Source organism: Lissotriton helveticus, chromosome 3_2 (assembly GCF_964261635.1).
Source record: "Lissotriton helveticus chromosome 3_2, aLisHel1.1, whole genome shotgun sequence".
Taxonomy (NCBI): Eukaryota; Metazoa; Chordata; class Amphibia; order Caudata; family Salamandridae; genus Lissotriton; species Lissotriton helveticus.
The window spans coordinates 299366074-299438162 of NC_136062.1; the positions used below are offsets into that span (position 1 = coordinate 299366074).

Below are 72089 nucleotides of genomic sequence, written 5' to 3' on the forward strand. Positions count from 1 at the left end.
CTGGGGCTCAGCACAATAATTGGGAAGGTGGTTGTGCCGACCCCCTACTTGGGCCTTCTTGGACCCTGGGGACTCCATCCCCCGTAGCTAAAATACAAGGGTAAGGGCATGCAGCCCCCTCCCAGTGCTCCTGTAGGCCCCAGAAACCCCACCCCGGGCCAAACGCCATAAAGAAGGGGAGCGCACCACTAGGCCCTCACCATCGAACCCTATTATGCCCAGGAGAGCCCATTCCCAGCCACCACATATAATAAAAAATGGAAGAGGGCTTTACTCCTCTCCTACCCAAGCCTCTTTTGGCCCCAGGGACCCCGTCTCCTAGGGGCTGTCCATTTTATAAAAGAGAAGATGGGTCACTTGGCCCCCCTCTCTGTGACTCTGGGGATTCCATCCCCTTGGGCAGCATGACATTACAAAAGATAGGTGGGCCAAGTGGCCTCCCTCCCCGAACATTATTGGCCCCCACGGACCCCATCCTCCAGGGCCATCTAATGTATTTAAAAGGGGAGGAGGCCTGCACAGCACCCCTTCCCGAGCCTATTTTGGCCCAAGGGGACCACATCTCCAGAGGCCTCAATTATTTTTAGGCAGGTGCCAATGTTGGGGGCCATAGAGGAGCACCAGGACCCCTGCGTCCCCAGTCGGTTCCCAGCTGGGTTCAGAACACAAGTCTGCTTCCAGCCTGTGGAAGCATTTTTAAACCTCCCGTCGGCTGGGAGCATCTATAAAGCCCGATTACGATCCTGTTTGGAAGGGCTCGTAATTGGATTTGGGTTAGCCGAATCCGATTCAGAGCCCTTGTTGCAGACCGAATCGTACACAGTTTCCAATGACTGATTAAGTTTCTCCGGAATGACTCGGCTGCCAGAATTTGTCTATAGGGACACGTAGCAGGCCTTCACCCGGGGCCACCGAATCGGGCCCGTGGGGGTACCCTAAGGGACCCACCTTTCCAACCATGCACAGTGTGGCAGTCCCACGGGGTGCCTGCCACAGGGTACAAGGTTTTTCCCAGCCACCCCTTACTTCAATGGGAACACATTGAAGTCAACAACCAAAACATATCTGGAAGCATCCAAATGATGTAACATTTGACATCATCAGCAGTGGATTGCGGATGGGTGAGTTATAGTTAGTACAACTCACTATAACGGGGGAATTTCAATGGTTTTGTACGAGTGAAATATCCAACTAACTATAACACCCCTGAAACCTGTGTTTTTTCAGTGAACTTCTGAGGTTTTTTAAATGCTAATTCCTAACTATAAAATGTCTGAAACCTATGGTTTTTTCAGTGAATTTCAAAGGTTTTTTCAATGCAAATTCCGAACTATAACATGTCTGAAACCAATGTTTTTTTCAATGAATTTTAAAGGTTTTGTAAATAACAATTTTTTAATATATTTATTCTTATATTTATTTTTTTGATACTGATTTACAATTTTTTTTTTAAACTATTTATTTTTAGATATTTAATTTTTTTAATTACATTACATTGTGTGGCCCCCCTTCCCTTTACTTTTTTGGGGCCCTGGGGACCCCATCCCATAGAGCCTGACCCGCAAATCTAACTTTATTCTTTTTTTTTATAGGAAGGGGATTCCTATTGAAGGAAATACAAGTTACTTGTAAGTATGCTTAGAACTAATTTTCAAGGTCAGTGTTGGGCTAAAAGATGCAGCAATGGGTTCTCTCCTGATGACAGGTGAGTAACTTGGAATGCGTTGTTCGAATGATTTTAGGTGAATATTTTAAAGTTCCAAAACTCCACACTTAGAAGAATTTGCAAGTGAAACCACTCAATGTTAGTCTATGAAAGAAAATTCACTTAGCAGGTAAATAGTGTTATCATTACCTTTTCTTACTCAGGGGTGGATCCTGGATCCAGCACTTGTGAATCTCCTCTAAAAAGTTGAAAGAATGCAAATTACCAAACACGCGCGGAAGCCCACGTTTCTTTTTTTTTAATATCGCTAGAATGCACGGATTATACGCGCACCCTGCGCATTTACCCCTCCAAAAATATTGGGGTTCTGTGGGTTCTTGTGGGACCCCCTGAGTAGACCTAGAGGATCAGGGTGTGTTTACCCTCCCCTTTTCACGTTTTAAACACACATTTCACACGCTTCTTCAGCCTCCTTTCTATCGAGGCAGAAAATGGCTGCCAACAGTTTCTAGTTTCGAATGTTGACAACCACTTGTCAGCCAATTAGCATTCAGCGCGTGATCAATGCGATCGATGACAATAAGCGAAGTATCCGTATTTAATTTTTTTATGGGAAGGGGACCAATTCCGGGCACCGGGGTCCTCATCCCCCGGGGCATGGCTAAATATATATTTTTATTTTATGGAGGAGGGCTACATAGCCCCCGTCCTGAAGCCACTTCAAGGTCCCGGGGACCCCATTCCCCGGAAACGGCCTTTTTAAAATTTATTTTGACCATCACCGTTGAGGACCGTGGGAGGGTCTCCAATTCCCCCACTGTCCCACCGGCTCCCCGCCTCCTGCAGGAGCCGGTGTTCAAACGACATCAGAACTCCATCTGTGTATTTACCCCCTAGGAGTTGCCTTCACTATGCGCATGCATGTTTGTGGTAGCGTATGCGTGTTAATGCGTGTTAATGTTACGCATGCGCACAATACGTCCCACCATCTGGCTAAGTACCCCTAACGTATTTCATTTTATTTGCGCATGCTCAATTACAACATGCCCAGTCACAGCTCTCACACCCAGTGACATCATGCTCAACCAATCATCATTCTGCAAAGCATTTATAACCTGCCAACCTTCTCGAACTTTTACTATTCCGCAATCACAGCCATTGATACTGTTCGTATCCACTTCTTCGTAGGTGAGCACTTTTTTAGAGTAATTAAATTAATTAATCTGAACGATCTTTAAATACCACGTAAATGTAAATTTTTGTTCGATTTGACAATGTTTTTTTTAAGCACGCTTTCCTGCTTTTTTAGATCGTTAAAGTTGACTTCGTAACTTTTGTTTCTGTGCAAATCACTTAATCCGGCTGTGTTTCTTTAATTTTTCAAGCGCCACGTGACCGTTCCCGCACCAGTGTGCTACGTGCTGTTCAACTTAATGCAATGTAGTTTTTCTTGTGTAAGTAGTGCGTCACGTGCCCCATGCATTGCAAATGTAATATTTTTGGCAATAGTGTATTTTAGTACGGTTTCCAGCTCTTGTATATCGAATAATTTACCTTGGTAGCCGTTGTTTCTGGCAAATCACTTAATCCTGCTGCCTTTCATTATTTAAGTAGTGCACCACGTGCTGCTTCATCCTCATGCGCTGCACATGTAATCGATTGACCAATGTCATATTTTGACACGCTCTCCATGTTTTTTAATAACGTTAAAATTGATTTCTTATCATTTGTTCTATGCAAATCACTTAATCCTGCCAAGTTTCTTTAATTTGCCAAACGCCACGTGGTCGTTCCCGCACCAGTGTGCTACATGCTGTTCAAGTTAATGCAATATACTTTTTCTCCTGTAAGTAGTGCGTCACATGCCCCATGCATTGCAAAAATAATGTTTTCGGCAATAGTGTATTTTAGCACAGTTTCCAGCTCTTATACCTCAAATATCTTGCCTTGGTAGGCGATGTTTCTGGGCAAATAAATTAATCCTGCTGCCTTTAATTTTTTAAGTAGTACGCCACGTGCTACTTCCTCTCCATGCACTGAACATGTAATCGATTGACCAATGTTGTATTTTAGCACACTCACCATGTTTTTTAATAACGTTAAACTTGATTTCTTATCCTTTCTTCTGTGCAAATCACTTAATCCTACCATGTTTCTTTAATTTTCGAAGCACCACATGGCCGTTCCCGCAGCAGTGTCCTACGTGCTGTTCAAGTTAATGCAATGTAGTTTTTCTCGTGTAATGCACATGTAATCGATTGGCCAATATTGTATATTAGCACGCTCTCCATGCTTTTTAATAAGGTTAAACTTGATTTGCTCCCTGTTCTAGCTCATTATACAGATGTCTCAACCATGGGACGTATTGGTCACCACAAACTGTTTATTTGAGGAGTTTTTTGTTGGCAGATAATCTCCAATTCACACTTGTACTGATCGTTCCGATACGAGGTGGATCTCTGTATAACTAATGGATGATTAGGTATTAGGATGGCATACAGAGCTCCCAACCTTACTTTTTCTCTTAAAGGGGTCCAAATTGGTGACGAATATTAGGCTGTGCAGTAGAGGTGGACGGTGTTGCTCTACTGGTACTTGGGCCTTCTCATTAAGCAGGAGGAGCCTCTCTCAATCTCCTTAACTCTTCCCTTGCAAAGTTGACCGGATTCTTAGTCTGCAAGTGCTTCCGCATACTTGCAGTTTCACACCAGTACTTTTTATTGGGGTATCCTCTTGAAAGCAGTCTTACATATGCAGCAAGTAACTTTTCTTGCATTCACCTTTTTTAAGACTTGTGGAAATTAATTTAAAAACATCCATTTTGGTAGACCAAAGTCTGCATGTACAATGGCCAGTGGAAACGTTTTGAGAGCAGATACACCCAGATACACCCAAGATCAAGACACTTTGCTTATATGGTGTCAATCTGTTCAGTAGTTCCTGAGAAAATTACAGTTAAAGTCATTTATATATCTATGGGAGCGGTGGATCTGCGGAGTGTGTGAGGATTGTCATCGTACCATAAGCGCACCGTCCTGATCACGCGCTGAATGCTGATTGGCTGTCAAGTGGTTGTAAACATTTGAAACCGGCAACTGTTGGCAGCCATTTTGTGCCTTGGTAGAAGCGAGGCTGAGGAAGTCATTGGAATATGTGTGCAAAACGGAGAAAGGGGGCAGGGTAGAAATAATTTTACCCTCTAGACCTGCTTAGGGGGTCCGAGAAGGACCACCAGGACCCACAATTATTATTATTTTTTAAACCCGGCAGGTGCGCGTAGGGTGCGTGGACTGTGCCGTAAAATAAATACGTTTTTTTTATAATTAGCCCCGGGGGCAAAATTATTAAAGTTTTTTGTGGGGTCCAGAGGGGCCCCCAGCCTCGGGGATCGTCACACCACCGGGGCTAACAAGAAAAAAATGGCGGGGGCGGAGTCGAAGGTCCTCAAAGCTGTGGGGAGCATCACCGGGGGCTGTAAGGTCTCCAAAGCCCCAGAGACCACCACTCCCCGGGGCTTTATGTATTGTGGGAGTGTCGGCTCCTGCGGTGTTCTGGGGTGTCCATCTGCCCTCCCATAGCAAGGAAATCTGTTCTCTCTTTCAAAAATCTAAATCAGATTGCTTTTCCACATGTGGAGGTGCATGTTAGTAGCTCCTGATGTGGAAAAGTAATGCCGGCTCCCAAACGCGTAGAAGTTGTGGAGCAAAGGTGCTGGAGTCGTGCACCCTACAGATTATGTGTGGTGCATCACCAGGGGGCCGCACTGAGCGCTGCGTTGGGTGCGCGACTTTTACTTTTTCTTTTACTTTTTCCATAAAAAAATAGTAGCCCCTATCAGTACTTTCTAATATTCCCAGGAATCGTATACCCCGGGTCTTATAAAAAATGCTGGGGACCTTGGGGGAGCCACAATTCTCCAATGGTCCTGCCGGCTTCATGGGTTCTTCGGGAGCCGGCATTGCTTTTCCGTATGGGGAGATGCTAACTTGCATGTGGAAATGCAATCTGGTTTGGATTTTGAAAGTGAAAACAGATTTCACTGCTCTCTCTTTCAAAATGCGAACTAAGTTTGCTATGGGAGGGCGGAAGGCGAGAGACTCTCGCCCTCTCATAGCAAACAGCAGTGTCCCGGGGGTAGGCACCCCGGGACACTGTAGGAACCGGCCCTGGGCTTGGCGGTCCCCAGGGCCCTCGAGGGCTCCAGGCGGAGTTCCACGCAGCCTGCCTACCACAATACACAAATCCCCGGGGGTGGTGGTTCCCAGGGCTTAAGAGCGTCGTTGAGGCCCACATACTTCTGATTTTGTAGGGGGGGGGCGTGGACGCGAAAGTGATGCAAGGGGGTTGTAAATCTGGTACACAGTGTTTTGTTTTACTTTTCTTTGCTTTCTGTCATGTAGAGGATCCAGGGGAAATATAACGGTTTCTGTACAGCCAGTACCTTTCAACCCTTCCCCCAAACGGCTTTCTGCCTGTTACCATAGTAACAGTTCATGGAACACTTACGTGAGCACAGAGGTTAGAAGTTCACCACACTATGTTGCTAATGGAAAAAAATACTGTGCTGGAGTTTTAAAACTTTTCCATAGGAACCAGTGATCGTAGCTATAGACTCTGGGAAAGATCTACTAAAGAGTTAGCCTCATAATTATACTTTAAAGTATCAATATTATTTGTATTGGGGACCCCAACCCCCATAAAAAGAAGACGTATATACTTTTTTAATTAACTTTTATTCAAACAACAATAAATAACTGGACACGTAACTTAAACATAACAATATAATAAATAACTAACAAAAAAGAAAATTAGTGTTTAAAATTAGATCGATGTGACTAAATGAGGTCAAACATTACAAGTCAAGGAAACACTTTCCTTATTTTTATGTCTGCAGTGTGCCTAATACATTTCACGTGTCTTATAGGCCAGCGTTCAAGAGGTGTCTGTATGGAAGTGCTTACTGCGTCAAATTTACACCATAGATCAACAGGTCTTTAAAATGATTCAGAGATGAGACAGAATTAGGCGAGAGATCAAGTCATTATGGAGGACAATATTCTTTACGGCTTGCGCCACTTTTGTGTTACTTTTCTCATGTTGAACATGACGCAAAAGAGGCGCATGGGGCTTGTAAACAAGCTCTTTTAATTCTAATGCATTTAATCAAAGGGATTGTATATCTAGGCTGCTCTGCTTACCTTGTGCAAACACTGTGACCAACAGAGTTCACAAATTGAGCTCAGCTTTGGTTCTACACATTAAATTGGACAGCAGGGTCCATGACTTTACAAGAGAAAGAGAAGCGATGTGAGAGAGAGTGAGCGAGAGAAAGAGAGAAAAACTACATTAAAAGTATCAGAGAGAGAAAGTTATAGATGGAGCAGTTAATACTGAAGAACATACTCGTATCTCACCTTTTGCCTCTGTTGTGTGTCCAAGCACCTACTGGTTCATAGTGCACCCTCCAGTTTAGTGATCTGAAAGATAGTATGTAGAGTTAGTAATATCATAGTACATACAAATGCACATGTATATTTTTGTTTTATTTATTTGTACTCAGGATACTATATTACAACAAGTTCCACTGTAATGAGGTGTCTGTGCGCTGTTTTTTTCCAAAGTAGTATATCGCATGCATTCCCACTACATAGCGGTGAGTTCTCAATATTGGGTATCTAGACTGTTGCACCCCATTAACTCGCAGAGTCCGGAGGTGAGTGTTTTTCTTGGGAAGTCAGAGGCAGATTTAGAAGCTCCTTGCACCACTTTTCCCATGTTAAAAATGACACAAAAGAGACGCAAGGGGCTCGTACATATGCCCCTCAAACTGTTGGAACCTATCTATTCTCAGTGCCCGGAGGTAATTGTACATTCCTACGCAGTGAAGCTACTGCACACTACCCACTCTCTCCTTTCACTGATGACTTGTCGTTGTTTCGGAAACAAGCTTCTTTGCTAACTTGTGCCATTGGCCTGACTCAAAGTGGGTGCACTACGTGTCGAAGCAGCTTTCTCAGAAGTTGTTACGATTGCCACGCATCATCGCAGAATCATCGAACGTTGAGTTTTAGAGGTATTGGGGGGGACGCCAATTTGTGAAACACAACCTGTAAGATAAAAAGGAAGTTAACATTGTATGCAATTTTTTTTATCAAAAGAGAGAGGAAGTGAAAGAGTGACTGCAAAGAATATTCGCAGCTCACCTTTCTGTCACCAGTATGTTTTTCACCACGTGCCGGGACATAATGCACCCTGAAGCTCTACATCTAGAAGATAGTAAAAGAAAGATGTTATGATTGGTATTTGTTACTATCTTAATGTGGAGTTGAATAACATCGCCCTTTCACACACGTTCCCTCTCGCATTTAAAAACAACTATTTGTATAGTTTATATTCCGGACGTTTCACCGATTATAAACACGTTCCTGCTATTGGAAAAAAAATATATATATATACATGCAATAAGATACACTATATAGGACTGCGCACGCCTAAATCGCTGCGTCGCTTTTTTGTATCCAGTCTGCTGCATCCCTTTCTACTCCCTCCTATTTGCACCCCATGTCTCACTGCTCACCGTGGACAGGAAACCCTCTATATCATGCAGTCCCGATCTGCCACTAAGAAGTCTCACATATGGTGCTGAGTCTTGATATCTCTATGGCTAACGACATACTCGTGCTCCCATAATCATCATCGCCGGTTCTTCATCCACTCAGTCCTTTCGGTACCACTAACTCAGTGACTAAAGAGGCCACGCACGTAGTGGTGGGCCCCCCTGCTCGGTGGTTCGGGCCTTCATGACGCGTCTGAACCACCAGGTCGGGCCATCCCAGCACTTGCGATGGGAGCAAATCTAAAATGGCATACAGCACGTGCACCCCGTCTTTTTTATAGGTACGTTCACATGCTTATTGACTGATGCGTTGGATGGGTGTGGTGTGGGTGTATACCAGCTATTAGGGAGTGTATGAGCCATTCTGACAACTAGACCTGGAACTAAGAAATCACTACAATGGAAATCTGGTCAATGTTTTGTTTTTGGTTTTTCCTGATAGCGTAAGTGGAGTGGACTGGCCTGACGTACGCTAGTGCTGTGCGAGGCTCTGAACCATGATTCCGGAGCTATGGGCGCGGTCCCGTCGTGAGGTATATGAGAAATTGAGTGATTCTGGTGTTTGTTTTGTAGTGCTAACGTCACCCGTGTCTTAAAAGCAAATGTGTCATTATATCTTTAAAGTTCCACAACTTGGCCAACATGGAAGGTACGGGGTATCACTGACTCTATATTTGTTCATAGTTGCATACATAAAAGAAGGCGGACATGACGCATTTCTGCGATTATGAATGATTATTGTATATTCAGTGGAGTGTTGTAGCTGTAGTAATACAGGACTGTGAAAGGTTTAAGTTGTAGTTTTTGGCACATGAAGGGCAGCTAATATATATACGTATGTGGTCATTCAGGTACACTGTAGAACTTGATGCTGGAAATCAGTGTTCGAGTCTCGGAGTTGCATGCACATCCTGTTATTGTAGAGTAATGACGTAATGTACGCGTGCCTGAAAATGTATTGTAAATACGGTGCTCATGTAAATAGCTGATATAGTTTTGGGTTGATTTTGCGCTATATCAATATGCTTTAAAAAAAAAAAAAGAGGAATAGCCGACACTGACTATCACAGATAAGTTGGTTGCATACGCTATTTATAGCACAAAATAATGTGGTAGGGTGGAGGAGCAGCATTTTACAAACACAATAAATACACAGACACAGATAGATAGTTGAAGTGGGTACGGGCACGTGTGCTCAACTCCATTTTATTACGTTGTTGGTAACAAGTAGAACAGTAATCATGATATCATATACAGTTATTCAATCATAACGGTTTATGACTTCTGTTGTACAAAGGTAGGAACATTGTATGTGAAATAATACACAGAACATTCTATCGTAAAGGGTTCATGAGTTGTGGTGCACTGAGGTAGGGGCGGTTTGTGTGGAGCCTGCAATGATGCGTAGTTCAGGCAGACCGCACTGGTAAAAATGTGTTTTGACTATTGAATTTTGCCTTAACAAGGGCACATGGCGATTATTTACGGTGTACTGAGTTAGTGGTACGTGTGGTGTTTATCGTGTGCTCACCCTGCGATGATGCGTGGTCTGACCGGGCTGTATTGAAATCATTCACTGTTGCATACTGGACTATATGAATTTTAAGGGGGGAAAAAAAACTAGCATCAATGGTTATCAATTGCTCTGTTAACCAGGTCTACGGATTGCCCCCCCATAACAAATTAAACAATTGCATTTCACGAAGTGCATTCTAACTTTCTCAAAATGGGGACGTATGTCTGGTGGCGATGTTGAAGGTGATGTCCCAGAGGTACTTGGTATTGCCGGTGGTGGAGGTACATTTTGGCGCAATTTTCGACATTCTTTGTTATCATAGTTCACAGAATGCAACGATTGAAGGTGCTTGCACATACTAGCAGGGCAACAGCACTATTTTTCTTCTCTGCTTTAAATTAATTGAGGCTGACTTTAATGCTGTCTGTAGGGTAGATGAAAACGTAAATTCAAGTTGTGAACCCTACTGTGCACAGTGTACATGGAAGCTAGTAGTCAGTACAGTTATGGAACAATGTTTTTTTCCACTTATTTTAACAAAATCTGAATACATACAGTATAATTGAGGTTGAATTTCCTACTGTCTATAGTGTAGATGCAAAGGTGAATTCAAGTTGTAAACCCTGCTGTCCTCAGTGTACATCTTAGGTTGGAGTGCATCATCTGTAATTATGATTGAAGTGGAAGATAGAACATGTATGCAGCGTGCATTTTATCATTCAACTAAATGTATAAGTGATATAAAATAAGTTTTTCAAGGAAGCATAATAAAGGGATGTTGTGTAGGGTTTGATAGGTGTTATACTTTGTTTCATTTACACTGAGTTAGTGGTATCTAAAACAAAAAGGTTCTGTGGAGCCTGCAATGATGCGTGGTCCGAGCAGGCTGTACTGATAGTAACATTTTTTGTGCTACGAATGGTGCCTTTGTAAGGGCATGTGATTATCATTTTTGGTGCACTGAGTTACTAGTACATTTGGTGCTTAGCGTGTACATATTCTGCGATGATACGTGGTCTGGGGTGAGGGGGGCATAGTAATTGGAGTAATGTCTTTTGTCGATTGGATTCTGCATGAATTTCACTCAAAAGTGATGGTATGCCTCATTGCTGACATAAAACTGTTCACTCTTCTTTCCGATGATTTATGGTGCACTGAGTTAGTCGTATCTTTGGCGCTGACCTTGTAAGTACTCTGCGAAAATTCGTAACGCAGGGGGGCTGTACTAGGAGCAATGTTTTTTGCCTAGTAAATTCTGCTTTAATAAGGCTACGGGGAAATGACTTGTGGTGCAGTGATTTAGTGGTACTGAAAGAACTCAGCGTGTGTGTACCCTGTGATGATTTGTGGTACGGGGTGGGGTCGCAGTGGTATAATGTCTCTTGTCTACTGGAATGCGCAATGTACAATTGTCATTCTATCTGAAAAAATCTGAACACATACAATACAATTGTCTCTGCATTAAATTAATCAAGGTTGAATTCCTTACTGTCCATAGTACACATGCAAAGGTGGCTTCAAGTTGTGAACCTTACTGTCCGCAGAGTACATCGAAGGCTGTAGTTGACACATACATCATGGAATGCTTTTTTGTGTTACATACTTTAACAAAATCTGACGACGCAGTAGTATTTTTCTACCTTAAATAAATCGAGACTGAATTTTATGTTGTCTGTAGTGCTTATGCACCACTGGTATCAAGCCGTAAACTCTTTTGATCGCAGAGTACATTTGAAAACAGAACTCACTACAGTCATTGAGGAATGTTTTTTATAACGTCATTTACAAAATAATCTTTGCCTTACATAAATCAAAGATATCTTGAATGCTGTCCGTAGTGTAGATGGAAAGCTGAATTCAAGTTGTGAACCATGTTGTATGCTGTGTAGATTTAAGCCAGTAGTCAACAGAAAGATTGCTGAATGCTATTTTGTCACGGTTAACAGAATCTGAGGACACAGTACAATTGTCTCTGCCTTAAATAAAGCAAGGCTGGATTCAATACTGTCCGTAGTGTTGATGCAAAGCTGAATTCAAGTTGTGAACCTTGTTGTACGCAGTGTAGATTGAAGGCAGTAGTCAACACAAAGATCGATGAATGCTATTTTGTCACAGTTAACAGAATCTGAGGGCACAGTACAATTGTCTCTGACTTAAATAAAGCAAGGCTGGATTCAATGCTGTCTGTAGTGTTGATGCAAAGCTGAATTCAAGTTGTGAACCCTGTTGTACGCAGTGTAGATTGAAGGCAGTAGTCGACACAAAGATCGATGAATGCTATTTTGTCACAGTTAACAGAATCTGAGGACACAGTACAATTGTCTGTGCCTTAAATAAAGCAAGGCTGGATTCAATGCTGTCCGTAGTGTTGATACAAAGCTGAATTCGAGTTGTGAACCCTGCTGTCCGCAGTGTAGATTGAAGGCTGTAGTCAGCACAGTTATAGATGAATGCTTTTTGTCACATCCTTTTACAAAATCGGAAGATATAGATTCCAATTGTCTCTACCTTAAATAAAGCAAGGCTGGATTGAACGCTGTCCGTAGTGCAGATGGAAAGCTGAATTCAAGTTGTGAACCCTGCTGTCCGCAATGGAGATCGAAGGCAGAAGTCGATACAGACATAAGTCTGCGGTGCTGTGGCGCTGAGTTCGGAATGGGCCTGTATCGAGGAGGCATGTGCCCATGGCGGCAGCCACGTGGCAGGGTGAGGACCTTCGCTGCTGCGGAGTCTCTTGTCTTTGCAGAAGTAAACCACGCCCAAGGCGTAGCCTAATTATTTATAGTCGTACATTGACGTTGTTTATGTTGGACTAGCCCACTCCGCTTTTGTTTCAAAGGGGGGAGTGAACACAGCTTCATGACCGAAATATTCCCCAGTGTTTGAGATAATATGGTTGCGTCCACTATTCAGTACACTACACGTATCAATGGTATATGTACACACTGAAAACTTTTTGATTTCTATAGTGAATTGTGTATAATATTTCACCGGTAGTCTTAGCGTTGTGTACATTATTGTTGATGTTCAAGTTCTTTCCCTTATACATGCTTGGTTGCCACATCTCTGTAGATTAAGCTAGTGCACTGTTGAGGGGTTATATTATTTTGGAAAGGTTTGTTGTCCTGTTTTGCTCTGCCTTTGAGGTAGTAGGGGGGAGGGGTCCGTGGGGGTAGTTGTACTGGTAGTGGCGCTGAGTATTGTGATTTTGTTATGTGTCAGAAGTGTATAATTATAATCTCTAACACATATTGATCTTCAAACATGGGTGTGAGTTGGATGTAATTCACGTAGTACATGTACGACGTTCTTACAGTAGTTAAATGTTGATGTTAATTTGTTAGTGGTAAGTGGAACTATTGCCTGCTTTTTTTAGGTAGCATTGCAGATTTGGTTTCTTGTTGAAAATATGGGGAAGTGGTCAACATAATAAGTAGAAATTGTTATTTAAAAAACTTTTGAAATTCACTGAAAAACCATGTGTTTCAAGCAGGTTATAGTTAGGAATTATCATTTAACAAACCTTTGAAATTCACTGAAAAAAACATGGGTTTCAGGCAGGTTATAGTTAGGAATTAGCATTTAAAAAACCTTAGAAATTCACTGAAAAAAACATAGGTTTTAGGGTTGTTATAGTTAGCTGGACATTTCACTCATACAAAACCATTGAAATTCCTCCGTTGTAGTTAGTTGTACTTACTGTAACTCTCGCGCCCGCAATGCAGTGCTGATGATGTCACATATTACATCATTCATGACATGGTCACTGACATCACTGATGACATCAGTCTGGGGGTTCCAAGGATCTCGCAATTTTTTTCAAAAAAGTAATGTTTTTTTTGGAACCTGCGGGCTCACTGTGACTACCCAGAGGCCTAGGCAGGGCCAAGGGTATTTCTGCACTACCAGCTTTTCTTTTTTTAAATTGCTTTATCTGGGTCTCTGCGTGTTGACAGGCAATCAGATATCAGCATGAGACAGAGAGGGGTTGTAATTCCATCTCGTCCCCAGATATGCAAATTTGTATTTCAGTTAATAGCTTTAAAACTACTGATTTACACCAAATAAGAAAAAGGCACTTCCCTGGACCAACATCCAACTACCTGCCAAATTTGGTTTAAATCTGTTCAGCAGTTCGGGCCGTAGCTGTGTCTAAATCCAAATGGGAATTAACACAGTGAAAACGTGGTTTGGATCCCCTTTTACTCAGACCCCGCTTGATGAATCATCTCCCAAAACTTTAAAGACAGCAGCTGAAATGAGCATCATATTAGTTTTGAAAATTTTGTTAGGATTCATCAAATGGCGCTAATGTTATTGGCATATGAAAAAACGCTCCTCCTATGGAAACTAGGTCCTATCTATAACTACCTATTGGTGACCGTATATATACACATACATATATATATATATAAAAACGGTTTGTCAAGACCATTCTTCATGGTGCCATGAAGTCCTCGCCGCGTGGAGTGTGGGGAATGTTGCGGTCGCCAGTACATAGTTATAGTTAGGACCTAGTTTCCATAGGAAAAGCGTTGTTTGTTTTCCCAATAACTTTGGCGTCAGTTGACGAATCTTCGTGATCAGCTCCGGTCAGCTCCTGTTTTGAAAGTTTCGAGGTGATTCGGCAAGCGGGGGCCGAGAAAAAAGGGGGGCCCCAAAACACGTTTTCCCCATGTTATTTTCCATAGGAATCTTTTGACAAAGCTACAGCCCGAACTGCTGAACGGAATTACACCACATTTAGGGTAGCCCTTGGTTCAGAAAGAGCCCCTTTTGTTAAATGGTGTAAATCCGTTCAGTAGTTCCTGAGATTTTTTAAAAAGAAAATGTGTCGATATCCCTGGCCACGGTGGGTTCGCGAACCCTCCCGACCACAAGCTTCACTCTGATTGGCTGCCAACACTCCAAACCAGGAAGTGTAGAACCGAGTTACAAGAAAACTGTAGAAAAATGATTAAAAAAGAAGAAAAGGGAGCAGGGTCTCCCATACTTCTTTTAAAAAAAAGTTCCCGGGTGGGGCAGGTTCTGGGGTCACTGTAAATTCATTAGCGGTGGCTATCACAAAGCACTGACAGAATCTCTGTTCTCAAATTACTGCCTAGTCACCAAGACCATAGCTCTGCAACGAGGCGAGGTAGTGTTCACAAGGACATTTGGTCGTAAACTACCCCTCACGTTTTAATTCTAGGCGGTGAAATATGCTGAATGACGGGGAGCTGGGAAGGCAATGTACCCCACAATTTTAAAATATGTTGAACAGTGGGGCGAGTGGCCGTATACGAAGCTGAACTGAAGTATATAATGTAGCAACCGATGTGCATCAAAAAATAACAGCTGCATTATTTGCCATGGTAAACATGCGGATTGGAGCTCTACTCAGTCTGCTCATGTACTTGAAGTGCTATACACATTCTATAATTCAGTGTAATACAAATTAGAGATGTGCCTAGACTGCATTAAAAAATCGAAGCATATGGACAACAAAAAATGGGTCCTTTTATACAAAAAATGTATTGTGACGCGGCCTAGTGATCTTTTAAAAATAACAAAACTTCGTTGATGTACCCTACGAATTCTATTTAAATTTTGCCATCAAAATGACAAAACCGACTTGAATCTAATGTTCACATGCAATCATATTGTAGAATTGAGTGTGAATCTCACTCAAACTGAGTGTGAGCTCTGCAGTGCGGTCGCGTAGGCACGCATTGTCCCCTCAAAAGCAGGCAAATATGAATCGTGCATGTTGTCAACTGATTCCGTGAAAGGGCGCACTTTCGAGCCCTTTTTCGTGCACTTTTCACAGGTCAATTGTTGTCCGAAGGATAAAAGTAGGGTTCTTTATTTTGCCACGGCAAAAGGCAAGTTTATTCCACTAACTTGAAAGTGACCTTGAATGTGAGCGCAGACAAAACACCCCTGACGCAAAACAGCTGCACTGGGACGCTGCACACAAACCAAGAATGTTGGGCAGTGGCCAAAAGTGTGAGGTGGTGGCTCATCTTGTGCAGCTTAGTGACACGCAGAAAAAATCTACATTTGTGAAAGATGAGATAAATGAAGAAGACCTAGGTCTGCCCAACCGGACAATGATGACTGAAGCCTGCTAGATTTGCACCTGTAACTACGGGTCAAACACGCATCCCTGCAGCAGGCATATATATTGGTCCTCCGACACACTTGTATACTCATCACCAGAGATGGTTTAAGGCATGGCCAAGTTGCCAGTTGACAAGGGCCCCACTCTCCAAGGGGTCCCGAGGGAAGGTGATCTTTCTGTCTCTATCTCACCCTTGTCTATTCATCTCAAGCTCTCTCCTTTTCTATTGCAAGCGCACATCTCTGAAGAAACTGGAATGCGTTTGTAACTTCGAAGGGGAGGCTGCCCAAGCAGACAAATGTTAGGGACGTTACTTCATTCAGGGGTGTAGGTAGCCTTCCTTAGTGCAGCAGGTACAGTGACACCAAGGATAGAGGGGGGCACTGAACCCTGATTATTGCTGTATTTCACAGTGCAGACTGGGACCAGGGTGGCCATTTCCAACCTTGCGCTAGGGTTCATGACACGCCGGCAATGCCGGAGACTGCACTTCATCAGAGAGAGCCAGATCTGACATGGTGTTTTACGTGTGACATTTTGCAGGTTTTTCTTTTTAAAGTGCTTACACTTAAGGAGTCCAGCTGCCATGCCAGTATGATGAATGGAAATGAGAGCAGATCTCGGCTGTAAAAGACTTCAGACATGTCCGTTCTGTCATTCTATGACACAAACACTTCAATTTCCATCACCATGTTCGTTCTGTCATGCTATGACACAAACATGTCAATTTCTAGCACCGACGAACACCATGCTGCCCCAGGGATACTTTTTCCTTAAATTCCAGTTAAGGGCCTTTCAGTGCAAATAAAGGAAACGTGGTCATTCTCTCGACCCAGTATTGTAGCTCCATCTCTAAGGACCCCCGAAGACTAACCCTAGGAAATAGTCTCACTCGTCTAAATGAAACTCAGTGGTCCATTTTGTCATTTTGTTATACTTATGCACTTAATTATTTTCAACAGTGTTCTCGGCGATGCTGATTACAGCTTTTTAACTCCAAGACGTGTGCGAAGAACCTTAGTCAGACAGGTAGGGTATATATGCTTATCAATGCCTCCGCATTATGGTAATTACTAACTTTTCTAATACATTTTTGGTTACTTGGCCTCATCCATATAAAAGTCCCTCTCCCTCTTTCCTCTATATTTTTCTTTGGCCTAATGATTCTAATCCCTTGGCAGTTATGGTGTTATAATCATGATGTTCAGTTTTAGCTTTCAGTGGGAGTATAGGTTATAGACCACCTTTCAGAAACATGTTTGTAGTTTTAACTTTTCTTCCCGTTGTTTGGTAAAGCGTTTTTTTGGTACTTATTGTGTTCACGTATTCACAATTGGTAGATTAGTGTATTTTTTTGGTTTTTTTAAGTCTTGCCCACATTTTGGTATTATTGTCTCCCCTTTGTGTCATTTTGTAAACAGCCTTTCATTGAAGCCTTTCAGCATTTGCAATTTTTGGGACTTTCCGGTGCAGACGGAAATCTAGCTGCATAGGTATGCCTTGGATATTGCTTTGCGTCTTTTGGACCTGTAATTGACGCTTTTGGGCTGAGTGTCCTTTTTTAGTAAGACATAAGTTTTCAAACACCAGGTTGAATGTTCCAATTGTGTATACTTGGGATGCTTGTTTTTGCCAGCCCTAGATACATTCTAATCTTGAACAGCTATATAACAATCTATAGATTGTAAGGGTGTGAGATGTGAAGACATCTCTTTTACTCTCAGCTTCGGGGTCTACATAAAGATATTGCACTGGGAATAACCATGAGACCGAGGAGCGTGTCTTCTTGGATGGTAAGTGAAAACAACTTTTCTGGGTTTGATTCATGGAATGGCTTAGAACTAATACCTGATGTTGCATTATTTTCAAAGTTTATTTGACTAGGAGAACTATTTGTGATAACGTTTGCCATTTTTTCTTTTGCTATCTCCTTTGAGCACACTGTATCAATAACTATTGTGCTTCAAACAAGCTATTATGAATTTGATTTGATTGTACATAAAAGTTCTTGGGTATGTAATTCTCTGTCAATTGATATTGTTTGTTTACAATTTAAGAACTGCACAAGAAACTTTTGGGTGCCTACCCTGAATTTTGAATTTTTTTCCTTAGTTTATAGTGTTGCTAAAATCAATACTTTTTATCTTGTAATTATGAATTGTCATTATTATGTATAAATGTAAATCATGTTTGGATACATTTGCAGCCCTGAAGAAGCCCAGATACTGGCAAAATGCGTTGGCGGCTCTAGTCATAATTTTACAAAGACTATGAAATAAAGGATCGATAACAAATAAAGACATTCTTTCGTCTCATCTGTTCATGCTTGGCAATTTTGCTGATAGTATGTCATAAGTTGTTGTGGTTGCCTCTCAGATCCTGGTGTTTTTGTTGAATTATATGTGGTTCTAACTGGTGGCGAACCATTTCTTGAGGTGGACAACTTTGTATTTTGATACTTCTTCTGATACCATTAGCTACACATGATTGTGCGACTAAAGGACCCCCTTGTTTGTTTGATCTCCAGCCTGCCATAGGTACAAAACACCAATACTCTACAGCATGCTCCGCTGTTAAGGGTAGAATTGAGGATGGTGAGTTCCTCCCTCACAAGAGCTACACGCAGTCACTAGGTGATCGCACAATGCAGTTGATAGAACTCAGGGCTCTAATTCTGCCACTGGAGAATACGGATCCCAGATTCCCCACACTGATTGTTTGTTATTGGTCTTATTGTGTCCAGTCTTACAACAAGCACTTACACTAATGGAGCCGGAATGGATTCAGAGAATTAAAAGGGTACACCAAGAAGCACAAAACAATTTGGGGAGAGGTGGCAAAACTAAAAGAGTGGACCAAGTACTCAGATTACCGCTGTTGTACTGGAAAACCGTCTGTTTGGAGGGCGGCAGCCTTTCTCTAGTATTTGTGGACCTGAGGGCAGCCTTTGACTTGGTCCCTAGGGAAAGACTGTGGTCAGTCTTACATGAGCTGGGGGTTCCAGATTACTTAACCCATCTCATTTAAAGGCTACATGAGGACAATTTTGCGCAGATTAGGTTTGGCAAGGATGGTGAGCTAACTGCTCCAATTTCGATTAAGCGTGGTGTCCGCTAGGGCTGTGTCCTTGCTCCCACACTTTTTAGTTTATATATCAATGGTCTAATTGACTCCCTTTTAGCTGAAAAAGACTTAGATGCACCCAAGTTAGCCTATCGACTGATTCCGGCAGAGATGTTTGCCGACGATATGTTATTAATATCCAAATTGCCTATGGGGCTTCAGAGGATTCTAAATAAATTTGAAGTTTTTTCACAGAGAAAGAGGCTTAGAAATTAACCTGCAGAAAACCAAATTTATGGCATTCAATAGCTCCAAGAGTACACGTTCTAATCACCTTTTATATGGTAAACCTCTTGAGAGAGTTTCCTCTTTCGTTTATTTAGGGATTACTATTACAGATAATATGGAATGGGAGGTTCATATTAAAAAAATCATCCCTAAAACTGTCTCAATCTTCAGGAGGGTTTATGAAGGTCTTCCACGTCTACTTTGAAATCAATTAGCCCAGCCATCGAAATCTATAAGGTGCGAGCTCGGGGAGGGGTTATATATGGGGCGGAACTATGGGGCCATTCTAGCCCGAGAATTTATCACAGGTTGAGAATAACTTTTTAAGACACCTGTTGAATCTCCCACAGAGTACCCCGCTCACCCCACTACGATTAGATTTAGGGCTTATGGCAATTTCAGATCTATTAAATTTCAAGCCCTTAATGTACTGGCGCCGTTTGTGGGAACTCAGGATCTCTCTGTTTATAGAGATGAACTTTTGGAGGTTATGAACCTGAGGGGGGCTGCAAATTTGCCTTGGTTAGCACATATCAGACATATGTCCGTCAGAATGGGGCGAAGGGACCTCTGGGCGGATCCTGAGCTTGCCTGCTCCTCAATTTCTAGAAAGCAATTGAAGACCCTTTTTGAGGAGCATAAGCTGGCACAGCTTTATAGCTGTCCCCAGATAGGCAAGTTAACCTCTGCATTCCTAGAGATCAAAGATAGGTCTTCATTTGAGACGGCCCTTGATATTATCAAACCAGCAGCCGCAGAAAACTCTACCTCCAATTTAGGTACGGGGTGTTGCCACTCTGGTCCTTTACCCACAAATTGAAGGGTCTGCAAATTTTGAATTGCCCGGCTTGTGATTGCCCTGATGAGACAATACTTCATGTCTCTTTCAGCTGCCCTAGCTATTATAAAGCTAGATAACGTTGGCTGGTGCAGATCTGTAGGAACCTTGGAACTAGACAATGTTCGGAGACGTTTAGGATCCTTAAGTACAATACAAGTATCCCCATTGTTTATTCAGTCGCAAGTTTTTTTATTTTCCATTTGATGCTCCCGCAGATACTATCTTAAATGCTCACAATGGGCGATTGATGCCCCTAGAACTGATTTGTAACCATAAAAAAATAACAAAATAGTGTTTGCTACAGACTCATTTAATACATAGTGTAGCGTGTAGGAATACATGTTGTAGGGAATTCCATGGCTAATGAATCTAGAAAGGCAACAGCACAAACTGCTACAGTCACTGCAATTACTCGTTCAAGTACGAGGAGACGTCATGATGTCTGTCAATGCAGTGCGTGACTGCACCCACCTGCAGGAAGGCTTTCCTATAAAATACTCCTACCAGTTAAGTGTGCAAAACTTTCAGTTTGCTTAGATCAAGTGATACCAAATTCAGATCGCAGGTTAAGATTGAATTTAGCCACACATGAGGGCCTAGCATCTGCATTTGCAGGGGTGGCAGTTATAATTTCATTTTTGCTGCAACGCTGTTGGTGGTCAGGTCTATACAAACAAAGGACTTTGTACTTAAATGCGACATCTGCCAGCAGATGAAGAGTTCTACCAAAGCAAGGCCACCACAGATACCTCTTTTGTTCTCAGACAAACCTCTCACTTATGTTTACCTGGACCATGTCAAACCCTTACAATTGGATGCTCTCGATTTCTATGGGTTTGGCCACAGCGATTGGCTGACGTCTGAGCAGTTATTAAAGGTATGCTAGTCTATCAGGAAATATGATTCATCTGGCGATTCTCCTAGTTCTCCAAAGAATCCATAGCTGCCAAAAATAGATCGAACAGCCTCTGGCTATTTCATAGGCTATGATGACTTATTTTTGGATTCATCTGACCCGACACCACTACTGCCTTGAGATATACTGCGTGAATTATACATTTGGCTAAAAAAGACAATTTCGTTACTATTCCTTTTCTTTTGGGTGTTTTGTGACAGTCTTTTTTCTTGATTCTCGATGGACACTATCTCCCAGAACACTTTGCTGTTAAACTGGTGAACTTAGTTTGGAAACCAAATTCTTGATCACACAAAGTGCAAAGAGACCTTTCCCTTGTGAACATTTCCACTGTCCCGGTTCCTAATGTAATTATTTTGGATAAGGTTTCATATGCTATATTTGAACCCACTGAATTTATTTAAATTCCATATGTATTTAAAATTTCTTTGCATGATTTCATCCCTCCTAGCTCTATCTCTGATGATTGGGACATTGATACTTTAGTTGAAATGCTAGATGATCTGCAGCACTCAACTGTTTTAAATGATAACGAGATGAATAATTGGACGATTAATTATGAAGAAATGTTCTGTTTTCACCATTATGGTCACCATTTCCTGCATAAAGCAAGTACTCCACGTTTAGTATTTACTAACACTTAATGGTAACCCCGGCCACACCTCTGAAGAGTAGCTAAAAAAAATTCAGGTCATAATGCAGCTGATCCAGAGTCTTAGTTTTACAAATTAAAACTCATGGGCTTAGAAAACTATGCTCACTAGTACTAAGCTGATATATTCTGCATCCTTCATTTCACAGTTGTCTGTACAAGGGTTCCACTTTTGTCTTGGCCTGGCTTAGATAAAAGATTTAAATACACAAAACATTTCCACATTTGAACGTTTTGCAAACTTCCAACAATTCACAAATTACGCTGAAGAAAAATTAGACAATAGACTTCGCAATGACCCATACAGATCTTCAGACACCAATCAAGAGGGATGGTTAGTGTGCCCATTAGCTACTAACAGATGTTATTCGTGTTTTTTGGGTGAGACCAACAGGTTTAAGATCAGTAAGCCTGACCCATGATACATGCAGACACAACACTCAGGGGAGGTAACAACTGCTAGACCTAGCCATTTTCCCAGAGTTATCCCCAAACATTTTGACTTCTTCCTCCCATTTTTCTGACTCTCTTTTTGTTTGACTCTGGACCCTTTACCACAGCTAAACAATGCTTAAACGCATGGGCACTCTCCCATAAAAGTTGGTGTGATTGGTTTACACCTGTTTGGCCTAATTAATTTACTTAAAAGTCCCTTGTAAAATGGTATAACCTATACCCAGGGACTGTAAACTAAATGCTACTAAAGGGACTGCAGCACTGCTTGTGAACCCACATAAGTAGCCTTTGAATCCTGTTTCATGCCTGCCACTGCAGTCCATGTGTGCACAGTTTAATTCCAAATTTACTTGGTGTTGGAAAGTGGATTATTAGTAGTGATATGTAGTGACTTACTACTAGTAACCAGGCCACACACACAATAAAAGGGTCAGTCAAGGTGTCAATAAGTTATTCCCTTGCTCAACCCTTGGTAGCACACAACAAGCAGGACAGCGTAACTTAGGAGACATTTGTGTAAAGCATTTAAAAAACACCAATACATGAAATAAGACAACACACAATAAAAACCCAACTCTAACTTAGGAAAATATATTATATTTTTATGAACAAATAGACACCTAAAAGACAATAATCCAAAGTAGGGAACTGGAGATATGAACTGTTAACAGTTCATGTCTGTGCTTGAAAACATATAGTACCCCTTTGGGACATCAGGTCACGCTTGACCGGGAATAAATCAAAGTTTGAGCCTGACTGCGATGGGAGGTCTCGTCAAATTTTTACCTTCGAACTTAGAGCATTTTCTGGAGGATTCTCTTCCGACTTTGAGCGGTCCCATCCAGCTGGCCAATTTCAATGAAGCGCCAATGGATTGCTTCTCCATGAGATACTGGTCAAATTTTGGAAGTCTATATCTCCAGAGCTTTCAGTGGTATGAACCTGAAATCCAGACTGGATAGCTGGATTGACTCTCGACATAAAGTCTGTCACCTTAGCTTTTCCAAAAGTTGCTCCAAACTTATCCAACCTTCTGGAACCTCTTCCTGAAGTTTCACTACAGTGCTCAAAGTGTCCAAAACACAAATTGAAGGGTCTGGAATCTCCTAGATGGTCCTTGGGATGTGTGGACCACAATTCCCACACTCCGCCGAGCAAAATCCACTGGACACATTATAGGATGGGGACATTTGGTAGAGATGATGTGGGTGGGCTCTTTTAATCTATAGTTTGTGGGAAGTCCACTTCTTTATCCTTCTTGAAGCAAAGCAAAGTACTAAGGGCTATAGTACCAGATTGTACAACAGGTGCAGTACTGGAGAGTGTAGTCCTTTGGGTGCAGATCCTGACTCCAGCAGGGCTGTCCTTCTTCTCATGGTAGTTTCAGGCAGCAGATCTGAAGAGCTATGCAGCTCTTTCATATTTATCCAGTGTTTCTGGACGTCAAGCAGGAAGGCACCTTGACCAATGGGATGCAGGCTGCCACGCAGGTGTATGACAACTTCCTCCAAAGTGTGACATGTATGTTCTTGTCCCATAAAGCACTATTCTCTCAAAATCCAAAATGGAGAAAGTCTCTCCAGAGGAGCTGGATCAGACTTACCCAACCTACTGGTGTGGCTAATTTTCCTAAACACTCCCCTTCCAAAACCTCTCCCTAATCTAATAACAGGGGCTCCTGTGTGGCTTGGGTGGCAGGATGTGGGGCACAGTCTCTGCTGAACTAAATTGTAATTCTCCCTTTGAAGACCAGTTTGGCTCCCCTTCGCCTCCTTCCTGCCATAGTTCTCCACCCACAAGAAACCCATTGTCTCTTTAGCAGGACTTTTCATACCTCATTAGAGCAGCACGGCCAGCCTAGGCAGAGGCTGGCCAAATAGGAGAGAAAAGTTGAATGACTTGATTTTGGCTCACAGAAAAGAAAGTTTATTAACTGTTATAGTCATAAATCTAATAGTGTCAAGTTTTTGGATTTATCTTAACTATTCATTTGATACCTTGAAGTATATTTTATGTGGCTCCTATCAAATATTAAGCTTAAATAAAATATTAGCATGTTAGCATATGGAGTAATTCGCTACAATGGTGAACAATTAAAATTGGCAGTTTGTCCCTCACCAGGGTTGTAAAACATTTTTTATAATGTCCCTGCTTATAGTCACAAGGCACCCTACCCCTCGGGCATCTGGGGAGACATTATGGGTGACATATGTAAAAATACGGTAGATTACTGCACTGAGCTATTGCAATTTAGAAAATCTCTTAAAGCGTGGCTATTTGCACAAGCCTATAACTAAAGATATCTACTGAGAAATTCTGAGCCTTTATAGCGCCATGAAACCACCCGGTGTACGTACGCTTTATAAATCATTATTAACATTAACATTAACATTACTACTTTGGAAGTACCTTTAACTCCATAGTTGAATTTGCATATCATTACAGTTTGTGAGCAACCTGCAAGACAGGGCTGTCTTTTAAAATTACGGCAGTGCACACTCTAGTGCAGGAAATCTACTATGCCACTAAAACTCTCTGCCCTATTATATACAAGGGACTTCAAGGTAGTTTGAATCCCCTAGCCTTATTAAATACTAGGGTCTTACAGGGGTCTGGCATTGCCAATTATAATTATACCTAACCATGTACTATGAGTCAGTGCACAGGCCCTGGGTCTTGTTAGCAGAGTCTAGGGCACATTCAGAGTCAGAAATCCAGCACCTAGCAATCAGAATGGGGACAAAGAGGGGGGGGACTGGAAATAAGTCCTGATTTCTCACACTTGGCATTTAAAAAACTACCTGCCAAGCCGCAAACCCCCATTTGTACTACATACAGGTCACCCCTAAGGTATGCCCTTGGTGGCCCTATGGGCAGGGAGCATTGTAAGTAAAAGGTAGTACATGTGCGTTCATTGTGTGGCATCCTGGTAAGGACAAACAGCATATTTGGTTTCTCATTACTGTGGGGCCTATGCCCATCATAAGCAAATGTTTGAAATTCCCTTATATGTGTTTAAGTAGGAATTCCTGATCTGAAAGGAGTAGCAATACCATGTTTGGTATGTTTGGATAGTGGTCATACATCCTGCTTGCTGCTGTAGTTGGATTTTACATTAATATTTTAGAGATGCCACTTTTAGAAAGAGTAAAAGAAATAGCCAGGCTAGCTTGAATCTAGTGGTGTAGCATGGCTGATGAAGGGTGATGCCCTGAAACAGGTCCCAGGATGCTTGTTTCCGGTCGAGGGAGAACCTGGCTTGGCAGTTCGGGCTGAATTGTTCCCATAAGGCACAGGGTCAAGTCTGATTTGCATATGGCTGGGTCCAAACTGGGGTGGTGTGGTGAGCAGAAGAATGATGGGTTAAACCCAGATCCTTGTGATTGGGGGTAAATGTTTGAATCGTCCAGCTTTCCCTCCATCAATTGTTTCTTTTGAATATGTCGCCCTAAGTGGGAAGTGTTTGCCCACATGTGGGTCCCGTGCTCATGACACCACTGGATTAAAGGTAGCTTGGCTGATGAAGAGTGATGCCTTTAAACAGGTCCCAGGATGCTTTTTTCCGGTCCAGGGAGGACCTGGCTTGGCAGTTCGGGCTGGGCTGTTCCCATAAGGAACAGGGTCAAAGCTGATTTGCATATGGCTGGGTTCAAACTGGGGTGGTGTGTTGAGCAAAAGAATTATGGATTAAACCCAGATCCTTGTGACTGGGGGTGAATGTTTTGATTGTCCTGCATTCCGTTCGTCAATGGTTCCTTTTGCATACGATGCCCTAAGTGTGAAGGGTATGCCCAGATGTGGGTCCCGTGCTCACTACACTACTGGATTCAAGCTAGCCTTCCCGATGAAGGGTGATGCCCTGAAACCGGTCCAAGGATGCTTGTTTTCGGCCCAGGGAAGACCTGGCTTGACAGTTCCGTCTGGACTGTTCCCATAAGTAAGAGGGTCAAGACTAATTTGCATATGGCTGGCTCCAAACTGGGGTGATGTGGTGAGCAAAAGAATGATGGATTAAAAACTGATCCTTGTGAATGCGGTAAATGTTTGCATTGTCCAGCATTCTGTCTATCAATTGTTTCTTTTGCATATGTCTCCATAAGTGGGAGGGGTATGCCCAGGAGTGGGTCCCATGCTCACTGCACCACTGCATATAAGCTAGTCTGGCTGATGAAGGGTGATGCCCTGAACCCGGTCCCAGGATGCTTGTTTCCAGTCCAGGGAGGACCTGGCTTGGCAATTCAGGTTGGACTGTTCCCATAAAGAACAGGGTTAAGACTGATTTCCATATGGCTGGGTCCAAACTGGGGTGGTGTGGTGAGCAAAAGAATGATGAATTAAACCCAGATCCTTGTGACTGGGGGTGAATGTTAGCATTGTCCAGCATTACGTCCATCAATTGTTTCTTTTGCATATGTCTCATTAAGTGGGATGGGTGTGCCCAGGCGTGGGTCCCGTGCTCACTACACCATTGGGTATAAGCTAGTCTTACTGATGAAGTGCGGTGTGGTGAGCAAAAGAATGATGGATTCAAACCAGATTCTTGTGACTGGGGCAGAATGTTTGCATTGTACAGCATTCCGTCCATCGATTCTTTCTGTTGCATATGGCGCCCTAAGAGGGAAGGGTATGCCCAGATGTGAGTCCTGTGCTCACTACACCACTGGATTCAAGCTAGCTTTGCTAATGAAGGGTGATACCCTTAAACAGGTCCCAGTATGCTTGTTTCGGGTCCAGGGAGGACCTGGCTTGGCAGTTCAGGCTGGACTGTTCCCATAAGGAATAGGGTTCAGACTGATTTCCATATGGCTGGGTCCAAACTTGGGTGGTGTGGTGAGCAAAAGAATGATGGATTAAACCCAGTTCCTTGTGACTGGGGGTGAATGTTAGCATTGTCCAGCATTCCATCCATCAATTGTTTCTTTTGCATATTTTGCCCTAAGTGGGAAGGGTATGCCCAGACTTGGGTCCTGTGCTCACTACACCACTACATACAATCTAACCTGGCTGATGAAGGGTGATGCCCTGAAACTGGTCCTTGTATGCTTGTTTCCGGTCCAGGGAGGACCTGGCTTGGCAGTTCAGGCTGGCCTGTTCCCACAAGGAACAGAGTCAAGACTAATTTGCATATGACTGGGTCCAAACTGGGGAGGTGTGATGAGCAAAAGAATGATGGATTAAAAACTGATCCTTGTGAATGCGGTAAATGTTTGCATTGTCCAGCATTCTGTCCATCAATTGTTTCTTTTGCATATGTCGCCCTAAATGGGATGGGTATGCCCAGGCGTGGGTCCCGTGCTCACTACACCACTGGATTCAAGCTAGCCTAGCTGATGAAGGGTGAAGCCCAGAAACCGGTGCCAGGGTGCTTGTTTCTGGTCCAGGGAGGACATGGGTTGGTAGTTCAGGCTGGACTGTTCCCATAAGGAACAGGGTCGAGACTGATTTGCATATGGCTGGGTCCAAACTGGGATGGTGTGGTGAGCAAAAGAATGATAGATTAAACCCAGATCCTTGTGACTGGGGTTGAATGTTTGCATTGTCAAGCATTCCATCCATCAATTGTTTCTTTTGCGTATGTCGTCTGTTAGACCTGGTACCCTTGGTGTGAGTCTCCCTATCATTTTTTCTGATTACCTCCTCTGTTTTTGATATGTTTTGCGGGTTTAGATGCTTTAGGCACTGTGCCACTGCTATTCAGTGCCACAGTGCAAGTGCTCCCTTTGTTGAACTGATGTATTGATTAGTGACTCCATGATTGGGTATTTGATTTATATGTCAGACCCTAGTATGTGCACCGTTTGTGCCCAGGGCAAAGGAAAGAAGGAGCCATGTAAACAAAGTGCTCCAGGATTGCACAGAACTAGTTTGGACTAGGCACTCTGCCTTCAGATGACAAAGAATTTAGCAGTATAAATATGGGGATACAGACCCCAAGACTTTAGATCACTTCTGGAACAACAAGACAAACCTCTGCCAAGGAGAAGAACCAAGGAAGCTGTAGGAGTTGGAATGCCCCCCTGCCAGTGTGCTGTGTTACTGGGTTAGCCTACAGTGGTGTCTTCAGTGCCAGGGAGAGGAAAAGGGACTTCTAAAGAACTTTCATCATCTTGCAGAATATTACTCCAAGGGCTTGAACATGTGCTTGCCTCCTGCTGAAGTCTCAGGGACAAAAGACTTCACCACCAGCTCCCCTCTGAATTTCCTTGCTGGGAATTCTGTCTGCAGAAGCATTTAAGTCACTGGGAGCTGGAAGTGCGACTCAACGAGAAGAAGCTTGTCACTGACGCAGCTGTTGCCGTCGCATCGCTGGAGAAGTGTGTCGCCGCCGTAGAGGTCGCTGCTGCATCACCAGAGAAGCGTACCTTCATCAAAGCTGTTATCCAACGCATCCATGGAGAAGTGTGTTGCCGCCGCAGAGGTCGCTGTCGCATCACCAGAGAAACATGTTGCAGGGCCTGTCTCGGCTCCAAAGTTACAGAGTTCGCCGCACGGCCGTCGGGCGTGCACACATCATCTTCACGTCGTTGCATCACGGGCTCCATCTTATCGGGCCCCATCTTGCCACATCGTAACTGGACCACATTATGAGAATCAACGCATCACCTTCTCACCGGTAAGGACCAAGACACATCCCCTACTCTGCGCAAACAGTGAGGCGTGACGCATCGTCTCCCCCGAAGCAAGGAACCAAAACATCTACACCCCTGCGTACCTTTTGTTTGTTTTGAGTTACGCATCCAAGTACTTTTGTGAGAAACTTGTCGCATTTATCACCAACTTGAACTAAGTTACTTCTACCATCTTTAAGTCTATTTTGAGTACAGTATTGTGGATTTCTGTCGTTTGTGGTCTTGTGTTAAGTCTATATAAAGAATACCTATTTTTATAAAACGTGTGCAGTGTCCATCTGTAGTGTTTTCACTGTATTACTGTGTGTGTTCACAAATGCTTAACACACTGCCTCTGAGATAAGCCTGTCTGCTCATGCCAAGCTACCAAGGGGATAATGAGGGGTTATCTAGTAGTGTCATTCCCCTTTCCCAGACTTAGAAGCAAGGGTCCTTATTTGGTCAAAGGTGTATACCATTGCCAACTAGAGACCCCCAGTTCTAACATCGTCTTAAGTGGGAAGGGTAGGTCCAGACGTGGGTCCCGTGCTCACTACACCACTGAATTCAAGCTAGCCTGGCTGATGAAGGTTGATGCCCTGAAACTGGTCCCAGGACGTACCAATAATTCTGTCAAATTGCTTTGTGGATTATGTGAAGCGCCGTTAATGATCACCTTGTTTTCCCAAGCAATCCGCACCTGCAGCGCACTTCGCGACCTTCGATTTCTGTGCTGCAGAAGTACCCACATCGAGGCCTGCACTTTCACTCTGCGCGGTTGTTCGTGGCCTGCCTCCTCAGAAACTGATTGGGAGGCCGCAGCATCCCAACCTAGGCCTTGGCCCACGGATTAATGGCAGCCAACAAACTGACGATTCTTGGGTGTGAAATGGCCGGAAACGCTCCCTCCACCAAAGATGTAGAACAGCAGCCTGGGGGTCGGCCTACAGCCGTGCGGTAACAAGCCCCCCGGGAAGCCAAGCAACGTGTTGCCTTTATGGGGCAATGAGAAGATCATGAATCTGAATTCCATGATCCTCACCAACATCCTCTCTTCGCCATACTTCAAGGTGCAACGCTACGAACTGAGGACCTACCATGAGGTAGTGTATGAGATTTATTTCAAGGTTATACATGTAGAATCCTGGGAAAAGGGGAGCATGTAAACAGAAGGCTAGAAAGGGATGTGCGGAGGGGTGCGTGGTGTCGGAACTGGAGGGATTGTCTCAACTGCTTTTTGCCTATTATACAAGCTTTTCACTTTAAAACTCACACACAAGCAAGTGATGGGCCTTATCACGCATACCTATTCTCCCTATATTAGAGCTCTAGGATTTATGAATATACGGTATACACAGCCACCTACAGATTTATGGGATTGGTATGTAGACTTCCTTGATGATGAAGAGGAACTAGATGTGAAGGATGATGGAGGCTGTATTATGACTATTGGGGTAATGCTTCGCTCTTTTCTCACAAAACTTGAGTGGTTTTCCACCTTGTTCCCAAGAAGCCCTGTTGCTGTTCAAAAACAGATTGACCAGCTTGTAAACACAAAACCTAAACAAATCAAGGAGGGCAAAGAAGCAGAAGAAACTGAGCGACATACAGAACGAAGACGTTCAAGGTCTCCGAAAAGGTCTTTAAGTCCTACGAGGTCTCCAAGAAAATCAAGAACTAGGAGTCACCATCGTGAAGGACATGGGATGGTCCACTAGCTTTGATAAAGAACTAGAATGAGAGCGAGAACGGCAGTGGGCAGAACGTGAATCGAAAGATAAGCCGAACTCTCGAAGTGCTGAACGTGGTTTGGACCACAGGTGAAGCCGAAGCCGAGAGAGACACAGAAGTCGCAGTCGTAGTCATGAACGAAAGTTTGGTTGCAGTGATAAGGAGAAGGAAAATGAAAGAAGCAGGCATAGAGACCACGATTATGAAAAGGGAAACGAGCGAGACAGAGCTACCTAAAAATCTAGAGAGCATGTATGTATGTATGTATTATGCACTTATATAGCGCGAACTGTCACCCAGAGGGTATCCTGGCGCTTTTGACTCTGCTGACCACCTACACAATTACGTTTACGTTACGCATGAAAGGTCAAAAGAGAAGAAAAGTGAAGAGAGACGACATAAAGAGGAGAAAGATGACAGGAAGCATTGAGATGACAACAAAGATACAAGAAGAGAAAAAAGACACAGTTGGAGTAGAAGTAGAGATAACAAGCATTTGCAATGCAATAGGTCTCGCATTTGTGAGAGTTTAATCTATTGGCATTGTAAACGATAATTCCTTTTATTTATTTGTTTTGATAATGAACACATAAATAAAACGTATTGTTATTTACAATGCCAATAGCTCAAACTCTAGTAAGTGTAAGACCTATTTTAGTTCAAAGAAGCAGGCGCCAATGTCCGGAGCTGCTTGGAAAGTGAAAGCGCGTGAGGTTGTCAATTAAGCTTGAAGAAACAGAAATAAAAACACTGGAATGATAGGTTAGAGGGCCTTTAACAGCCATTAGTGGCCCTTCCCCGTGATATTGTTATCAGGAGACCCGACAACATCAAACAATTGTAATAACAAGAGCATTAATAACAAATCAATCAATCAATCAATCAGGTCATTTGTAGAGCGCACTACTCACCCGTAGGGTCTCAAGGCGCTGGGAGGGGGGGGGGGTGCCGCTACTGCTCGAACAGCCAGGTCTTGAGCTTCTTCCTGAAGGAGAGGTGGTCTTGGGTCAGGCGCAGATTGGTCGGAAGTGAGTTCCAGGTCTTGGCGGCCAGGTAGGAGAAGGATCTTCCTCCTGTTGTCGCTCTTCGGATGCGGGGGACGGCGGCGAGGGCGTGGTTGGTTGATCTGAGGAGGCGCTTGGGAGTGTAGAAGTTGATCCGGTTGTTGAGGTAGCTCGGGCCTTGGTCGTGTAGGGCTTTGTGCGCGTGGGTGAGGAGCCGGAAGGTGATTCTCTTGTTGACCGGGAGCCAGTGCAGATCTCTCAGGTGTCCGGAGATGTGGCTGCGACGGGGGATGTCGAGGATGAGTCTCGCCGAGGCGTTCTGGATCCGCTGGAGTCTCTTCTGGAGTTTGGCGGTGGTTCCGGCGTAGAGGGCGTTGCCGTAGTCCAGTCGGCTGGTGACGAGGGCCTGGGTGACCGTCTTCCTCGTCTCGGTGGGGATCCACCGGAAGATCTTACGTAGCATGCGCAGGATGTTGAAGCATGACGAGGAGACGGCGTTGACTTGTCTGGTCATGGAGAGGGAGGAGTCCAGTATGAAGCCCAGGTTGCGTGCGTGGTCCGTCGGTTTGGGTGCGGTGCCCAGGGCGGGGGGCCACCAGGAGTCGTCCCAGGCGGAGGGCGTGGAGCCCAGGATGAGGACCTCCGTCTTGTCTGAGTTCAGTTTCAGGCGGCTGGTCGTCATCCATTCGGCTACGTCTCTCATCCCTTCGTGCAGGTTGGCTCTGGCGGTGTCGGGGTCGTTGGTCAGGGAGAGGATCAGCTGGGTGTCGTCGGCGTAGGAGATGATGTTCAGGTTGTGTTTGCGTACGATGGCCGCGAGGGGGCTCATGTAGACGTTGAAGAGGGTGGGGCTCAGTGAGGATCCTTGAGGGACGCCGCAGATGACTTTGGTGGCCTCTGACTTGTACGGTGGTAGGCGGACTCTTTGTGTTCTTCCGTCGAGGAAGGAGGTGATCCATTCCAGTGCCTTCTCCTGGATTCCGATGTTGCTGAGGCGCTGTACTAGGGTGCGGTGGCAGACCGTGTCGAAAGCCGCGGAGAGGTCCAGGAGGATGAGGGCCGCTGTTTCTCCGTTGTCCATCAGGGTTCGAAGGTCGTCGGTGGCGGCGATGAGGGCGGTCTCGGTGCTGTGGTTCGCTCGGAAGCCGGACTGTGAGGGGTCGAGGGATCCATTCGTCTCGAGGAAGGCGGCCAGCTGTTTGTTGACGGTCTTCTCGATGACTTTGGCCGGGAACGGGAGGAGCGAGATGGGACGGTAGTTCTTGAGGTCGGTGGGGTTTGCTGTAGGTTTCTTGAGAAGAGCGCTGAGTTCGGCGTGCTTCCAGCTCTCAGGGAAGGTGGCGGAGTCGAAGGAGGTGTTGATGATGTCCCGCAGGTGGGGTGCGAGGACAGCGTCGGCCTTGTTGAAGATGTGGTGAGGGCAGGGGTCAGTCGGAGATCCGGAATGGATGGAGTTCATGGTGCGGATGGTGTCTTCGGTGCTGATCGGGGTCCAGGTGCGGAGGGTGGTGGTGGGTGGCGTCGTTGCGGTTGTGGCTTGCGTTGGTTGGTTGTTGAAGCTGTTGTGTATGTCCGTGATCTTGTTGTGGAAGTAGGACGCGAGGGAGTTGCAGAGGTCTTGCGATGGGGTGATGTCGTTGTTTCCGGCGCTGGGGTTGGAGAGCTCTTTCACGATGTTGAAGAGTTCCTTGCAGTTGTGTGCGTTGTTGTCCAGCCGGTCCTTGTATGCATTTTTCTTGGTGGCGCGGATCAGTTGGTGGTGTTTCCGGGTGGCGAGCTTGAGGGTGGTCATGTTGTCCGTGGTTGGCTCCCTTCTCCAGGCTTTCTCGAGGGCTCGACAGTTCTTCTTGGAGCTCTTGAGTTCGTCGGTGAACCATGGTGTTTTTCTGCTGCAGGATCTGCTGGGTGGGGTTCTCAGAGGGGCGAGTTCGTCCGCGCAGTCGTTGATCCATTTCGTGAGGTTGTCGGCGGCCTGGCTGGGGTTCGCTGAGTTGGCGGGAGGGTGCTGGCTCAGGGAGGCGGTGAGCTGGTCGGCTGTGATCTTGTTCCAGCTTCTTCGAGCAACCTGTTGCTGGAGGTGGTGGATCGTCGTTCTTCTGAAGGTGAAGTGGACGCAGCTGTGGTCCGTCCAGTGGAGTCCTGTTGCGTGGCTGAAGGTGACGTCTTTGCTGGATGAGAAGACGGCGTCGAGAGTGTGTCCGGCGAGGTGGGTGGGGGTGGTCACCAGTTGCTTGAGTCCGAGGTTGTCGAGGTTGTCGAGCAGGGTGATGGTGTTGCGGTCGTTGTTGTTCTCCAGGTGGAAGTTGAGGTCCCCCAGGAGGATGTAGTCGGCGGAGGGGAGAGCGTGCGGGCTGACGAAGTCGGCGATGTCCTCGCTGAATCGTGTGCGTGGTCCCGGGGGTCGGTAGATCAGGGTGCCTCTGAGGGTGGTCTTCGGGTTGGTGTGGATCTGGAAGTGCAGGTGTTCGGCGGTGGTGAGGGTGTCATCGGTGTTGGTAGTGATGCGGATGGTGTCTCTGTGGATGATGGCGATGCCTCCTCCGGTCTGGTTGTCTCGGTCCCTCCGGACGATCTTGTAGCCTTCTGGGATGGCGATGGCGATGTCTGGGGCTGAGGAGGCGTTCATCCAGGTCTCGGTGATGAAGGCAACGTCGGGGGCGGTGGTGTCGAGCAGGTTCCAGAGTTCTACGGCGTGTCTGTGGACGGAGCGGGTGTTGAGCAGGATACACTTGAGGTGGGTGCTGCTGGAGTTCGGCTTGGCGGGTGCAGGGAAGGTCCGGATGCAGGTGAACTTGCAGGCGTTGCAGCTGAAAGGTCCGTGGGTGTGCTTCGGGGCGGCTCGGTGACATCCTGGGATGTGGCCGGTGTTGAGTGCGATGAGGTCGGCGGCGCCGTAGGTTCGTCGGGTCGGCTTCCGTCGGTGGGGGCCAGGGGTCCTGGCACTGGGCGCGGTCCAGGCGCGGACGGGCGCAGACGGGCTTACCTTTGGCGCGCCTTCGGCGCACAATCGGCGCGCCCGCTGCGCGTGACCGCTGCGCGTCCGCACGGTCGCCATTTAAGGCGAAGTGCGCGGGTGGGCGGAGCAGCTGGGAGGCGGGAGCGGGGAGGGAAACAGAAGAGAAAAGGGGCGGGGCTCAAGGCGGTGGCGGGAAGCGGGGGCAAAGCGCGACGATAAACGGCAATTAACAAGCACAAATCTGAGTGAAAACAGGGGAAAAAGACAGCGACACACGATCTGGGGAAAACAAGCACAAATTCAGGCAAAAAGCGGGTGAAAAATACAGAGACACACGATCTGGGGAAGAAATAAAAACAAGCACAAATTCAGGAAAAACAAGCACAATTACAGGCAAAAACGGGGGAAACACCACGGAGATCGCTCAGGGCGGCAGCGAGGCCGGCGCTGAGACAGAGGCAGGCACTGGGGGCACACGCAGCAGCTGGTGGCCGTGCGGCGCGGGGGTGTCCCACAAGTGGGTCACACTCACCTGCGTCGCACGGTCGCCATTTAAGGCCAAGTGCGCGGGTGGGCGGAGCAGCTGGGAGGCGGGAGCGGGGAGGGAAACAGAAGAGAAAAGGAGTCAGGCATCCTACCCTCTCCCTGCCTTATCTTTCAAGACCCTCAGAAGATCTGTGAACTTTAACCCACTCCCTGCCTGTGTTTCTACGCATTCCCATACATGTTATGATGTATATGTCACAAGGGCGTGCACAGAGTTACAGGAATCCCCCCTGTAGCCCTGTTCATATAAATGGTCCTCAACTTTTCGGTGACTTTCAATATCCCTGTGACATGGGGTAATTATGCCAGCCCCATGCCTTCTGACTCTTGATTTGTTCTGTATTTGCTAAAATTAGTGGAAACAGCAATGTTTGATATGTGATTCCTTGCGAATATACCTCAATGTATGGAAAGCGCTTTGACATTGATGACAGCACAGTCTGAGCTATATAAAAGTTAATGATAAATAAACATAGCTAGAGAGTTTATGCTGTTTTAGCAGCCCGAGGTACTCAACGTGAGGTAGAGAACTTATGCAGCGCTATCCTCGCCAAAGATATAGCGCTTACGCTGACGAGAGCCGCATGTTCAAAATATTCAGAGCACAACAAGGTGTTTATTCATGAATAAAACTTTGGGGACCGCTGCCATTGTCTCGGGCTGCTTAGAAAGTAAACAAGTGTATAGTAAAACGACAATATCAACAAAATATTCAGTTAAACATGACCTAATACTAGTAAATGCACCCCACATGCAGACGCATGCAATAGTGAACATATATACAAATAACAATATCCCAACTGGTATTATTCATAGACGATTAAATAGGATATCTATACAGTATTATCCAAAAGAAAACAAGGAGACTCAATTGAGTTACGTATGTGTTCAAGACATCATTTCTATCAGCGTATCAAAAATGATTTGGATGTAGGACAAACGCAATTACAGTTAGTAATAGTGAACAAGCAGGAGTGGATGCCTGCTTGTGCCCCGGGGGGACCTTATAGTGCATATTCATACTGGAGCACTGTAGTCGGTCCCTGCTTCTGCCCCAGGGACACTAGAAGAAGCACACTACATGTGAGCAAAGCTGAAGGCAGGGAAACTGGAATTGAAAGGCAGCTGTGCGCAAAGACTTCGTGCCCGTTGCTGCTCCTACCAGGCAATAAATAGCCAGCATGCTGGAAAGTCTCCAATTACAAAGGAAGACTACAGCTTGCAAAACAGATGGCCCTGAAATAGCTGGCACTGAAAAAAGTGCAAGCAGAGTGAAATAACACCGTAGTTAGGCAACGCTGTATCTGGACTACAAGGAAGTTAGGATTTCACCAACAGCCAACAGGAAAGGCGATACCAACAACACTAACACAGCTGAGGCAATAGCAAGCAAAAAGACAAATAACATTACATTTTACCCATCATATAGATTACTTTAAGTCTCGCTGAGACAGGGCAAGCAGCGCATGCGCTGGCGCAAGGCAAGACCTAAAAAGCCTAAGAGCAGAAGCCCAAGTAAGCATGCTAGTAGACGTAGAAGCAAAGAAAAATCAAGTAAGCATAAAAATGGCAATACAGAGAGGTCTAAGCATAGTAGGAGATGAAGTAGGGGCAGAAATGACACTATTGAAAAGCACCGGAAACGAGAACATAGTGAGAGCAAAGAAAGGCCTCATAAGTGAAGTGAAGCAAGGATCGGTGTCACAAACGGGATTACAGTGATGGCAAGGACCATTCAAATAAGCATGATCGCAATAGGAGTCGAAGTCTGTAAAGAGGAAGCCAGAAAAAGCAGCATAGACACAAAGACGAGGTTCTGACTGCTCATTAATGGATCACATTAAATCCCACAGGTTTTTGATTGTGACCTTCATAATTCCATCCTTGCTCTTCCACATAAAGTCGATTTTTTTGCAGTAATTACATTCATAGCCTGCATACTTTCAATTCAGATTTTGTGTAGGGAAGTGCCTTTGTAATTCCTTTAAAAGCATTGTTCATTAAAACCAAACTATTTTAGTTTAATTCGTGGTGAGACAGCTGTTCTTGCATTTTTATTGTTCAGGTGTTTTTCGGAATGTACATTCTGTACATATGACTAAAATGTTTTAATTAGGCTGTTGCCACATTTCATTTTTCATGAGGCATACATTTCTTGAATTCTACTGTTTTTGTATGTGGGATCGTCTGTAACATTGACATGACTGTGCTTGGCCTATTAATGTACAGAGGTTTGCATTTTGGGGCAGCTGCGATTCTTTTGTACATCAAAAGGATTTATATGCACAGTGTTTACATGAAAGCGCAAGAACAGAATGTACATGCCTCCGTTCATTGTGCAATGAATCAGTTAAAGAAACGTGCTACATCCTGACATATTTAGTGTCAACATATTTTAAGAGGAGCGCCTGCATGGATAGTTGTAAAATATAAAATAGTATTGAAGACTCCTTAGCATTTTTACATTTGTGTCCCACCGCAAAGGATGATGAAAACATCGCAACAGCAATTGCTGTGATTGATTTTTTTTATTTGCCTCTCCATCATCGAGAGACTGTATGTGTTAAGATGTATGTTTTAATTTGGGGAAAGACTACTCAACTTAAACAACTTTTTGTTCCATATCGGAATGACTAGTTCATATGTGCTGCACTGCTGTATTATACCTGTGGAAAGTTTCGAGACGTCATACAGTGTAGGTGTAGCTTTGTGGAAAGAGATTGCAATGATGGTGCAAAAGTATTTTCAAAAAAAGTATTTTTTGACCACTTATTAAAACGTCAGTTGCCACCCTGATTGTTGGCACCAACTAGTTCAATTGTGGTTCCTATAGTGTTCTTCCTGACCGGATGACCTAAAATGTGCAAGTCCCTTAATTAATGTAGGTTCTGCTTTAAAGATGATATATTAATGTAATGGATTATAAAACATTTTTAAAAGGAACCGGTCCCAGGCTGCTTGGCAGTTCAGGCTGGACTGTTCCCAAAAGGGACAGGGTCAAGACTGGTTTGCATATGGCTGGGTCTAAACTGGGGTGGTGTGGTGAGCAAAAGAATGATGGATTAAACCCAGATCCTTAAGACTTTGGGTGAATGTTTTCATTGTTCAGCACTCCATCCATCAATTGTTTATTTTGCACTTTTAGAAAGAGGACATTTCTCTGTGCTCATAACTCTGGTGTTTTGCAGCCTGACTCCAATCCACATTAAGAGTGACATTTTAGTGCATACTTTCCAGACAGCCACAACACAGGAAGGGCTGGGTGTGACAGGAGAGGTATCTGTTTCCATATGCATACAGATAGTCTTCTTGGGCTGGGAGAAAGGGAGGTGGGGCACATTTACATTTGTATAGGCTGTGTCCTGTACTCACATAAAGGGTTGATTTACCACATACTGATGTTTGGAGCCAGGGCTGGGGTTGAAAGGGAGTGGGTGCACTTCTAAGGCTTCTTTTGACTTGCCCCCTAGATCAAAGACACTTGGAGTATAAGTACAGGGGTTCTGACCCTATTTTGTCAGAGCACTTTTGGAACTGGGACTGAACTTCAGTCAAAAGGACTGCTGCGCTTCTCAAAAAACTCATTTGGACTGCTCTTCTGCTGTTGTCCTGCTGCCTACTCTCTTGTTGGATGGCATGAATGACTCACTGGATTGCATTTCTGCTTGTTGCCCTGCTGCCAGCTGCTTCCTTACTTTGGCTGCCAGACTGAAATTTTGTCAGGAGGAATAACCACTTGGACTACCTGTTTTGTTCTGATGTGCTGCCCTGCCTGTCTTTTACTCCCTGCCCTGTGCCCAGTGCTCTCCAAAGGGCTTGTTGGTTGCCTGCTTATATATGAGGAACCTTCTGTTGCTCCAAAAATACATTTCGCTTGGAAACCTAAAACTGGCCATGGGACTTTGAGTCTGGCCTCTTTCAATCCCCCAGCGACATCGCGTGGTAAGCTTGTCGCTTTCCCCATCAGCGCTTGTTGACCGCCACCTCTGCTGTGAGGAGCACTACTTGCGGCTCTCCAGTGTCAGAAGCAGCATGCGTGTGACACTACCCATCTTGACCAGGAGAGCAGCGTAGAATTTTCTCCTTGACTAGCGCGTGTTGAGTTCTTCACCTGTGACTGGAGCAGCAGCGTGCGACTGTGCAGGAGTACAAAGACTCAGCACTCTCCCCACCTGCCGCCGAGAGAGCGGTACTGTTGTGATGTGGTGGGCCCTGCCAGGTCGGTTGCTGGCCCTCACCATTAATTGTGCCTATATGAGAAGCATCTGACAGTGCCTGAGGGCGGTTTGAGCGCGCTCCCCACACACTGCCGAGAAGCTCACCGTAACCTCCAAAAAGTGGGGAACCGGCAGAATTTATCCTGTAGGAGTGGTGCAGTACTTCTGCACAAGCGGCCCAGGCTGGTGAAGTAGCAAGGTAGAGGGCATCACATTTTTGTGGTGATCTGGAGGTGCAACCCCCATGGAGCACCGTGAGGGAGGCGTGGCATCATCACTTGAACGTAATAGCTGCCTGATATAACTCATATCTTGGGAATGTTGTAGAATTAAAGCATTATTGGTAATAGGCACTCAGGTACTCCTGTGCCCTACCTTGTGATTATAAGCATACTGGTGTTGGTAAGGCCACTAGATTACTGTATACCTGTTAGTAGAAGAGAAGGTGTTCCTGAAGCTATGATTTCCCACTGCTACTTAAGTGCTAGTAATGATTACATTCCATCAGTATGGGTGGATGTTGTTGTTATCTTGCATTGTCTAGGAGCATGAATACCATCTGCGCAGTCGCATCGGAGGCACAGCAGTTATGATACTCATGTAGGATGCACTTTATTTATGATATGTGCTGTTTGTTTCTTGTTTTTCCCAAGATAACAAGTACTCTCTCAGGATTTGCATCGTATACATAGTATTCATGATTCATGTGCTACTCTAAGCGAATTTACTTCTGTTATGCTGATTATCTAACTCATGTCTTGTTACAACCTGAGTATTATCACAGTAATTGCATTTTGTGTGCAGTATTTTGTGTGCATGTTAGCAATGGCGTTTCTAGTTGGCCAGAGTATGGACCTAAGCCAGGCAGAACTCACCACTCTAGTCAGGGCAAGTAAGTTACACATCAAAGGTAATCTGTGCTCACCCTCTGGTAGTTTGGTGCTGAGCAGTCAGGCTTATCATCAAAGGCAATGTGTAAAGCGTTTGTGTGACACACTCACACCAGTAACACAATAAATAGACCACAAAGAAGACACAGGATTATATAAAAATATATCACATATTGTACATAAAACATAGACCAAAACGACATGACTCATAAATACTACATAAAAAATGTAATTACTTTGATAACGCTCAGGTTGTAACAAGACGCAAATTAGATAATCGTTAATGCTGCTCTGATCTTGGATGCAAATAAACCCACATTTTGTTTCTTTGCAGAGCAGCATGAGTCCATTTCAATGTATTTAGAAAGAGATAAGAATAATAACCATGCATAATGTATCAAATACATGAGTTTTTAGTCATTTAAGCACAGTGGAAAGGTTACCAAGAGCTTAGAGGTCCAATCCAAGATAGTGCTATGAATTGCTTTATTGCCTAGTCCTTCATTTATGCTTGTTAATGTGGAAATGTTGAATACAATTGTTCTAAAGTTATTTAAATGTAACAAATGAAGTGGTGTCACTATCGTGAACAAGGCTTTGATAGCCTTAGCTATTAAACAGAGTTTGTTACAAATCTACCGCTGGAGTAACATTCTTAAATAAAAAAATAAGAGGTTTATGGTGGTGTCATACAGCTTATACTTTCTCAAGCAAAACTGTGCGTTTGTTAGACAGCATAAATGTTGGGCTGGTGTAAGACTGATTCTGAGCATCCCTCAGGATATGTTGACCTGTCATCCTGCTAGCTCACAGTGCACTAACTGTACTCCTAATGTTACAGGGTAACAAATGGATGTGCTACCTGACAACCTAACTGACCCCTCCTCACAAGGAAATTGTAGTAACAGATCTAGAACCCATTCCCTCATTTACTTATTCATACCCAAAGAGATACACAAGAAATACACAGTAATGCATTTCAATATTTATTGTAGTATTGTGACTCTTGAGTAAAATACTTGTGCTGCAATTATTAATACAATGAAACAGAATAATGTGAAGAATATGAACAATTCAACCATTTTGCTGATTACAGAAAACGATATTCTTGCATACAAGTACTGTAATATAGTATTCTCGTACCTAGAACATTCTACCCTATCATGTTTAAGGTGAGTGGATTGGCCAAATCCCTATCAGGTGGTCTAAATCTCCTTGACCTGTGGGTAAGTGTCAGCAAGCTGCCCGTCTTGATGTAGAGTTGGACAGCATCCCTCGAATGAGGTGAAAGGAATCAGCTGAGCTGGAATTCTGGCGTGAACCGACCTCGCAGTGCAGGCCAAATGCTCCTATGCATAAACAAAGGCTGGATGTCATATATAAAACAAGCATTTGCAATGGAATAGGTCTTGGACTTGTGAGAGTTTGAGCTATTGGCGTTATACATTACAATAGCTTTTATTTATGCGTTTTGAAAACCTTCAAAGGGTGCATAAACACGCACTTTGTACTTATAGTTCTTTCTTATGAGAAGCAAGGCTGGCAGTAAAAGAGCCGCAGTTACTGTGAGCCTTGCTTCTTATAAGCAAAGACCATAAGAACAAAGTGTATGTTTACGCACGCTTGCAGGTTTTCAAAACACATAAATAAAAGGCATTGTCATTTGCAATGCCAATAGCTGAAAACCTCACAAATGCAAGACCTATTGCATTTCAAATGCTTCCTAAGTGCTTGCGTTTTCCTGCATATACACACCATTGCATAATGATTCCAAAGTTGAGCAGTATAATCTATCTGCTCAGGAGATCCCTATTGCCGTCTAATCTGCTGTACTCACAAACATACAAGAGAGAGTCACAAACAGCTCAACTTGTTTTCACACATAACCTCGGTGGATAAGATACAGGCACCCAATACTGCCATTACTCTAAAACATACACAACCTGGGCCACATCAAAAACAGTAATAATCTGAAAAACCCTTATCACAGCCACGTTCCTTTCATTCAGACCCTTCCTTGCCCCCAACCTGCCCGCACCAATGTCACCTGAAGCTAAAACAGAATTCCTGCTGATAGAAAAAAACAAGGTCAATCTTGAAGCTCAATAAAGTATGCCGGGGCAAAGAAAATAAATGATTATATAGTAGGTTTATTCTGTCAACTGAGAAATTACAAGCAAGATATAAGTGGCCAAGAAACAATCTGTAAGGAGTGCTGCTTTCAGAAAACATCGGCCATATAGAATGGTGCCAACACAGACCAGAATACCCTCCAAAGCAAAAGGACAAAAGGAAGGTGGCATTAAAAACGGCACTGCCCAGAGACAGGAATAAGAAAGCACTAAAACTGTATTCTGCAAAGTGCATTCGGTACTGTGCGTACTTTGGCACTGCATGCCTGTCTTTTAAGTCAGTAAAGCGCTCTGCAACATGATGCATTGTAGTCTTTGTGCACCTCACATGTAAATGGTTTATAATGCCCAGCATCGAAAACTTTATATTTCCAATAATATGGAGCCACCAGCTGATTCATGTGCGTCTCCAGACACCAACGAATACCCTACAGCTAGGCTCATTACACTCCCCCCTTTACACGCCTGCTGCCTCTCTAGCTTGGAGGTGCTGCTTCTCCGGCTCTCGCTTCCTCTTCACATTTCATGCTCTTCTTCTCAGCCCTGTTGTCAGCTCTGTTAAGCCAAATTTATGCAATCCTCCCTAACCATGCGTCCTTTCTACATTCCTGAAGCCCATGATCTTTCTTTCCTGCTGGAAGAGGAAGGTGGCAGCCGGGTTTGGTAGGCTCAAGTGCCACCAGTATTTGAATCATTCGGATGCGAAAGAGCGTGAGTCTGCATTTGGGAGGCATTTGCCGTGGAGAAGAGTTGAGGAGAGCACTGTGAGAGTGGGTGGGTGGGTAGGAAGTAAGATGACTGAGTGTATGTAATGAAATGAAATCAAATGAAAAGAACATTTATAGAGCATGATAGCTACCCGCTACCCTGAGGCGTCCTAGCGCTGCAGACAACACATGAGAGGGGACAGAAGGAGCTTGTTCTAGTTGGTAAACAGCTGAGTTTTAAGCTTTTCCCTGAAGAGTAACAGGTTGTGTTCCGCACGCAGGAATTCAAGAGTTTGGCCGTGTTGTGGGAGAAGGAGCGTCCACCACATCTAACTTTCTTAATTCTGGGTATTGTGAGAAGGTGTGAGGAGGTAGACCATAGCTGTCTGTTTGGTTGGTAGGGGGTGACCAGGGTGTGGTTGATTGTGGCGCCTGATTTCCAAAAGGCTCTGTGTGCAATGCACAGGCCCTTGTAAGCCGTGAGAGTGACTGGGTTGAGATAGTGCATGCTATAAAGATATATCGTCAGTGCTTTTGTCTCCGGTCAAACCCCGACATCAGCAGCGCTTACATTAACTATTTGATTTTTCATCGGTAAAAGACTGCATTTCCCAATGTAACTGCATTTATTTTTTTGTTGAAGACACCTGTATTTTATTTGCAGTTACTTAAAAGGTGGCAAGCCAGTAAAGTTATGACACATTCCTACTCCACCCACCCTACCCCCTGCACATATTGAGCCAAGCAAAGAGTCACTCTGGTTTGCCAGGCTCTTCTGTTGTACACGCAGTAAACTCGAGTCACACTTGCCGAATTCTTCCTCTCTAGCACGGCCACACAGTAGAAAGTTAGTGCGGAAAGCAGGAAACTGCAACCAGCAATTTCAGTTCGCAAAGCTTGAGATGGCAAGCTGCGCAAACTGCAATGCCCACCCAGCATACCTTAATCCATCTCGGAGCACGGCTGTTTCTCTTTAATGCTGAGATGGGGCACACTTCATCAAAGCGAGCGTTATGCACTGTTTCAGTGCGCCTGCCTCTACTACACATGCAACCATAGGGAAGCTGATATAAGTATTACATAATGATGAAAGTGGGCGCCGTGATAAAATATAAACCGCGACGCCCGTGCAATTTAACTTATATTCATGGCGCCCTGTGAAAGCGGGCGCCATGGTTACAAAATAATAAAACATGAAACTGGGCGCCATACTACGTGTCGTAATGATACACAATAAAACAAGTAGTCCCTAAATACTACACAGAAACACTTTGGGCGTAAGAAAATTGTAGTTGGTCGGTGCTGCTTCTGATAAAAACGGAAGTGATGTATCGGAGCACCGACCAATTAGGAGCCAAGCAATAATATTAAAGCAAGAGTTAACCAATGGTGGCCAGCAGGCGGGCTTACACTCCCTATGCTTCTTACAACAGTCTTGCAGACAGCACATGCGCTGTCAAGCCTCGACCTAAACATCTATGTAACATATATTAAAACATCCTCCATGTTACCATGCCGAATCCCGAGAATTGTTTATTCTATTGTGATAGCTATGTCACCAAGCGGCCAAAAACAAATAACATCTTGGGTGCTGTATTTAGCCCTTGTATAGAATGTTCAAGGTGTTCCAATAGAGTGCTTACAAAGTGGTCTTTTAAGCAAATTGAGTTTGATGAATGTGATCTTGTTTGTGCACACATATAAATGTCTGTTAAATGTCATTGTGTTTAGGGAGAAAAGGCATCATTAGAATGTAAGCATGGCAGGATGGGGGGTTAAACTTCAAAGAAACTGCCTCAGCTCACACACAAGGGACTTCGTTCTAGCCTATTGTGACTGCAGATGGACTGGGGACAGGGAAGGGAGGCAGGAAGTTCCAGACACTTCTGTGGAGGGGGGGAACTCTAGAAGTTTCTTTCACTTCAAAACTGGCAACAGATATAACAACAAGAGCATTAGCCCCACTCTTCAATTCACCTCAGGACCTGCTCAAGGGCTCTTAGAGAATTGCCCTGCTACCCGAGGCCTGCTGTGTGTTTTAGTGTACTGGCCTGTTGTACCAAGAGGACTGCTCGGCTGCCTGATGCATGCCGTGTGCCCTCATATGACTGTCCCACTGCTTGAGACCTGCTTTTCTACATGAACCAAGGACTGACAGAGTGACTGTAACGGCTAGTTGGCTGGCCTCCTGATCAGAGCCTTAGGAACAGAAAAAACTCCAACCATCTTGAACTCGCTCCTTGACCAGCCTGAGTGAGTCCTGATGCTACAAGTGGTGTCCCTTCAGTCCTGGACCCTTGAAAGTGTAGCTAAAGGTACCCAGATAGCCCAAATCCAAACCTTTTTTTACTAGAAGGTGCTTTGAGAACCTGAGAGGACCTACCAACTTGTTGATCTGCCCAAGGTGCATTGCTGGTTGGCCTACCATTGCAGCAACTCCTGCTACATTCTTCTCCGCAGCAGCAAATTCAGTTTAGCTGCTCCTCGCAGAAGGAGTATCTGGCCTTTTGGAGCGTTCCTCAACTGTAGCCTGCAGCTTCATCCTGCTGGAGATTTTCAAATTCCTTTTTTTTTTTTAATCTTTTTATTATTTTGCATCACAGGGGTACATCAGACAAATTATACAACAAGATATAAACATAAATGATAAAAAATTGCCACAGAAATAATTTTATGATATAATTAATCCCCATATTCTATCCACTTTCCGTTTAGCCTGTAGACCCCTAGTATTAGCCAAAGCATATTCCATATTGTATATTTCTTTAACAAGACTCCACCACTCAGTAACCTTTGGTGAATTTTTCTGAACCCAGTCTCTAGCAATAGTCAGTCTAGCACAAGTGATTAAGATATTCAGTAAATCACATAATACACTATTTTCCCCTGACGCTCCTATAAATACATCTTTTAACGATAACATAATAGGAGTACCCAGTTTAGTGGAAATAACTTTAGTTACTCCATTCCAATCACATTTGGGACATTTTGTATGATCGCTAAAATTGTTATTCGGTACCCATTTGAGAATCCGATCCGGTGTATAATACAACTGACATATAGTTTTAAATAACTGTAGTTTAAGATTTGAGGATTGAACAGCAAGATTGAGGCTATTTAGAGAGGAAGTAATGAAATCTGATGTTATTTCCATTGTAAGCTTATTAGTCCATTTTTCAGCTAATTTTTGTACGTCATTAATATTATAACCAGAGAATATTTTGTACCCTATACTAATCAATGCCTTATCTTCTTCCCTATATATACAGTTCCATACTTCAGATTCAGTCAGAGAAATGAGTTCTATCTCCCTCAGAAAATAATCCCTGATTTGAAAATATTTAAATCTTGCCCCTTCTTGCAATTTATAGCAAGCTTTCAATCTTTCAAACGGTAAAAATTCCCTATGATCATATAGGTCTCCAATAGAATTAATGCCAGATTTGGAAAATGCATTGCCTGTTATATCCTGAAATATTTCCGGAAAGCCAGGATTAGACCATAGAGGAGTTTTATCATGAAATAGAGATATCTTGCTTTTAGTAAGAATGGAGCGCCAGATGTAAGTGGTATCCCGCACCGTCTTAAATTTAACTCGTTTAAAGTAATTGGGGTCATTAAATCTATAAAAAAACATAATTGCATCTGCTCCTAACAAAAACTTATGAAAAAAAGACATTTGTCAGGGATCAGCAAGCTACGAAAGCGAATCAAAAAAGAAGACCAATAATAATATCTAATATCTGGAAGGCCTAGTCCACCTTGATCATAAGGAGCTTTAAGAAGAGATATAGCTCGGCGAGCTTTCTTGTAGCCCCAAATAAAGCTACTAATAATGCCCTCAAGCCTACAAAAATAAGAATTGTTTACCCTTAAGGGAATAGAACGATAAAGATAAAGATATTTAGGCAATATTTTCATTTTGACCAAATTTATTCGGCCTATAATACTAAGTGGGAGCTTATGCCATTTCTTAAATAAAATAGCAGTTTCCTTTAATAGCGGTTCATAATTTAATGCTATAATTTCATCTATATTTGACGAAATTTTAACCCCTAGGTAGGTTGCTACTTTACATATCCCTGTCATCAATGATGGTAATTGATGATTCAGGATGATTTGAGTCTTACTGGTGTTTAAGCGATAGCCAGAAACTAAGCCATATTTCCCCGCTTCTACCAAAATGCCTGTCATAGTTTCAGGAATATTGGTGGAAAAGACGGCAATATCATCCGCATACACAGTTATATCCAGAGAATTTAAACCATTTATAAAAGGTTGAATAAGAGCTTGATTTTGAGGTGCAATAAGGAAAGGTTCCATACCTAAAGCAAATAATAAGGGTGAAAGAGGACACCCCTGTCGCGTCCCTCGCCCAATCATAAAGGTGGAAGTCAAGTCAAAAGGCTTTATTTCGATAAGAGGTTATCATAAAAGCAACACAAAAATCACAGTGCAACAATTAAAAGCAAACATGAACATTCGATAAAAATGTAACCTATTTAAAAAGTTGTCAAAACAGTACAATAGGTAATCAATATGAAGGAAAATTTAAACAATCAATATTAACCTTTTAGTTCATTTGGTTTTTAGTTTTTCCAATTTGCAAAGCAGTTCATAAGAGAGTTAATTCGAACAGTGGATTAAAAATAAAATTAAACAGTCAATTTTAGCCTTTTAGCTCGAATGGACCAAGCCCATGATAAAAATTTGGCTATGGCACAAACGTAGGTTGCACGGCTGTCAGACATTAGTATCCTGATTGCAGCCGCGTGGCTCCTAGTACCCAGCTGCCGACATAAGTTTTTGAGCCAAACCCTCCTGGGTATTGTATACTCTCTGCACTCAAACATAAGATGTGCCAATGACTCTGGTTTGTCTAGGCATGCAGGGCAAAGGTCTGTAATTTGTACACGAGATTTCCAGCGTGAAGTAAAAGAATAGAGGGGAAGAGTTCCTATTCTGAATCTAAAATACAAAGCCCTATCAAAAGGTTTTTCAATGATGTCAAGGTACACTTCCCGTTTAGGTTGATCTTTAAACTTCAGGAAGTCCTCCGTGAGTCTGCCCATGGTGGTACTAGTATTCCTCTGAGAAAGGATGCAGTCCCAATAGAGTTTCTTAAGAGCTAGCTTCGGGGGTGAGGTTCTATTTGCCCATGCTTCATTCAGGCCCAAATTTACTAGCAGCATCTTCATGTCCCTTAACCATTTAATTTTGTGCCACCCTGGTAGTGACATAATTTCTGCTAGGCCTTGCGCATATCTGCTGAGTTCCTCCACACGCCACAGGCGTGCCCATAGCAGTAGTGGACGAAATTTTGCGAGGTCATCAATTGGGCGGCAACCTAGATCCAACATTAGCGGAACTGTGGGAGTGCCTTGCGGGAGAGACATAATCGCTTTACAAAATTTCCTCTCTGATCCTGGCAAAGCGTCAGTAATGGATGACCCCCAAAGTTCGGCCCCATAGAGGGCAGAACTAACCCCTTTGGCCGAATAGATCTCAAGGACAGTAGCTATTGGTCTTATTATACAGGAGCGTTGTTCTTTCAGAAGAGCTCCTGTGATCCTTTTATGAGATAGCAGCATTTTGTCCAGGTGAGGGGGCCATTCCATTTTGTGAGAAAGGCGTATCCCAAGATAATCGAAGACTTCTACCCTCTCCAAGAGTTCAGCGTTCAGGGTAGGAGGGCGGGCTTGTTTTTTGGGAGGGTTCAGCACAAGGTATTTAGTTTTGCTTGTATTGATTACCAGGCCTCGTTTGGTGCAAAAGGATTGGAAGTTGTCTAGGAGCCTTTGAAGTCCTATGGGGGTTTTAGAAATTAAAAGCGTATCGTCCGCGAAGAGGAGGGTTGGTATGCGTTCGCCAGCCAGGGATGGTTCATCTGAGGGATGTTTCCGAAGATGCTCAACCACCCCATTGATGTAGAGGGAGAAAAGGGTGGGAGCTAACACACATCCCTGGCGGACACCTCTCTCAACCGGGATACTATTTGTTTTTTCCCCCCCAGGGCCCCACCTAACCTGAGCAAAGTTATCTTGATGCAACCTAACGAGTAGGGATAACAAGTAGTGGGGCAACCCCATATCAGCCAGTACGATCCAAAGGGTCTCCCTGGGTACAAGGTCAAAGGCAGTCTTTAAATCGATGAACGCGAGATAAAGACTGCCCTTGCCTATGACCACAACTTTCCAATACACCATCATAAGTCTGAAAGCTTGTTCAACTGTCCCGGTGCCCACTCTAAAGCCCGCCTGATAGTCAGATTTTGTTTTCCTCTATCCAGTTTAAAATTCTGACCAACAAAACCTTGCCGACTACTTTTTGACTAATATCTAACAGGCTAATGGGCCTATAATTAGATGGGTCGTCTCTGGGGCCTTTTTTATAAATAGGGACCACCTCAGCCCCTTTCCATGAGGAGGGGATAGGGGCGCCCCTACAGATGGCAACAAGTAGGGAGTGGATCAGTCTCCCCCATTTCATGATATCGGATTTCAAGAGGTCGCCGGGGATACCGTCCGGACCAGCCGCTTTTTGGGGAATGATGGTGCTTATTGCATAGTCCACTTCCTTAGTTGTAAAATCAAAGTCATTAGGCTGAATGACCCAAATTGGGGTGGACAATAGTGGAGCCTCCAGCCCTCCATCAGGATCACAAAAAACAGTAGGAATAATATGATCATCTTGACGGGTATATAGCTTTGAGAAGTGTTGGACCCACGCCTGACTTGGGATGTTGCAAGTTATCAGGTCACTATCTGGCCTATTACGAGCTCTTATAGTATCCCAAAACCATTTAGAGTCTTTCTTAGAGCTAGCTTCTTTGAGGGTAGACCAATAGGCCTCTTCCCACTCCTTTTTTGCTAGCCCCAGTGTTCTCTTGTGTTCTTTCCTGCCTATCTGTATTAGGGGTTGGGACTTGCCCTTGACGGCCTCAATTAGTCTAGTCTTAGCTTTCCTGCATGCTACAGTGTACCAATCATGTGTCCCTTTAGATTTGTTCTGGGACATATTCTTCCCCGTAGTACCCTTTACCCAAAAAACTTCTCCTATAGCCTTAACAGCTGCCTCAAAAATGGGTGTTGCCCTATCTGCTACCGTGGCTAAATCAATGGTATTGATCTCTGCTTGTGAGGCTATGAGAACCTCTTCTATGGTAGAAAGTTTGTCAGCATTGCTGGCAACTTTGTTCCACTTTAGGCGTCTTCCACAGGAGGAGACAGTGACCCTATGTTTGCATTTGGGTGGTGCTAACAATGCTCCATTGAACCAGGGATTCGTGATGGTTAAGGAGAGCGAATTATGGTCGCTCTCCACAGTCGGTGTAATTACCATATCTTCAACCGAACTCCAGAGCCCCAAGTCCAGCAGAATATAGTCAATCCTCGAAGTATGACCAACCCTGTTGAACGTTGGGGCGCCCATCCGGTCAGAAGATGTACGGCCATTAGTGGCTCTTAACCCAAACTCCAAGGTCAGTGCATTTAACTGCACTGCACTACGGGTCCAACGTTTAATCGGAGGGATGTAGAGTGTGGGAATACCCCATCTGCTATCTTCCTCACCCAGGTCAGGGATTCCATCCAGGGGAAGTGGCTCATATGTGCAGTTAAAATCGCCTGCTACTAGGGTGTGGTCAGCTTCTTTATAGTCCCTAAGTTGCACCTCAAGATCAGATATTACAGACGAGGTGCACCCATTTTTAGTGCCTCTAGCATAGACGTTGTAAAGATCTAAAGTCAAACCTCTACGGTGGTTAGACAGAGAAATACCCAAAATGTCTGGGTTATTTGTCTGCTTAGAGGTTATCCGGCAGTTAAGGGAGATGCTACCCAAATAATGAGCCCCCCCGAGGGACGCCCCTTCCCTTGCCTAGGTTTTTCTGCTGGAACAAAATAGGTGACAAACCCAACTCGATGGAGTGGCTCAGTGCTCCAGGTCTCCTGAAACACACATATCTTGTGTGCTTCAACCAAATCGCTCCACTCAGGCAGGCCTAATTTCCTGTGAATCCCCGCGAGATTCCAACTGAGAATTTTTATTTTGTCCTTGATGGTTTCTCCTCTAGTACCATTAGTATCTCTAGGGTTATGGGGATCTATACTGACTCTATCTAGAGCAAAAGGCGTTGGCTTGGTCAGGCTGGTAACTACCACAATTGGGGGATTAGGGCATAAGGGGTGAGATGTGACCGAAGAAGCCTCCTCCTCACCCCTATTGATATCAAGATGTGTGGAAGAAGCTTCGTCAGAATTGAGTCAATCAACCTCATCCAGTGCGCAGAATCTATTCCAGTGGGCAAACTGGGAAACAAAGGGGTCAAATGGAGGAGGTAGACCATGCCATGGTTGCTGCCACTGATGAGTAATATGATGTGGAGCATGCATATACCCTCTATTAATTGGGAAGCTGAATCCAGGGGGATTTTGTCTTGGAGGCATAGGTAAAGGTGGAAGAGCATTTGCCCATATAGGAGACTTTTCCCAACGGCAAATCATATAGTGATTGAATCCATTTCAGAAATTTACCCTGTATGCCAAACGCTTGCAGCACTGCCCATATAAAATCCCACCCCACTCGGTCAAATGCTTTCTTTGCATCTAATAAGATCATACCGAGTGGGGTGGGTACAGATCTTGCCAGGTCAAACGCAGAAATGGCCATATTAATATGTGCCGTAGTGTCTCTTTTAGGTATAAACCCATGTTGTTGAGGGGAAACCATGTAAGACATTAGTGGTGCAAGTCGGGTTGCTAATATTTTGGCATAAATTTTTGCATCACTATTAATAAGCGAAATTGGCCGATAGGAACCTCTCTCCTGTGATGGTTTACCCTTCTTTAAAAAAAAGATAATTTGGGTGAGGTTCCATGATTTTGGAGCCTGTTCTCCATTACCAATTGCTTGTATAACCCTGATAAGCAATGGAGTTAGCTCTTCCATACAGTTTTTATATAGCTCTAATGGGATGCAATCCTCTCCCACAGCTTTACCATTTGCTAGCGAGTTGATAGCTGTTTTAATATCTATTGCTGTAATATCAAACGCCAATTGATCGGATTGTTCCACCTCCAGAGTCTTAACTTTATTTAGTGTTATGTAGTTTTTGATGTTATCTTCTTTAACTACGACTTCTGGCGTATAGAGTTTTTGATAATAAGATGCAAATTGTTGTAGTATTAGCTTTGAATCCTGGAACATCTGATTATTATCCCCTTTAATTTCTTTAATAGCATTTTGAGCACGGTCTTCAGCTACTTTATAAGCTAAAACTTTACCAATTTTCTCCCCATTTTCATATTGGTTAAGTTGGTATTTTTTCCATTTGATAATACTTTTTTCCATAAAAATATTTTTCATCGCTACCTTTAGTTCAATCAATTTCAAGTTTAAAGCTTCTAAGTTTTCTGCCCCAGCTAGTAAAGTTTCATAGAGTTGGTGTTCAAGATTTAGTATTTCGGTAATCATTTGCTCATTTCGGACTCGAAGTTCTTTATTTTGCCGCCATATATATTGTTGTGTAAATCCACGTATACTGGCCTTACATGTATCCCACACTATTGAAGGTGAAGCTGAGCAGATATTTATATCTATAAACTCCTTTATTTGATCCTTTAGTTGCTTAATAAAATTAATGTTTGTGAATAGATATCTAGGAAAAGAAAAAGAACGGGGTAATGGTCGATCTGTAGATATCTTAAAGGTCAGAATAATAGGATTATGATCCGAAGTGACTCTTGGACCTATTATGATATTGCTAGTTTCCAAAATAGAATCTGTAGTCCATACCATGTCTATCCGTGAGCATAATTTATGTGGAGCAGAATAGTACGAATAACCCGGTACCAGAGGGTGTAAGTATCGCCACGCATCTTTAAGTAAGTGAATTCTAGCTAGATCTAGAATTGCTGCTCCAGTCTTCTTCATTCTTTGAAATACACCTTTTTTAGTTATATCTAAATTATAATTCATAATACAATTAAAATCACCAAGTACAATAAATTCCCCATCCCATGATAGCAATTCCAGATTCACTTGATCAATAACATATGGTTCATCCTGATTTGATGCATACACTCCACAGACAGTAAATTTGTGACCTTCCCATGTTATCTGTACTATTGCCCATCTACCAGCCCTATCAGTTAATGTCTTGTTTTTTTCCGCTTTAAAATGTTTATGTTTTAATATTGCCACCCCCCGGATAGAAGCATTAAATTCCGTGCAGACCATAGTGTCATATCCAAGTTGATTTAATAATTTTCTATCTTTATGGGCTATATGTGTTTCCATAATAACCACAATTTGTGGGCTGTACATCCTAAGTTCTTCATACACCAGATTTCGTTTATTCCTATTATTTAGGCCTGCCACATTCCATACTAAACATTTTATTAAATGCATTGCAAAAAATATAAATCCCTATTCTTACAGTATTCCCCTAATTTTTTTTCCATATCCATCTTGTTGTAACTCCAAATAATATAAGTTTTTAATCCCGTGATGCTATTTTTTCCCCAAAATAAATCACCCCCCATCCTACCCTTGCCAGGCATTGACCTGACCCAGCCCACCCCATCCCTACTTACAGGCCCCCCCATGTGAACAGCCGCCGTTCTATTGGCAGCTTTAGCGCGGAGTTAACCGCCTCGAGGTCTGGGCGTTCAAATATTAATAGAAATTTATTGAAGGCCATGTCTAAATTTAAGTAAGTTTTCTCTTTTTTTCCCCCTTTTTTCCCCCCCTTTCTTCCTCTTCCCCCCTACACTTTTCTGTGTTATCTATTCCATCAATCATAACCTTAAATTAAACATTCCTGTTTTTATCTACAATCCCATACAAATGCCTACATCTTTGTTATAGCATAATCATCACAGCCAACAAGAAAAAAAAAAAAAAAAGGAAGGGAAGAGTTATTCAGTAATAGCTTTCTTTTCCAATTTCCACTCAGCCAATGCTCTTTCTATTTCATTTTTTTCCAAAAAATAATATGTTCGGCCATTTTTTAGCACTTTCAGCTTAGCTGGTTCTTGCACGTAAGCTTGGCCACCTAACTCCTTGATTGGATCTATATATTGTAACAGGAGTATTTGGTCTTGCTTTTAGGGAAATAGCCTGGCGTAACAAAAAGTTACCAATATATATCAAGATTGGCCGAGGGTATTTACTGTTCTTATTTTTTTGAAAGAGCGGAAGTCGATGAGCACGCTGTATCTGTGAGTCCCAGTCCCAATCAGATAGTTCAGGAAATGCCTTTTGAAGCAGATGTACAGTAAATGCCCTAGCATCAGCTCTCTCAGCTCCTTCCGCAATTCCAAATAAGCGTAGATTCTGTCTCCGCTGCCTATTTTCCAAATCTTCGAGCTTAGCTTGCATTTGGCGCAGTTGAGATTCATGTTTATTTACAGCTATCTCAGTACAGACTGATTTCTCCTCCGTTAACACAACTCTTTGTTGAAGCTCTACCATCTCTTGAGAGATAGCACCAAGTTTGCATGACATTTCCTGTAGAGAGGACTGGGTCTTATTACTATCTTCCCTCATCTGTTGGTAATGAGATTGAGCCTCTTGTTTTTGCTCATTCAAAAGCTGTAGAATCGTTTGAAATGAGGAGGAGACCTCCCCTTGAAGTGTCCAATCTGTGGAAGAAACATTATTATATAAAGTGCTGGTTGAGAATTGGTCATTAGAACTCAGTGATTTGGCAGTCTCAGTAATTACCGATTCATTTAATAGTCCTACATTTAATGTTATCTCAGAAGGTACTGTTGTTAAAGCAGATATTAGGGTCGGTGCTTTAAGATTCGGAGCAGTCTCTATATCAGAGATAATAGAAGGAAGGGGTGAAGTCTCCCGTGATAAATTCAGCTCAACAATCCCTTCTGATGCAGAAGTAGAGACGCAAGAGGGTGGAGTTGATATCTGTGTTAAAGCACCACCATCAGCAGTTCCTTTTACTAGATTTTTATTAGCAATCACATCCATCATAGTAGTAGAGTCACTAACAACTGCTGGAATATCGCCTAATTCAACGGGGCTATTTCCAGATAACCGAAGTGCCATTGATTTCACGCCACCCTTAGATTGTACCCATTGTCTTATCGGGCTATTCTCCGCAATCGATTTCTTGGTAGCAGTTTTAGGTTTGTTTAATGCCTTTTTAGTTTTGTTCTTGATTTTACCTCTTCCTTTCTTAATACCGGCTGCTTTGTCTTTAATAGAGGGTGAGGTTTTATTTCTACCCATGTCAGAAATGTCATAATATTCTTCATCAGTTTCTGCTCCATCCGTATGCTCCAGATGTTCCATGAGCTCTACCCCTATATTCTCCTTACACCCTATTGAGTCATTACTTTGTATCTCCTCATCTCTTAATGCCAAAGTAGTAGTAGTAGTAAGACTTGTAGCCTGATTAATATCCAGATTCATATTGCTTTCAGCAGTAATTAATAAAGGAATCTCAGTAGTGGTACTATTTTCTGTGGTGGTCAATGCAGGAGTAAGAATGCCTGTCTCATTATTACCAACATCATGCTGTATCTCTTCATTATTTACAATGATACAGCCAACCTCGAGAGAGTTGCTTAGCTGTGGAGTCTCAAGGCTACTATGTATCAATGTATCTGAGGCAAGGTCATTTTTACCGCTATTAACATTAATAGACATACGAGATGTTAATTTGTCAGTCACAGAGCATTTTTCCACTCTCTCTTGCCTACCAAAAATTCCTGGTGCGCTCTCCACAGTGGTCGATGCTGTCTGCTTTGCCGTTGCCATTGCCGCTGCCGTCAAACGCGTGTTCCTTGCTGGGGGCTTTGGTGCCATCTTCCCACACTCCGCAGTCATTTTCAGTAAAAGTGAAGAAGCAGAGCGCCGGTTAACCTTAGAGTTAAGCCAGCTAATTACAGCCCGACCGCTCGCTGCTATCGGATGAAAATGCCGCTGCAGCTGTGCAGAGCGAAGCACTCCCTTCACCCGGCTCTGGATCAGCCGGAATCGCAGCATCCGTTTTCCTCTTTCTTAATTTTTCAGGCTCCAGCCACAGCGAGTCAATCCCCCTCACCCGGCTCGTGATCAGCCAGGGCAACAGCAGCCATCTCACTCCGCCTTAGTTTGGCTCCAAAACACTGTTCCAAGCACCGCGTCACACAGCAAGGTATCCGCACTCGGCTCCAGCTGGCCTGCGTTGCTAGCCCAGCGTCCAGCGTCAAAGCGGCTCGGCCCGCTCAGCACAGCCGACCTGTCGGTAAGCAACAGCTTCTCGTGTTTTTAACAATTATTCCACCAAATACTTCTCCAGGGTAGCCAGGACAGCCAAATCACCCGGTTTTCACATATCACTTGTAGACACGGCCATTCATTTCAGTAAGTAACTCCGTGAGCAGCTCAGACCTCGATCTGCGTTCCTCCACACAGCGGTGTCAATCCGCCATTTTGGACGGTTCAGAGATTTTCAAATTCCAGGAAATAGTCTAAGTCCAAATATGGAAATCTTCACTACAACTTCTTTCAGTGGCTCTCCAATGACAATACCTCCTCCTTGAGCATCGCTGGCTGCCTTGCCCTGCTGCCTTTCCCTCCTCGGACATTTTTCTTGAAAAAAGTCAGAAAGTAAGCAGAAATGGGCGAAAACCACTTTGTGCATCCGACAGCGGTCCATCGAAGTTGGCCTTAACTTTCAACTTGGCCCCACTCTTGCGCAACGAGATGCCGGTGTTTGGTGCTTTCATCTTTCAGTCATTATTTTACACTAAACTTTCAAAATGAATAACGCTGGCTTTAATGATGTTATTTTTCGTCATTTCTGTGTCAAATAATTTATTAAAAGTGGCTCTATTTTTGTAAATTGTAGTGGGATTTTAGTCGTGTTGTGTTTTCCCTTTATTCCTGTTCATGTGCTACATACATACCTTCAGATTGCCTCTAATTTAAGCCTGACTGCTGTTGTGTTAAACTACAAGAGCGTTGAGCACAGGCTAATTTAGTGACTTTTTGTAGTTCACCCTGACAAGGATGGCGGCTATTGCTTGAGTAGGCTCTTACCTTCCTCAACCAACAACTTAGTTTCGTACACTTTTTCTAGGCAATTGATACTTAAAAACCGTACATGACATAATGTATGCTTTCTTAAAATTCTGTTTTAATTTTTCATAAATGAGTCATTATTACGTTTAAAAAAAAAGGACCTTAAATTCCCTTTTGAAAGTTTTGTGAGCAGTGTCTTAATTTTAACATTAGCCTTAAGGAGTGAGTTTCTGCTGCTGTTATGTTTTATAAATATGGAGCCGAGATGGATTTGAAAACAGTATCTGATGAGACTAATAGTTTGGCCTTCTATCCAAACTCTCAAAAGCCCGGTGTCTGCCACTGTCTGGCTAAGGCAATGAGAAAGCGGGAGAGACATAATAAACAGCCGAGCCTGCCTTTCGACAGAGTGCATCAAATACAGGGTATAAACTGATGAGCTGATAACAGGCAGGGAGAGCCCAGAACACCTACTCGCCGCTCACGTCATTTGCCCGCTGGTAATCTGTGGATAATGTTAAAGGCGATAACCTTGAGTGCCAAAGCTCGCAGTGCCTTTGGCCTTGAGGAATTGCCTTCTGTCTCAAAACCCGGGACTGCCGCGTCACAGACTGGTTTCCCTCAGCAGCTAGGAGTTCCCTTTTTGTCTGGCTTTTGTCCAAGTGTAACTCAGCAAGGAAATTAGACTATTTCACGTATTTATTGATGTATTCAGCAGCAGTAACATTTCGACAAGAAACTTTTGACACAGAAAGGGCGGCAATACATAAATCTAGCGGTCGTGGAGGTTGAGATCGTTTAGAGACATGAATTAGGCGGATTAGTTGATCTAAATCGGCAGAAAAATACCAATAACGAATATTGTAACATAAATACGAACAGACAAATAGTCTTGCTACCTAAAGTTTTTGGCACTTTTTTTGGCAAAACTGGCTAATCTTTAAGAGCTAGCGCTCGATATGGAGAGGGTCTGTCAGTGTCTTAATTTGAACCGGTGGTTGGCGGTGGGTCACCGGCACTCATTTTTGTGGAACTGCACTTAATTTTTTTTCACCAGACATTTCCCTGAGTAGGAAAGAAAAAACAAAAGAGGAAGAGAAAGACGGGAAATAGGTCACCAAGGGCGAAAGAAAGAACTAGCAAGAGTGACGACATTAAGGGGCAGGCAGTGTTTGGCAGGGGCTTAAACATGGGCATCCTAAGAAATGTTTCCAGGGGGGGGGGCAACATTTTAACTTCATCACCATCCTCCGACATGATTGAGCACAAGTATTAAATACATCTAAAAAAAAATCTAGTGAGACAAAGAGCTTAAACAAACAAAGTAACCCATAGAGGGAAGAGAAAAATCTTGTGAGGCTACACAGCAGACGACCTGGCAATTACTATAAAACAGAGGGAAAAACTAAAAATGGCCGGAAAAAAACAAAAACATTCTAAATCAGGTTGATGTGGTTCTAGTGCATGGGTACTCACAAACTTTCTCTCGGGGGCCAAATTTACAGTGTGGTTTGTGGCCGTGGTGGGGGCAGGGTCAGTGGGGGAGGGGTGTTGTGCTAGAGCAGCAAAAAAAAACTATGACCATGAGGTTGAACACATGCCCCTGCAGCGAACACCTTCGTCCACTGAGCCACCAGACCTGGCATACACACATCTTTCTCTCTCTCTCTCTCTCTCTCTCTCTCTCTCTCTCTCTCTCTCTCTCTCTCTCTCTCTCTCTCTCTCTCTCTCTCTCTCTCTCTCTCTCTCTCTCCTCTCTCTCTCTCTCTTTCTCTCTCTCTCTTTCTGTTTCTCTCTCTCTCCCTCCCTCTCCCTGTCTCCCTCTGTCTCACTCACTCTGTCTGTCTATCTCTCTCCCTCCCTCCCTCTCTCTCTCTATCTCACTCCCTCTCTCCACCTCTCTCCCTCCCTCTCTCTCCCTCTGTCTCCCTCCCTCTGTCTGTCTACCTCCCTCTGTCGCCCTCCTCCCTCTGTCTGTCTCCTATCCTCTGTCTGTCTCCTATCCTCTGTCTGTCGCCCTGTCTGTCTCCCTCTGTCTGTCTCCCTCTGTCTGTCTCTCTCCCTCTGGCTCCCTTCCTCTGTCTCTCTCTCTCTGTCTCCCTCTCTCTCTGTCTCCCTACCTCTGTCTCCTTCTCTCTTTGTCTCTCTCCCTCTCTCTCTCTCTCTCTCTCTCTGTCTCCCTCTGTCTCCCTCGCTCTGTCTCCCTCCCTCTGTCTCTCTCCCTCTGTCACTCTCCCTCTGTCACTCTCCCTCTGTCTGTCTCTCTCCCTCTGTCTCCCCCTCTCCGTGTCTCCTTCTCTCTGTGTCTCACTCCCTCTGTCTCCCTCCCTATATCTCCCTCCCTCTCTCTGTCTTCCTCCCTCTCTCTGTCTCCCTCCCTCTGTCTCTCTCCCTCTCTCTGTCTCCCTCTCTCTCTGTCTCCCTCTGTCTCCCCCTATCTCTCTCTCTCGGTCTCCCTCCCCTTCTCTCTCTACCTCTCTCCCTCTTTGTCTGTCTTAGTCTCTACCTCTGTCTGTCCCTGCCTGTCTCTATCTGTCCCTATTTCCCTCCCTCTGTCTCCCTCTCTGTCTCTCTGTCTGTCTCTGCCTGTCTTCCCCTGCCCCTGTCTCTGCCTCCATCTGTCTCTGTCTGTCTCTATCCGTCTGTCTGTCTGTCTCCCTCCCTCCCTCTCTCTGTCTTCCTCCCTCTCTGTCTCCTTCTCTCTCTGTATCCCTTCCTCTGTCTTCCTCCCTCTGTCTCCCTCCCCCTGTCTCCCTCCCTCTGCCTCTCTCCCTCTGTCTCCCTCTCTCTCTGTCTCACTCCCTCTGTCTCCCTCCCTCTATCTCCCTCCCTCTATCTCCCTCCCTTTCTCTGTCTCCCTCCCTCTCTCTGTCTCCCTCCCTCTCCCTCTGTCTTTCTCCTTCTGTCTGTCTCCCTCTGCCTCCCTCCCTATGCCTCCCTCCCTCTGCCTCCCTCCCTCTATCTCCCTCCCTCTGTCTCCCTCCCTCTGTCTCCCTCTCTCTCTGTCTCCCTCTGTCTCCCTCTCTCTCTGTCTCCCTCTGTCTCCCTCTCTCTCTCAGTCTCCCTCCCTCTCCCTCCCTCTGTCACTCTCTGTCTCCCTCCCTCTCTCTCTACCTTTGTCTCCATCACTGTTTCTTTGACTGCCTCTGTCTGTCCCTGCCGGTCTCTATCTGTCCCTGTTTCCCTCCCTCTGTCTCCCTCTCCGTCTTTCTGTCTGTCTCTGCCTGTCATCCCCTGTCAATGTCTCTGCCGCCATCTGTCTCTGTCTGTCTCTGTCTGTCTGTCTCCCTCCCTTCCTCTCTATGTCTACCTCCCTCTCTGACTCCCTCTCTCTCTCCCTCTTTCTCTCCCTCTCTCTTTCCCGCTCTCTCTCTCTCCCTCTCTCTCCCTCTCTCCCTCTGTCTCCCTCTGTCTCACTCACTCTGTCCGTCTCCCTCTCTCTCTGTCTCCCTCTCTCTGTCTCCCTCCCTCTCTCTCCCTTTGTCTCCCTCCCTCTGTCCCCGTCCCTCTCTCTCTGTCCCTCTGTCTCCGTCCCTCTGCCTCCCTCCCTCTGCGTCCATCCCTCTGTCTCCCTCCCTCTGTCTCCCTCTCTCTCTGTCTCCCTCCCTCTGTCTCCCTCCCTCCCTCTGTCTCCCTCCCCTCCTCTGTCTCCCTCTGCCTCCCTCTGTCTCCCTCCCTCTGTCTCCCTCTCTCTCGAACTCCCTCTCCGTCTTCCTCTCACTCTGTTGCTCTCTCTCTCTGTCTCCCTCTCTGTCTGTCTCCCTCTTTCCCTCTCTCTCTGTCTCCCCCTATCTGTCTCCCTGTGTGTCGCCCTATGTCTCCCTCCCTCTCTCTCTGTCACCCTCTCTCTGTCTCCCACCCTCTCTCTCTCTCTGTCTCCCACCCACCCTCTCCCTTCCTCTCTCCCCCTCCCTCTCTCTCCCTCTGTCTCCGTCCCTCTGTCTGTCTCCCTCCCTCTGCCTCCCTCTGTCCGCCTCCCTCTCTGTATCCCTGTCCCTCCCTCTGTCTCCCTCTCTCTGTCTCCCTTTGTCTCCCTCTGTCTCCCTCTCTCATTTTCTCTCTCTGTCTCCCTCTCCCTCCCGCTGTCACCCTCTGTCTCCCTCCCTTTCTCTCCCCCTGTCCCCCTCTCCGTCACCCTCTCTGTCTCTCTGTCTGTCTTATGCTCTGCCTCTATCTGTCTGTCCCTGTCTCTGCCTCTTTCTGTCTGTCCCTGTCTCTTTCTGTCCCTGTCTGTCCCTGTTTCCCTCCCTCTGTCTCCCTCTCCGTCTCTCTGTCTGTCTCTGCCTGTCTGCCCCTGTCCCTGTCTCTGCCTCCATCTGTTTCTGTCTGTCTCTCTCCCTCATCCCTCTCAACGTCTCCCTCCCTCTCTCTCTCTCCCTCTGTCTCCCTCTGTCTGTCTCCCTCCCTCTGTCTCCGTCCCTCTGTTTCCCTCCCTTTGCCTGCCTCCCTCCCTCTGTCTCCCTCCGTCTCTGTCTCCCTCCCTCCCTCTCTGTCTCCCTCCCTCTCTGTCTCCCTCTCACTCCCTTTGTCTCCCTCCCTCCATCTGTCTCCCTCACTCCCTCTGTCTCCCTCTGCCTCCCTCTATCCCCCTCTGTCTGTCACCCTCTGTCTGTCACCCTCTGTCTGTCACCCTCTGTCTGTCACCCTCTGTCTGTCACCTTCTGTCTGTCACCCCCTGTCACCTCACCCCAGCTTCCCAGGCACACACACACACAGCCACACCGAGTACTTCACAGGTCTTTAAAAGACCATTTACTTGTTAATGAGGCTTTGTTGTGAATCACCTGGCCCCCATAGAGCAGAGTGTCTCGGAGTCCGCGCTGCTGCAGCTGTGTTTGCTGACACTCTTTTTTAAAAAAAAATTTAAAACACATGTAGGATGTCTGCTAGGCACGTTAAAGGCAGACGGCCCATTGTCATTCTTTATGTGATGATCAGTAGCAAACAGAATGACAATGGGCCTGTCCACAGTCTGCTCAAGGTCGGGAAGGAGCTGCTGCAGCCTCTAGAGTTCAAAGAAAAGTGCGAGAGGCCCTAAGTGAGAGAACGTTTAAACTCCTGGGGTTTCTCACAAGGGAACGGCACAGCATGCTGTAATTGTGAAAATTAAGGGGACCAAAGGCATCCGTAAAAGGAATGTTGAAGGCCTCCCTGCTCAGAACACATGGCTGTCCACTACAGCAACGTGTGCTGCCTGAGTGATGATATCACACTGTCACTGGGCCAGCACCGGACGGACCGGCGATCCAGGCAGGCCTGGTTCTATGATTCTTGCTCAGGGAGGGCCATGAGCATCGATGGGTGGGCCACAAACATTGATAGGTGTGCCACAAACATGAACGGGGAATGAACAGTGGTACAAAATATTGCAAAGATCTGATATTTTAGGTACTTACATTGTCAACTTTTGACATTTTGAACACCATAAGTATCAAACAATGAGCGACATCTCTTTGCAGCTTTTCATGTTTAAAAAAAATGTAAATTCCACTTTGCAGTTTGCAAAGCATTGAAGTTTAAAAGTGTGGTGCAGTAAGCCCTCTGACAACTTTGCACACCCCTGCCTAATAAAATAATTCACACTTTACAATTATTTATCTTCTCTTTCTATGTACATAGGTAATACAAACACAGTTAAAAACTGAGCTATGGTTTTGCCAAATGTGTAAATCCATTGCAACTCACCAGTTATGCTAACCAACGCACACATAATTCATGTTCCCCATCGTGCTCAAAACCCTTTCTTAACTGGGCCTGGGTCTTTCTCCCATCTCCTTTGATGCCATCCAAGTTTTTACTGAGCTATTGCTTCTTTCACTTCTAGCCTCTGGCTGTCATCCCTGTAGAGGTGATACTCCCAGCATTCACATCTCCCCCTTAATGGAAGAAGCAACAACATACTTGAAGTGCTAGTAGTGAGTTGTCTGCTTGTTTAGGTAGGAGAGACCCTTTCTGGTAGCCACAGTGCTGCTAACAAGTCAACATCAGGGCAGATAGTGCCTTCCCAAAGGAGTCTCTGAGACTAAAGAAACACCCTGAAGAGAAAAACCTCTGATGGAAGCTGTGACCTCAGAATCCAGGCGACAGGACCTGAAAAGGAGGATAGTCACCAAGGGGATGACAGACCTGGGAAGAAGAGGAGAATTGCAGAAGAAGGAACTCACAGAACCGAAATACCAAACTGGAGAAAAATGTCACCAACAGAGCGAATAGATATCAACAGGAGAAAAGAGACAACAACAGGAGCAAAGAGTGTTGCAACGCAAGAAAAATGAGAATTCCAGCCCCTTATATATACACACGGACAGCAAGGCAGTGACGCAACAGGAAAAGGAGACCCACCATCTTGGTTTAGGAAAAAAAAGGAAAACGGTTAGAAAACCTCCATCTTGGAATGGTGAAGAAAAAACAGTACTCAAGGCAGTCTGGGAACCAGACAGAGGAATTTTGGAAGGAAGGAACATGAAACAATATAGCCCCTAACCATGACTGCAGGCAACTCATATTAAGGTCACTCTAAGGTTCAGGTAAGTCTACAGCACTTGGTTTTCCCAGGCAGTCTCCCATCGAGGTACTAACCAGGCCGGACCGTGCTTAACTTCAGACGAGATCAGGTGCTTTTAGGGTGGAATGGCCGCTGCCTACAGTGGCGGCGTGCCCGAAGAGAAAAGAGAAGTGCTTCATGGCGCGTCTTTGCACCCAGAAAAGAAACTGCAGGGTGCCGCACTGAGCTCCGGCATGACCAATGTTCAAAATAGGTGCCACGGACCCAGTCCACGGCGTAACACCACATCTATTAGATTTTCAAAGTGTCTGTATGTCTGTCCATTTATCATGCCAACTTTTAATTCTGTCTCCCTCCCACTGTCTTTCTCTCATTCTACCAACCCCTCCTTTATCATACTCTAACCCATTATCCATCTCTTTCGTTATCCATCCCTCTTTTCCTCTCTCTCTCTCTTCCCGTTGTTACCCTGATTTTCCCATTTCAATTGCCCCTGCTCTATTTCCCTCCCTCTCTCTTAGTCTATAATGTACCCCTCTTTCTCACGTGTCTCCCATATACACTCTATAAAGTGTTCTATTTCTACCTTCCATGTCCTTAGTCCCCACGTCAGTACTTTTTCTTGTATTGAAAATTCTCCTGTTCTTCAGTTATGTCTTCTTATGCCAACTACCTGCCTTATCAAACCTTGTCATTTGCATAAGACCCTTCTCCGTAGACATTAAATAGATTCCTGTCCCTGTGAATGCTTTCAGTTCTGCATGCTTCTACATGTTAGGAACGTGGAAAGACCTTGTTCAACCTTTAGTAGGCATTAGATCAAAAGAAAGTTTATTGTTGAGTGGTAAAGGAAAATCCATCTATTTCTGGAGGAGTTGTTAGATAACGTGGAGACTCCACATGTTGCATTTCTTTTACCAAACTATCCTTTTCTTGAAGTGATAGTGTCATATTTCTTGGGTTCTACTCCTGATTTGACACTTCCGCAAGGTATCACCAACCTCTAAATCAAGCTGTAGGCTGCTGAAAGTTAGAACTAAGAAGTGTGTGCGAGGCCTTGATTCATCCTTTCCCTATTATTACTGACCAGGAAACTTCTAATAATCCTCTTCTGCATCCATCCTTTGCGTTGTCATTCCCTGTCCTTTTTACTCCCCTTGCCATCGCCCTTCTCCACTTTCGTTTCCTACCCTATCTTTAATAATCTCTTGCTCTAACCTTCTTTCCACTTAGTCTGTTCTTACTTCATCTTTTACTTGGCTCTTTCCCTCTCTCATTTCCCCCTCTCTCACTCTCTCATTGTGCTTATCTATCATTATGCCCTCCCCACTCGCTTCTTTTCCTATCTTCTCTCGTCAATCATTTCTCCCCCTTTCCTCTCACCCTCTCCGTTTGTCTCTACTTCCCACTCCGTCTCTTATCTTTCCTTTTGGCTCTGTCTCTCTCTTTGTCTCTCCTCTGCTCTTACGTTTCCCTTTGTCCGTACATGGATGGTTAATTACATTTTTCACTACATTGTCAAAATCGAATTTTCATTTTTTTCCATTTTTAGTCGTATTGTTCTTTAAATGTAGTTATTTAGGTCCTTAATGTTTTTTCCGGAGTTTTTTCACTCTTAGCTGTATACAGCACTCTCCCCATTGCACAAACGGATGGAATTTCATAAGAATGAAGATTTCAATTTCAATCCGGTCTGTCACTTCACAGTTTTTAAACTAAGAGTGTAGGCACTGGCCCCTATCCCCAAACGCCCCCACCCACGCCCATAGCTTTTTATCCGATCGTTGTGGCCTGCTGTGAGGGACTAAAGCTCACGTCCCCTGCCTAAGACTTGCTGATTGTGCTGCTCGAAAGCATCAGCAGCTCCCCAAGGACTTAATTTAATCTCCTGAGGCCTGGGATGGGGGGAGACGCTCCATGCTGTGCCTCCTCTAACGGCCCATGGTCATTCTGCCCATGACAATGGGAACGCCTGACTCTGTGACCTGCTGGGAGTCACACTCGGGCTGTAGCAGCCTTTCAGGTGTTGCCCCAACAGGAAAGTTGGCCCAGGTATGTGGGCCCATCCTCTAGAACCGGGCCCCACCTTGCCCCCCCGCGGACGCCCATGGGCTTAAAGAGGCCTAAGAACTAAGGATTCAAGATTACACAGGCTTGGTATTCAGCGCGCAGACATTTAATAGCTTTCTAGGGTCCTGAGCAGTGCTTTGAGCACCAGCCCGCATCATACTACAAACTAATATGCTCAGCAACCTTGTATAAAAAGACAAAACTTTTAGATTGCTGATACTTTACTCCACAAATTAAGCTTTGAACTCCGTCGGTGCAGGCCTGCCAAGCCCCTCCACCTCAAACTGGCGGTTTGGAAACCACAGGTTGGACGATCATGGAGAACCTCCAATACCCGAGGTTTTTTAGGTCTGGCCTTCGCAGCTGCGCGCTGCGAGGCAAAATACCTTTTCCTGTCGCTTTGGCTTTTCAGCCAAGCACGTGCACGCGTTCCATTGCCTTCAATGGCAACGCGTGCACGTCAGGAGATTCACTCGCGGAAGCGCGCGCCACCATCTGGCAGCAGTTATCGCTCCCATGAGTGAATCGAGCCCGCCCCGTCCTTTCCCCCCCCACTGCGCGAGGCACGCGTGTTTGTGCTTGTTTACCCTTCATGCGTTGGTAAATTGGAAGCTTTGCAGGAGCGGGAAGCTCCATGTGGGAGAGTGTCCGGGAGCATTCACGGCTGTAGCTGTCCAATATGCGGAACTACTGCTTGCATATTTACCCCATTTCTTTCTTGTCTTTCACAGGAACTCTCTTTCTCCCCTTTACATCTCTATGCTCCATCTCTCTGTCTCTTTCTCTCGCTTCTGCCGGCCCGTTTTCTCTAATTTCTTTCTACGGGTCTCCGCTTCTCAATCTCCTCTCTCCAAGGCTCCCTTGTGGTTTCCTAACTTCTTTCATTTGATTCCCTTTATTTGTCCCTCTCTCGCTCTATTACTCTATTCTATTCCCGTCTCTCCATTTCTTTCTCCCTCCTGCTCTCTACGTGTCTCATTCTCGTGGTCTCTCTCTTTCTCGCGCTCTCTCTCTCGTCTTGCCTCTTTCGCTTTAATAATCAGTTTTCTTATATGTAGATAAGCACAATGAGATGACTTCGCCTAAGTGTGCAAAACGCCAGAGAGCCAGCTCAAAACCATAACCGCTAGAAAGGGAGAGGCAAGCTTTTATTTCGCAAAATAAAGAACATACCCTTTGTTTTCCATGATCGCGACAACGACGTCATAGGCTTACGTGACTGAACTCCTCCCAGTCACGTCAGCCCATTCATTACAACCCTCTGCTCAGATTTGGAAGAACATTAGAGGCGAGCTTTTGGGGTGAGAAATCCCTGACGTGGGGTGAAAGCGGGGCACTCCCATAATATTTTCTCAAGGCTGTTCAATCTCATATTTTGTTAAGAGCACGTGTTTTGAGAGCCATAAATTGAAACACTCCGACCACCCCAAGGCCATGGCACTTTCTACAGTGCCACATCACGATTTTTTTTAATTTAAAGCTCTTTCACACAAATGTGAGGCCCCGGTTGTGGCTATATTATGCAATGCAGAGTTTAAACTAGAAGTCAGCAGTGCCTGTGTCCTTCCACATGACACAGAGCTTCAAAAGGTTATGTTGTCTAAATACAAGTGGACATTTTTAATTTCTTCAGCAATGGGCCTAATGTGGCACTGCTGGTTAAGAGGCACTGTTTCTGATTTATAGATAGGCGGCTTTTAAGCGCTAAGACGCCTTTACAATTTGTTTTCGATGATTTTAAAGCCGCCCATTGCTTTGCTTTAAATTTGCGGATTTTGATAAGGCCTACATATCTCTCATGCCAACGGATACGTACAAGTATGTGTAAAATATATTTTCTATTCTATGTATGCTAGTTATTAAGCTCTTACTGGAGTGGCGATTTGGATCGGCACAACATCTGGAGGCTGTGCCAACAGGCATATACTAACTCTACATAAGTTACAGAAGATAACACTAGTACGATTAACATAAATGCACACGCTAAGTAACCTACATAAATGGATACATCCTAAGTAGACAGAACATGGTGCGATAGAATACCACAAGACACAACACAACAGGGCACAAAATAAAAAAATGCCATAACCTTAGGGAACACAACAGAACAGACTATGTACGTTACAATATACCATACCATAGCGTAATCTAATACGGCACACTGTAAAATATAACCCAATTCATGGCCTAACCATGACCTTCTGTAGTATCGCACGCCCTACCATGTGATAACATACTGTGTCATGACTCATCGTGACACTGGGGATGTGGCCCAGTGGCCTGAGCTGCTGACTTTGTAGCTCAGGAACCAGGTTCAAGTCTCGGCGTCGACTCAACGTCCTGTGATTCTGTGCAAATCATTTGATCTCCCCCTGCCTGCCAATCCTTGTGTAATGTAACTGGTGTGCGTGCAAAGTGCTCCAACACTTTCGGGTCGAGAACGTGCTATATCAAAGCTGCAAAAAAAATAAATGGATGATTTTCATACCATGCCATAGCACACTGTATCGCACCATAATGTAAGGTACGAAGATTAACATGCAAAAAAAGAAGCATGGTGTGTATAGAAAACACCATTACAATACAGTACAGTTGCCAGAATATTGATGTAATTGCTTTCTGATGGGCAGTTCCTCTGAGGCCGGGCCGCCTTGTACTACTGTTGTAATGGGCGGGGTCATTTCATGTTATATAAGTAGAGGTCCTTCAACACACAGCACAGAGTGAGAGACCTTGCCAGGCTTGGGGAATCGTCAAATGAAGTGGCTTAAAGGGCCCCACCCCCTCCCCACTCCTCTCTCAGCCAGGGGTATTAGTAATGATTAGGCAAGTGACGCCAGTAGCACCACTGTTCCTCGCGCCCGGCACGGGTAGTGCCACCCGTTTCCGTCTCTCCTCAAGGCGCCTGGGGGTGGGGGTTGCAGCGTCACTTCTTCGCGGACAGCGGCGTATGGCCGGCCTGGGCGCACACTTTCACTTTGACTAACGCGTGCCGTGACCAGCCCCCACTGCCTCCTTGGTGCTTTGTTTCAAGACAACCGAACAAGAGATTTTTTTTTTACTGAAAGTACAAGGGGAGCGGGCAACCATTTGCACACGACGTGTCTCAAAAAGTCGTGAAACATCTTTTTTCGTCCCATAAGCTTCTGAAGGCAATTTACCGGATGTAGTAGCCCTGATAAAGCAGCCCCTGATTGTAGGATTTAAACTTCAATTTGATGCAATAGCAAACGCTGTTGCCTGTGGGCATTCAAATGTTCACCAGGAAACACTATGTAAACTGAGCGATTAACATTAAACAAGCATTGGCATAGCCAATAGGTCTCGTTTTTGGGACCTTATAAGTATTTCGTTATACAGCACATTATCCCTGGTTCAACAACATCAACTGTTGCATGGCTAAACACTTATACGGTCCCAAAAGTGAGACCTATTGGCTATGCCAATGCTTGTCTCCTTAGTTTGAAAGAAAAGGAGCGCCTGAGACCTTCTCAAGAGGCAACTGGAGGTGCACCACCCACTGCCCTTAGAAAGCGGCCAATGCGAGTTACAACACAACTACTAACAATCAAACTTCTACAAGTGTTACATTCTAGACAATTTCAGTCCACCCAAAGTAATAAGAATGGCCTGGGCTGCAGGTATTTAGATTTTGTAAATGTATATTGCATTGTTAAAACATGCTGTTGATCTGCTTTCCTGAAAATTAGACAAACAGCACAACCATGTGGTTGACAATCAGAAGAACTGGTGTTGAGATTTACCAGTGTTGAGCAGTGGCAAACATCGACCAGTGGCTTAACGAATCTTGAGGGCGCCCCCCTGCAAACTACATGGAGGGGGCCCCCCTCAAATCCTCCGTGCCAGTCTAGAGCTCTCAGGCCAGCGACCCGCCATACTGCAGGGGATGCGGAGCTATTGTTACTCCACTGTCACCAATGTAGCCGTTATAAGTAACACTGGATGGTGGAGTCAAAGATTGGGCTTAGTCTGCCAGCAGGCTATCATAGGTGGTGGTTCATTCATTACAGGGTCCCTGCCATCAGTATTCCGGGTAAGTTTACCCAATTTCTAGGTGGGTTTCCTGATGCAGACTCCTGTCATGATATACAACATCGGGCCCACTCATCGTTCAGTTTTGACTGCTCCTTCTCGTTTCCATTTTAAAACATTAGACAATGCGACAATGCAGTATTTCAAAAGCAGATGTAACTACAAAGATCACATTTTGATAATACATTTTTATGAGTAGACAATAGCCATCATAAGAGGCATTGCAGAGCTTCATACACACTGTGACCCCAATTCCATCACAGTCTCTGTCTCTCTCTCTCTCTCAGTGAGTCAGTCTCTCTCTCTCAAGTCAGTCTCTCTCTCTCTCTGTCATTCAGTCTCTCTCAGTCAGTCAGTCTCTCTCAGTCAGTCAGTCAGTCTGTCAATCAGTCAGTCTGTCAGTCTCTCTCTCTCTCTGTCAGTCTGTCAGTCAGTCTCTCTATCTCTCTTTCTGTCAGTCTGTCAGTCAGTCAGTCTCTCTCGCTCAGTCAGTCAGTCTCTCTCTCTCAGTCAGTCAGTCTCTCTCTCTCTGTCAGTTTCTCAGCCAGTCAGTTTCTCGGTCAGTCAGTATTCAGTCTCTGAGTCAGTCAGTCTCTACTCTCTCTCCACTCTCTCTCTTTTACCATTCTCTCTCTCAACTCTGTCCAGTCTATCTCCACTGTCTCTCTCTCCACTATTTCATCACTGTCTCTCCACTGTCTCTCTCTCCACTGTTTCTCTCTCTCCACTCTCTCACTCTCTCTCCACTCTCTCTCCACTCTCTCTAAACTGGTCTCCCTCCACTCTCTCTCTCCACTCTCTCTCTCTCTACTCTCTCTCTCTCCACTCTCTCTCTCTCCGCTCTCTCTCTCTCCGCTCTCTCTCTCTCCTCTCTCTCTCTCTCTCTTTCTCTCTCTCTCTCTCTCTCTCTCTCTCTCTCTCTCTATCTCTCTCTACTCTCTCTCTCTCTCTCTCTCTCTACTCTCTCTCTCTCCACTCTCTCCACTCTCTCTCTCCTCTCTCTCCACTCTCGCCACTCTCTCTCTCTCCACTCTCTCTCTCCACTCTCTCTCCACTGTCTCTCCACTCTCTCTCTCCACTGTCTATCTCCACTCTCTCTCCCCACTGTCTATCTCCACTCTCTCTCCAATCTCTCTCTCTACTCTCTCTCCACTCTCTCTCCACTGTCTCTCTCTCCACTCTCTCTCTACTCTCTCTCTCTCTCCACTCTCTCTCTCCCCACTCTCTCTCTCTCCACTCTCTCTCCACTGTCTCCCTCCACTCTCTCTCTACTCTCTCCCCACTCTCTCTCCACTGTCTCGCTCCACTGTCTCTCTCCACTCTCTCTACTCTCTCTACTCTCTCTCCACTCTCTCTTCACCCTCTCTCACTCTCTTCACTCTCTCTCCACTCTCTCTCTCCACTCTCTCTCTACTCTCTCTCCACTCTCTCTCCACTGTCTCTCTCTCCTTTCTCTCCCTCCACTCTCTCTCTACTGTCTCTCTCCACTCTCTCTCCACTCTCTCTCCCTCTCCACTCTCTCTCCACCCTCTCTCTCTCTCCACCTTCTCTCTCCATCCTCTCTCTCTACTCTCTCTCTCTACTATTTCTCTCCACTCTCTCTCCACTCTCTGTTTCCACTCTCTCTCTCTCCACTCTCTCTCTCCTCACTCTCTCTCTCACTCCACTCTCTCTCCACTCTCTCCCACTCTCTCTCACAAGGTAGTAGGCGTTGCCATAGACGTCAGCAGAAATGTTTCCAGGGGGGGGGGCACATTTCTAACTTCATCACCATCCCCCTTACACCCTACTCCCCTCTGCCTTGCACCCTTCTCACCCCCCTTGCACCCTTCTCCCCTCTGCCTTGCACCCTTCTCCTCTCTGCCTTGCACCCTTCTCCCCTCTGCCTTGCACCCTTCTCCCCTCCGCCTTGCATCCTTCTCTACCTTGCACCCTTTTCCCCTCTACCTTGCACCCTTCTCCCCCCCGCCTTGCACCCTTCTATACCTTGCACCCTTCTCCCCTCTCTGCCTTGCAGCCTTCTCTCCTCTGCCTTGCACCCTTCTCCTCTCTGCCTTGCACCCTTCTCCCCTACCCCTTGCACTCTTCTCCCCTCTGCCTTGCACCCTTCTCCTCTCTACCTTGCACCATTCTCCCCCTGCCTTGCACCCTTCTACCCTCCCCTTGCACTCTTCTCCCCTCTGCCTTGCACCCTTCTCCCCCTCCACCTTGCACCCTTCTCTACCTTGCACCCTTCTCCCCTTTCTGCCTTGGACCCTTCTCTCCTCCGCATTGCACCCTTCTCTACCTTGCACCCTTCTCCCCTCTGCCTTGCACCCTTCTCCCCTCCCCATGCACTCTTCTCCCCTCTGCCTTGCACCCTTCTCCCCTCTGCCTTGCACCCTTCTCCCCTCCGCTTTGCACCTTTCTACCGGCCGCCTTGCACCCATCTCTTCTCTGCCTTGCACCCTTCTCCTCTCTGCCTTGCACCCCTCTCCCATCTGCCTTGCACCCTTCTCCCCCTCCCCATTGCACCCTTCTCT

At 44.9% G+C, this 72089-nt stretch overlaps 1 pseudogene; it reads left to right on the forward strand.

Moving 5' to 3' along the window:
- Positions 1 to 29888: 29888 nt before the first annotated feature.
- On the forward strand, positions 29889 to 36736 carry LOC144826153 (uncharacterized; annotated as a pseudogene).
- Positions 36737 to 72089: the final 35353 nt, after the last annotated feature.